At 32.6% G+C, this 72089-nt stretch overlaps 3 protein-coding genes across 3 annotated transcripts; all 3 read right to left on the bottom strand.

Moving 5' to 3' along the window:
* Positions 1–12765: 12765 nt before the first annotated feature.
* On the bottom strand, positions 12766–17889 carry LOC111406057 (2-haloacrylate reductase-like). The gene is made up of 5 exons (XM_023035247.1): positions 17638–17889; positions 16772–16913; positions 16068–16288; positions 13633–13890; positions 12766–13317 (listed from the first exon to the last, which is right to left on the bottom strand). Exons 1-5 carry the CDS (start codon positions 17677–17679, stop codon positions 13003–13005), a joined length of 978 nt encoding a protein of 325 aa, XP_022891015.1. The 5' UTR covers positions 17680–17889; the 3' UTR covers positions 12766–13002.
* Positions 17890–27164: 9275 nt separating this feature from the next.
* On the bottom strand, positions 27165–30168 carry LOC111407030 (putative expansin-B2). The gene is made up of 4 exons (XM_023036368.1): positions 29959–30168; positions 29607–29719; positions 28504–28697; positions 27165–27710 (listed from the first exon to the last, which is right to left on the bottom strand). The coding sequence occupies exons 1-4, from the start codon at positions 30140–30142 to the stop codon at positions 27377–27379; spliced, it is 825 nt and encodes a 274-aa protein (XP_022892136.1). The 5' UTR covers positions 30143–30168; the 3' UTR covers positions 27165–27376.
* Positions 30169–57356: 27188 nt separating this feature from the next.
* Positions 57357–60339, bottom strand: LOC111407029 (putative expansin-B2). Its single transcript, XM_023036367.1, has 4 exons — positions 60103–60339; positions 59751–59863; positions 58557–58750; positions 57357–57719 (listed from the first exon to the last, which is right to left on the bottom strand). The coding sequence occupies exons 1-4, from the start codon at positions 60284–60286 to the stop codon at positions 57386–57388; spliced, it is 825 nt and encodes a 274-aa protein (XP_022892135.1). The 5' UTR covers positions 60287–60339; the 3' UTR covers positions 57357–57385.
* Positions 60340–72089: the final 11750 nt, after the last annotated feature.

Below are 72089 nucleotides of genomic sequence, written 5' to 3'. Positions count from 1 at the left end.
TTCTATCTTTACAAATAAACAGACCCTTAAATTGGAAAAAATTGAAATTCGAATTCCATTTTCCATGGAATTCGAACCAATCAAACAGGCTATTAGGGATAGAATTTGTTTTCATTGCCCAAAAAAAATTTTAAAAAAAAAAAGTCAACAATACCTATAAAACCAAGAAAATGTAGCAAACCAAGAAAACCAAGATAGAAAATTCCATGGAATTGTTAGGCTATCAAACATGACAAAAAGTGGAAGTGGAAAAACGAATTCCATTTTCCATGGAATTTGGGTGCCTATCAAACACAGAAAATTATTCAAATGTGTATAAAAAATGTGTATAAAAGCAATTTTTTAGACTCGAAAATAGCTTTTTTGCTTTTCAAAACACCTGCCAACTGGATCTTAAGTTAATAATGAGTTTCACATCAAATTAATACATCTTTTAACTGGAATATTTTAACTTCACTTCTTATGAAGTTGATAAATAAACTATTCATATATATTCCTTCAAATTCTCATAACAACCTTTCTAATTTTCATATTTGTTGGACAAGGTCACATCTAGTCTATCTTAATGGGGTTGAGCTATTTAGACATATACACATTTGATTTATTCTACATATATAAAAGAGCGAAAGAAATGCCGAGACATGTGTTGCAAATATGTGTCGTCCTCCACCAATTTCCCTTTTTCTAAAACGATGTAGTGTATGGGGCCCATTGGAGGGAAAGGTGAGGCAGTCTCTTACCCATTTGTCCGGTTTGTCCATTCTCTCACTTAACTTGCCACCCCAACACTCCTTTTTTTTCTTGTTCTTCTTTTCTTTCTCGATAAATTCGAATCTGCCAAAGTTGGGACTAGGTAAATTCTTGTGTTGTCAAATCTTCAAAAGAAATGACCTAAATTGCGTGAGAGAATCATATGAGAATGAACATTTTAGGAAGAATGGAGTTTTGTGCTACAGATCAAACGTTCTGTCTTGTTGCAGTTTTTTAGGTAGGTAGATGAAGATCATTTATTGTGTCAGGTTATTATGGTATGTGAAAGTTTAAGCTTATGCCTTCAATTGTGTTTGTTCCTTAAATTTTCCTTAGCTTTCATTTGATTTGAGAAAGTCCGATTTCGTTTCGTCTGACTGTTTAAAAATTTGTTGAATTTGTACTTGACAATTAAACCACATCAGGTTGTACTCATCTTCTTCATTGAGTTTTCTCTCTTTCTTGGAGTAATTTATCTAACTTATGTTATTTGTATTCTTCTTCTTCATGGTTCATTTCTTAAAACATGTACTTTTGAATTTTATTTATATGGTCGAAAGGGAGTATTAGAACTAAAAATTAGATTTTAATCCCTATCAAACAGAGCTAAATAGTATTTTCATTCCAAAATTGACATAACATGTTTAAAAATAACCTGAGAAGCAGATTGCCAGATTTATGAATATGGGTTGAAATGTTTGGGTAATGGTTGCGATAGTTTCAATGCCGTAAGATCTTGTAACTCTTTCATGTAGCCTCCTATTTTCTTTTGTTAGTATTTCACAGAATTATGCAAGAATTCATAGATCATGGATTGCTCAGATTAATTCTAATTATTCTAGTTATATCGAATGTCACTATTCAAATTTCTTTGTTGTTTCTGGATTTCTTAAAGATGCAATATGATATATACAAACATATTATTGAAGAAGATAAATTTTTTAGTGCTTTCCATGGGTTAAAAAAGATGAAGTAGTACTATAGACAAATCAGCAAATTGGTCATTTGAAATAGAAAGATATATATAGAAAAGGCTCTCTATGTAGAGAGACCGCGTTCCGCGCAAAGGGAGAGTGATGTGTGCAATCACCGTCCTGCCTCTCTACACAGAAAAGGCTCTCTATGTAGAGAGACCGCGTTCCGCGCAAAGGGAGAGTGATGTGTGCAATCACCGTCCTGCCTCTCCACACTGTGTAGAGAGGCATTGCACTCTTTGTGCTGCGCTGCGCTGAGAGAGGCACTCTCTACGCAGCTCTGATTTTTTCTTTTTTATCTTTTCTTTAAGCTAAGAATTCCAATTTTCCAATTATTGAATAAATTTTGGGTTTGTCTATTTTTTTATGAAATTTTAGTCAAATTTGATTAGAAATGGACTAAATGAACAAGACCAAACAGCTTTAGCTATTGATGTATGGTCAATTTTGGGCAAGTTCATTTGTTTAGGTCTTCGTTTATTTGTTTTTTTCTTTTTTCTTTTTGGTAAATTTTGTTTTGGTTATATCTCAATCAATTTAAGTCGGATTTGAATGTTGTTTGTCAGAAGATAATCCTTAAGAGTATGACTCTCAATTTTAGTCGTTCTCTTTATTTTTTTATTTTTGGAAAAAAAAATACTTTTTTATTTTTTTTCAATTTGTACGAATTTTCTTAGGTTTTCACTATATAAAGTATTGTAAGCTCTTTGTGCCGCATTGATTGATAGAAATAAAATTTTTCGTGAATTTTTTTCACCTTGTGAGATTTACGACAGCGACCCAAAAGGATCAAAGGATGAAGAATGAAATCAAAAGAGAAACTGTAAGTGTGTATTGTGGGGAAGAGAGAGTGAATTTACCACATGGATATAATCTTGGATAAATAAAAAATTCTTCTCACTTTCCGATTGGAATAAAATGGAAATGATTGAGACATGGGATGTGAATAATGGAGATAAACTTGAGGAGTTGAAAGGGGGAGAAGAAAGAGCATTAAGGTCATTGTTGAAGACTCTTGAAGAGGTTGAACATTTTTATGATTGCATTGAAGGAATCATTGGATCTATTTTCATTATTATTCTCAATTTCTTATTTTTCTAATCAATTTTATTGGTTTGTTTCATTACATGGTGAATTCTTTTTTTTTTTTTTATTATATATGTCAAACATTAAGATAATCAGTGAATATAACATACACTTATATTTAACATTCACCAACAAATGTACAACGCACGTTTTCCTCACTAGTGTTTATAAAATATTTAAATTTTAAATAGATAAAAATGAGTGCTGAACGAATGAATAGTAGTTATGAGTCTCTCCAAATGTATAGTAAAAAATAACTTAACTATTTATAAACAGTATATAAACATGAGTCAAGTATAGATTAAAAGTTGCTCAACTCAGTCAAATGCACTTCTTTTCAAGAATAATTTTTACAAATTAAGTTGACTTGACTTCGTGTTTCTAAAATCACTCAAAATTTATCATTATCTTTATTATTATTACAAAATTTCGTGCTCGAGAAATATAACATGCTGCTTCTGGAGTATAGAGATAGTTGAATTTGTTTATCTTCTTTCCTTGATTGCATCATCCTTAGCCTCTCTTTAGGATTCATTTTAATGTATTTTGGAATAGTAATTTTTTTTAAGAATGTGTGGTTAAAAAAGAAGGAAAATTTTCAATTTACATGTAATATTATTTTATTAGAGAATGTATGGTTAAAAAAATAAAAATAAAAAGTGTTAAAATTATAGTGGAGCTCAAACAAGGCCTTAATAAGGCAACTTTTACGTAATAGTTAATGTTGAACATGTGTTGCACGTTATTCTGTAATGCTTTATAAGTACAATGAAAGTAATATTTGACCCCTCCCCCCATTCATCATTTTGATCTAAATATATGAGAAATGCAAGCGTTTGAAAATAAAAGGCTAATTATTGTACATGCAAGTAAATAGTAAAATGCACTTAAATGTGAATATTAGAATTATAGTTAAATGCATAAATGAAGATGAATGGAAAATACGATACATGAATTAACGTGAATGTTAGTTAATTTATAATTAATACCAAGAAATATGTACATGATAATGAATGTTAAATCATTTATACTAAATGAATATAATTTAATTTTCAATTAAGTGAAAATGTGTGTTAACTAATATATATTGACGTGAATAATGAACTGCACTCTTGAATGTAAAATTCTAATTAATATTAATTATATGAATGTGAATATTAATAATTGAGAATTAATCATAGGGACATGAACGTGAATTTGAATGTGAAATACTAATTAAATGAATGTGAATGTTAATTAATTGAGAATTGATTATAAGGAATACATGCATGAACAAGAATTTTGTAGTATTTATTACAATTTGTAAATTAGATACATATTGAAAAGTGAAAAGTTAGGTATTATTGAAATAATTGAATTGTAGTAGGGCTATAATAGTCCAAAAAATGACTCTCACTTTATGTAAATATTTAATATATTATAGATATGTCTATATATATGTTTCTCATTATAAACTCTGAATATAAGTGAATACAATATAATTTCCTCTCTTCTTCTGTATATGTAAGTTCGCCACAATAACGCTGAACGACGTACGTATTAGTATTCTTCTTTATTAGCAATGTTCATTATTGAATTATTCAAGATACCAGATCGGATATTTCAATCCTAGTCAATTGTTCGAAATGCAAACAAGAATTTCTCAATTTGTTTGCAGAATCTAGTTTTTTTTTTTTTTTTAAACATTGACAAGTTATACTGAAATAATTGTATCTTTCAAATAATAACTCAAAATTGTACAAGGTCGGTGTCATTGGATTCATATCATCTAAATCTACTCTCTCAAGCTAATTTCGATAATGTTTAGTCGATCAAAATTCATCTCAAAGTCCTCGCCTCGTATTTTCAGGTGTCTGATTTTCAAGTTTTTTTCCTTCTGATTGTTCGTCTTTGAGTTTGCAATTACTGAAAGACTGTTAATTTGTTTACAATGATGGAGAATGATGTTAATTCTAGATGGAAGCTATCTACTTTTTTTCTTGAATGGTATGAGTTACATACCAAGGCCAAAAGTTGTGACTTTGTCTTTTGGTGAAAAGAAAAAGTTAGACTTAATCAATAATACTTCTATCTTTTCAAACTCCTTAGATACAAAATATGAAGGGTGGATTTCAAATGATCCACTCGTTTGATCTTGGCTACTAAATTTAATGGAAGCATATATTGTCAAAATAGTCACCTTTTCAAACTCCACGGAAGAGTTGTGAAGTTCTATAAAGTCCATGTTTGAGCCACATTCTAAAAAAATGATTATTTATATCAAATCAATGGAAAATGTGTGGTTAAAAAATAAGAAAAAGTTTTAGATTTACGTATAACATTATTTTATTGAAGAATGTGTGGTTGAAATGATGTAAAATCACGGTTAAAGAATGTATTTTTTTGAAAATAATGTGGCTCAAACAAGCCCTGAATAACTGTATGGAAATTAAAATAATGTTGCTAGATTTTTTGGAATTAAGATGGAAAATTATGCTGTTGAGCAAAGAGATAAGGTGATCATTGAACATCTTGATCATCTTAAGAAAATGTAGGACAAATTGTGCGTATATTGTCCACATACAACAAATTCAAAGATCTAGTTAAAAAGGATTGAAAAAGATAACAGAAATTATTTATTGAGTATGAGAAACTTTAGAGTCATATCTTTATAAGTTTTACACTTCCAACCTTTTTGAGTGTCTCTGTTTAGTGTGAAGAGACTCGAAAAAAGACTGTGAATTCAGAGTCAAAGCATATATCTGAGTTGACTTCTCTTATTATAACAAGATATGAAAAATGGAAAAATCTCAACAATAAAATGACTCGGCCTTCGAACAAGGGAAGACAAGAAGCTTCAAAATGTGATCACTATCACAAGCTAGGACACTCAGCGGACCATTGTTGGGTGCTTCATCCTCATCTTAAGCCATCCATTATGAAAGGAGAAAGCATGGAAGTTGTTGCTATTGTTGCTAACACTACTATCTCAATGAATTTGTTGGCCCAACTGTAAGTAGTATGCCCTAGGTCCAATCAACTTTGGATATAAATACTTTTATATATAATTAATGCAATTAAATGGCAGATCTATTATTTAATTAATAGATAATTAAATAAATAATAAAGTCCGTAGATTCAAATATTTGTAATTTGTTAATCACAAGAAATTGTGATTGTGAGATACAAATTACATCTGATTGAATCTTAAATCATCCGTGGTCGTAAGTAATAACGAGATACGGATATCGTTATTACGGATAAACCATCACGTGTGGCATTTCTTACTTGTGAAGTAAGTAACTGATCTCACAAGTTAAAGTGTGGTGATACTTAAATGAACACGTGGATGTTTGTTATAAAACAAAACATTGGAGACCCGTCGAGAGATTCCACATGAATAATTATCTAAGTGTCGGTGGTTAATCTCTAACGTTCGGTAGTGAAATTGGTCCTTTGACTTGAAGTCGTCATGGTATCTTATATGAGGACAGTCATACTTTGACGGTGTTGGATGTTGCTCTGAAAAGGGCCGCTAATACGACATCATTCGGGTACGTCAAGAATCATATGAAGGTTGTGATTGATCAATAAAGGATTCGTCACTCTTAGATAGTAGGAGATTATGATCTGCGTTTCATTCAATTAAGTCAATGATGAAATCCTTGGCCAAGGTGTACTCATAAGTCGAAAAGGAGTTTTCGATTTATATTGACTTAATAGTGGAGTGAAAGATATGATCGATGATCGAGATTGACACAATTTCATATCTCGTAATTGATCGGATCATATTGACGAAAGGATTATAGTTTCACGGTAAACGAACGAATTTGGTTTTGTCATACCACGTGACATTTCCCGTCACATGTATTGCCCTGACACATTCCTAGATGTCAATCAGGGACGGCGAGTGTGAATTGACGATAAATTAAAAGGGTATTTTAATTTATCAATTTTGATTAGATCAAAATAATATTTTACGTCGTTAGGCATCGTGGTCGGGAACCTAATGGGTCGCACACAAAAGAGAATTGGAAGATTGCAAATTACCAATTGGTTAATTTAACAATCGTTGGATAAATTAATTAATTGGATTTGTTATTTATATTTTCGAATTAATTAATTGGATTAATTAATTCACGAACCGGGTTTAATTAATTGGATTAATTAATTATTGGACCGGACTGGGCCGAGCCTGTTTGGGTTTATATAAATACATAATTAGGGTTTGAGGTCCATTATGATTTTCATTATTCTTGCTGGCACAAGAGAAAACCCTAGAGGCTGCAATCATATTCTCTCTATGGATCACCGTTGGAGGCTGGACAATTGGACAGCTGTGGTGGCGAATCAAGGTTGTGGAACGAAAAGAAAAGCAAAAGGATTGTAGATCTGAAAAATGTATAATCTTATCACAATTTCTATCTAAACACAAAGGCGATTCTTGGTGGGAATCGAAAATTATTTTAAATTCCGCTGTGCATGCATAAGTAGATTCCCAACACCAACTTCTTCAATAACTCACTCATCCTTGTCCAAAAGAATCAATTCCTTCTTCCAATACTAACGTCTTTGATAACCGCAAGCATATTTCTCTTCATTTATATATATATATATATTTGAATGCATGGATTATTGATTTGGGTTCCACTGATTATATGGAAAATGATGCTACAACTTTGAGTGATTTCTCATAAAATTCATTCAAACATATTGTTTCAATTGCTACTGGTACTTTACTTCTTGTTTGTGTATTTGAGAAAATTGATTTTTTTTTATTTTTTGGGTTTTCCTAGTTCAAATGCATGTGTAATTCCTTCATTATCAACTGAAGAAGATTAGTGAATGTGTTTACTCACATGGGCTTTATTCTTTGAAATCACTTGTTGTTACTTTTCTTAATAGTGCCATGTTAGAAAATCATATTATCAAATTTGGAAATCCTCCTAGTCGTGTTTTATCTTTTTGTTTACATGCATGTCTTTTGAAACACATGTTCGTGATATTTGTCAGTTTTTCGAGCAAGTTCATCTACCATTTAGTAATTCTTTGTTCTTGTCTGTTAAATCTTTTGAGTTAATCCATTACGATTCATCGGGTCCATGTTGCATTGATTAATACGATGGCTTTAAATATTTTGTCTTGTTTATTTATGATTTTTCTTGTGCCACTTGGATCTAGTTACTAAAAGTGTATGAATGCAGTTTACTCCATTTCAAGTCACCCAATTTGATAGTAAAATCAAGGTTTTTCATTCGGATAATGCTACTTGATATGCAATGGATTCTCTTCCTTCTTTTCTTTGCAAATAAAGGCATTATTCATCTATTACTTGTGTTGACATGACTAAATAAAATGGAGTGATTGAAAGAAAGAATTGACATATTTTGGACACTACAAGAGCTCTCATGCTACAAATGAATGTTTCGAATTTTTATTTTTATTTTTGTTATATAGAGTTCTAACAGCTGCGTACTTGATAAATAGGCTTCTAAATCGTATAATCCCATTTTCAATCACCATTGGAAGACTTAAAAGGGAGAAAACCTAACATGTCTCACCTTCAAATATTTGGTTGTGTTTGTTATGTGCACCACCAAAGCTTGCATTGCTACAACCTCATCCCTTGTGCCACCCTGTGTATCTTTTTAAGATATCTTTCGACAAAAAAAAGATATGCTTGCTATAATCATTAGTCTCAAAAGCTATTTATATCATGGGATGTGAGATTTGCTAAGAATCAACTATATTTTTCAGCACAGAGTCCAAACAAAAATTTACCTTAGGAGGAAAGTTTGAATGATCCATTTTTCTTCCCACTGTGTGGACATTTTCTTCAAATATTGGAGAGGCTATCGAAGCTAAGAGCAACTGTAGACTCTGGTATGGGAGAACCAAACATGATGGAGTCAATGGAGACACCAAATGTTCTTTATGGGCATCTATTCATGACGTACCAGACATTCCAAATATGAAGTGTTAGATGCTCTAGAAGAAGTCAAAATTATGAAGGTCAAATAGAATATCCAAGGTTTCGAAAAAATGAAAGGATTTTGTTATTTATGCAGTTGTAAGTCATTCCATACATGCTTATTTATCATACTTCAATGCAAGGGCGAATCTAAGAGTTTGAGTCAGCATGGACGTTCGTTGACTATCTACTGTTAACCACAATAAATTATTAAAAGTTCGTTTGATACCAATTTCTTGCAAAAAAAAGAAGAAGAAGAAGAAGAAGGATTTTGTAATAGTGACTTGATGGAGAATGTGTGACTAAAAAAAAAAATTGAATCTGCATATAATATTATTTTATTAAAAAATATGTGATTGAAAAGAAGAGATAAAAAATGTATTTGAAAAAAAAAATAGGAATCAAATAAAGCCTAAAGTTTAAATTTTAACAATTATTTTGTTTAAATTGAACATATGTAATTATGTTATAAGAATAAACAGACTATCTAATGGTATTGTTGCCAAACTTTGTATATTTTAAAGGAGGAACATGGATTCGAATCTTTATAATTGCACTCGCATTACAACAGATAGAACCTGACAAATATTATTTTGTAAAACTTATTGTCAATAGTCAATGGGCGCCATGGCGGTGAAGTTTATACTATATCTAACAAAAGGTTACAAGTTCGAATTTTTGTTTTGTCCCCCACTCTCTTGAATTTTGGCAAAAATTGTTGTATTTAATTATTATTGCACAATAGTTTGTTGGTAAAAAATTTCGAACCAAGGACCTCCACTATATACATTCAGCGTCTGACCAAGTGAGCCACAAGAAACACTTGAAAATAAACTGAATACCAGCAATATAACCTAAAACTTTAATTTATTGCCAACAAAAAAATGGCTCCAGACAGTTCCGGCAAATCTAGCTAGGGCGCCCACTCTAGCTGCCACCATTTAGATCCGCCACTGCTCCAATGTACCTTCATTTCGTTTAGAATTTTTAACTTCATTGTCTTCAACTCAAGAGCTGAAGAAGAGTAAATTTAACCAATAATCACTGAACTTTACACTTGATTACTACTTGCTCACTCATCTTTCACATATTACTGAATGCTCACTCATCTTTTCATATAATTACTCATTCATCACTCGTCTCTTCAAATAATTGGGCGACTTTTACGGCAAATTTTCGACAACTCCGACCACAAAAAATGTCGAATTTTGATATCGTTGGAAAGTCCACGATGTCCTCTTCGATTACCACCCAAAATCTCATTATAACTCCAAGGGATTCGATCGAAAAATTGCCTTAAAAGTTGCCCAAAATTTTTGAAAATCTGCCCAGATTTTCAGATTTTTTGACGACTTTTAAGGCAATTTTTCGGCAACTTTCGACCATCAAAACTATCGAATTTTGATACCATTGGAAAGCCCACAATGTCATCTTCAATTACCATCCAAAATTTCCCCATAACTCCAAAGGGTTCGATCGGAATAAACCCACAAAATCAGCACCTTGAAAAGGCGAAAATCTGGACAAAATTCGGGATGCTGACTTTGTGAGTTTATTCCGATCGAATCCTTTGGAGTTATCGGGAAATTTTGGATGGTAATTGAAGAGGACATTGTGGGCTTTCCAATGGTATCAAAATTAGATAGTTTTGATGGTCGAAAGTTGCCGAAAAATTGCCTTAAAAGTCGTCCAAAAAATCTGAAAATCTGGGCAGATTTTCAGAATTTTTGGGCAACTTTTAAGGCAATTTTTCGATCGAATCCCTTGGAGTTATAATGAGATTTTGGATGGTAATTGAAGAGGACATTGTGGGCTTTCCAACGATATCAAAATTCGACATTTTTTGTGGTCGGAAGTTGTCGAAAATTTGTCGTAAAAGTCGCCCAATTATTTGAAGAGACGAGTGATGAATGAGTAATTATATGAAAAGATGAGTGAGCATTCAGTAATATGTGAAAGATGAGTGAGCAAGTAGTAATCAAGTGTAAAGTTCAGTGATTATTGGTTAAATTTACTCGCTGAAGAATTTTAGAAAAGCAAATTCCTCTCCTCTTTGGAAACAAGCAATGCAAAAAGAGTTACAAACCCTCAATGACAACAAAACTTGGTTCATTGTAAAACTTCCTCCAAGAAAGAATGCGGTTGGGTGTCCTTATGTTTATAAAACCAAGTATAGAAGTGATGGGTCTTCCAAACGACATAAAGTGCGTATTATTGCAAGAGGTTTCACCTAAACTTATGGAGTTACTTATAAGGAGACATTTGCTTTTGTAGTCAAAATGAACACATTTTTTTGTTCTTTCATCCCTAACAGTCAAACAAGATTGAAAATTGTTTCACAGAGATATGAAGATTACCGTTTTACGTAGTGATTTTGAGTAAGATGTTTACATGAGTATACCTCCGCATCATCCATTAAAAGGTCGTAGTGATTGCACATGTAGATTTAGAAAATCCATAAATAGTTTTAAACAATCATCTCGTGCATAGTAGGCCAAACTTTGTCATTTTCATGTCAAGAGTAGTTTAAAGATGAGAAATGTTACTTCTTTCTTGTTCATGAAAAGAGGTATGATTGGTATTATTATTGTTTTGATATGTATTGATGATATAATTATTACTGGTGATGATTTCGCTGAAATATCAAGACTAGAAAATATTCTTGCTCCATTTCTACTAAGAATTTGGGAATTTTGAAGTATTTTTTTGGACAAGAGATTACATACTCAAAGAAATGCATATGTCTCAAATAAAGGAAATATATGTTGGATTTGTTACTGACAATTAGGGGCCAAGTTAGCTCAGATGCCTATAGAGCGTAATTTAAAATTAACACTTGATGATGACTCATCATCTCATTTGGTCAATTTCAAAGATTGGAGGATAGAAAAATTTATCGCACAATTACTTGACCCGACATCTCATATACTATCAATTTGGTTAGCCGTTTTATGCATTCTCCACAAGCTGCACATGTAGATGTTGTTTATCGAACCTTACACCATTTCCATGGATCATATAGAAGAGGTGTATGGATGTATAAGAAAGGTCAATATTTTATTACTGCATATATAGATGCTAATTGGGCTGGCTCTACAGTTGACATACAACCTACAATAGGATTTTGCTCTTATATTAGAGGGAATTTGGTGACATAAAGAAGTAAAAAGCATAATGTTATTGCACGTTTGCTGAAGTTGAATATTGGGCAATGACTTTCACTGGAAGTGAAACTATTTTGCTTTACCTTTTGCACAAGATTTTGGATTTAGCTCATCACAACCGACATAGATATTCTGTGATAGTCAATAAGCTATCCATATTGCTTTAAATCCAGCTTTTCATGAGCAAACAAAACATGTTAAAGTTGATAGTCATTTTACACGAGAATAGGTCCAAGACAAGGTTATTTGCACTCCCTTCGTTCGTAATAGCCATCAATTAGCTGATATTTTCACCAAAGGTTGATTCTTACCAAATTTCATGAGAAATTTTCCAAGTTGAGCTCTATCAACATTTTCATACCAACTTGAGGAGGGTTGGAGAAGAGAGATATTTTAAGGATATTTGCTAATATTGGAGAATATGTTTTGGTGATTTGAATGATGACAATTGAAATATTTTCATGATTTGTTTATCTTCATTCCTTGATTACTTCATCCTTAACAAGGCAACCTTAATGTAATATGACTATATGCGTGTCCTTATAAGCTCCAAACATAAATACAATACAATAGAATCTCCTCTCTTCTTCCATAAATGCAAGTTTGCCACAATGACACCAAACCGCGCAAGTCTCTGTGTACTTCTTTATTAGTGTTGTTCGTTATTGAATTCTTCAATTGCCCCCACCAAAAGACCAATTAGTTGACCCTATTGATATCAATTAAGCAAACTCCATAATATGGGCGCATAAGCCTCTGCGTATCATGCAATGATCTACTTCCTCGATATAAATATATTGAACTCATAACCAACGATTTTTTTTATCAATACAAATTGGACATTACAAATTCAGCAGCTTTTCTATTTAGAACTTGACAATCTTAGTAATAGTAATCCCGAATTCATAACACCCGAATTACGTCCCTTCGAAGACAAAAACACACACACACACACACACACACACACACACACACACAAAGATACAGAAGCAGAAAACAATTTTGAGAGTATAAAACATGAACTTTTAGCCACTAAACAGTAAGGAGCATCACTATCACTTGCTCCTCGAACGACTATTCAACATCCATCCGGTATAAGTACAACAGATCCAGATGTTTTTCGACTCTCGAGATCAGCATGTGCTTGCGCTGCCTGAGATAAAGGGTATGTATGATTTACACGAACTTTCAGAAAACCCGACTCAACATTGGCAAATACCTCTCCAGCAGCTTCCAGCAATTCGTCCCGAGTCACATTGTAATGCTTCATGGTAGGCCTTGTCAAGAACAGAGATTTTACTGCAATAGCTGACAATGGCACCGGGTCTGGTGTACCAGATGACTGGCCAAAACTCACCATGCATCCACGAAGCTTTAAGCAAGCCAATGATCCCTATTCACAAAATTCCCGGTTACAGAGTATCTTAGGCGAAGCTTAGAAAGAAGTAATAGTAAATTACAAGGTTCTGCTTTGCCAAGAGAATTTTAGTAAGCTTGGCCAAAGATGATGTCAGTAAATACAATTAAACAACTAGTAAGTGTATCATACCAATATACACTATCAAAAATAAACGAAGGCTTCCAAAGCAAGTTTATACACTCTAAGTTACCAAATAGGGACACAAACATTCTGTCACTGCATTCATTCTTTTGTTTGATTGTCATTTATAACTATCTGTCACAATGTAACTTACAGTGATATCATTACCTCGAAAGTATCTTTTCCAACAGAATCATATACGACTTCAACTCCTTTGCCTGAAGTTATCTCATTGACGCGGGTAACAAAATCTTCTTCTTTGTAAATTATGACATGGTGACAACCATCATCTTTGGCTTGGGCTGCCTTCTCTTTAGTCGAGACAGTTCCAATAACTGTTGCACCAAGGGCATTTGCCCATTGGCACAGTAGAGATCCAGTTCCACCTGCTGCTGCATGAATAAGGATTGTGTGTCCTGGTTCAACCTGTACAATTAAAAAACATAATGGATACGTGAAGAGCAGGAGAAAACTGCAACATGAGAAGAGGTGATCAACAGAGTTGCATCACTAGTGATTCAGTTACCAATGTGTGCAGCGTATATTTATTGCATGTTTGGCAAAGCTTTAATTTTAATTAAGTTGGTCAAACTTACTTTTTACACACTAATTCTGTAGGACACAACTTATAAGCACTTAAAAGCTCTATCTTTAAGCAGAAGACTCTGCTTCTACTTTATCCTCAGAAACTGAATCAGAAAACAGTCTCTGCTACATAAATCATCTTATTGAACTATAAGTTGAACTAAGGCCAAGGCCTAGCTCAAGTAATAACAGGGTTCGAGCCTCTTTGGAGGGAAGGGGTGAAATCTTTTGATCCCCTTTAAAATAAAAAATAAAATAAAATAAAACCTAGAAGTTGAACTATGACTTTATAAAGCCAAGTGTGCGCATAAAAATTGCAGCCTTCTTGCAAAAATACCTAGCTAGGATAATAACGATATCGATTAGGATTTAACAGGCTGACCATGATAATGGCTATAATGTAACAGGCCCATGGATTTAGGGGAAATTGAAGCATTTGTTCCAACTTATTGAAGCAGTTGCAAACTGGTTCACAATCTATTATTTTGGCATTTAAATCCCATCCTATAATTTCTGTAGCACTGTGGTCCAAATAAACGGAAACCGTCCATATAACTATGAAACACAGGAGTCTCGTGTCACATTTCTTGAGGGAAAAAATGGAAAAACATATAATTTGAAATTGTGAATATAGGATAAATAGAAAATCAATCGGAAGGAAAAAAGACAACTAACACCACCACTCTTCAACCCGGCCAATGCAACCACCACAACTACTCTCTACGGATGACCAAGGCAGCCAACACAACTACCTGTCTTCAGGCAGCCAATTCAAACACAAACAGGCGGCCAATGCCGGGCCGCCACCAACACCACCACTATCTGTGCTCCCGTGTCCCCTGCCCCAGCCCCACCGTGTCCTCCATATCCATTCCCAATCCCAGATCATTACTTCCTCTATCATAACTTGTAAGTCCCACCCCTACCCCAAGCCCCCCTTCTTCTATGATTTTTGGATCCCCACACCACTACTCATCGCCACTAGGGGCAGTCCCCCTTCTTCCCATTCCAACTTAATATCAAAAAACACAATAATCCAGTTATGGTCAATCCTCCAAAAAAAAATTATTAATTAACGCAAATATGCATTTTAAACCAGTTGACACGCACCTATATGCATTCAATTCATGGAAATTTGGTTGTATATATGTATTTAATGTAAATCTAGTCTTGGTCCTACAGATGCATTTTCTTCACGTAAATCTGGTAGGAGTTTATTGGTTTTTGAGGTGTTGAACTAAGAATCAATTTCGTCTTTTGGTGTAGTCCATGCTGCCACCACTACAGCTTCGAGATTTCAGTATGTATATTGGCTGGATTTTGGGTCACGAATTTGATTACAGAAGGGGAAGGATCCGCAGGCAGCAGGTGGGGAGAGGAATCGCCGGCGGCACTGGGGTGGAGGGGTAGGGTCGGTGTAAGTTTTTGGAGAACATGAGACATTTCATTAAATCTTTTTTATATTATTATTATATAGACAGGGGGACCACCATGGCTTCTTTCATCTCAAAAATCCATACATACCTTATCAATGTATGGACAATTATCTCTCGACCATGGGTTTAGGTTCAGCCTTAACGGGGAAAAGAAAATGGAGCACCTAAGGTTTTGCTATTATTGACCTGGAATTCGACAGAAGCAATGAGAAATAGGTACGAAAAATGAATAATACACAATTAAATAATGGAAAATTCAATATAAAAACAGTATCAAGAATGAAAGTGGCCAATTAGCACATACAATGCGCCCAATCGCTTTTCGAGGATTTTCATAACCCTATGCTAGTCCTTTTAATATTGCTTACTTAACAGACTTTTGCGCAACAGGAATGATAGCTTTTGGATAGATTGGGAACCCATTTCTACTAAGTGAATAAATAGATGTATTTAAAGCTACTCTACATTGATATGTAAATATTTTATAACAACTCATCTAATAAGCTGCAGTGATAATAGGGTCTCCTCACACACAAGGCCTACACGGAAAGAGGGAAATCAGCGACTTATTTTGAGACATACTTTGAAGCAACGCCGAAGTAGGTACTGGGCAGTCATTCCCTTACACAAGACGGATGCTGCTAAAATAGGATCAATAGATGAAGGAAGGGGAACCACTTTTTCTGCAGGAAGGATCTGCTCTTCAGCGTATGCACCCATTACATTAGCAGCAACTAGATCTCCAACTTTTATTCCAGTTACCCCAGGACCCACTGCATTAACAACACCAGCGGCCTCCACACCTGCATCAAATTTATATTAGCTTTCAGTCATCAAGTGAAGGTAAATGGCCTTTAGCGTTAAGGAACATGATAATAAAAGGGCAGTGGTATCATAATTTCAGTTTGTGGATATTTGATTCATATCTGAACCTTTGGTCGTGACTTGAGAATGCATACTTATGGTATTGACGTGTTAAGCAAATACAGAGAAAATTAACATCAGGCACTTAACAACTTGACAGATTGTATTGAAATTCAAGCTGAGATAAACTTATACCATGAAGAACCTGTCTAATTGCTTTGTTTTAAACAACATAAAGAATCAATTCCAGTTCAATTACGAAGATCTGTCATGTTCATCTAAATACTAATTTTCATGATAATAAAACTCGTCAGAGGGATTTATTCTAAATAATCTTCCACAATTGTAGAAGGAATTCCAGTAACATAAATTCACATTATGCTGTGCTAGTAAAAAAGAAAGCAAACAAGATAACATCAAACCTGGTGTATAAGGCACTGCAGAAACTTTGTAAACCCCTTTCCGAAAATATACATCGATAAAGTTAAGTCCAATGGCCTTAATTTTCACTCTGATCTCTCCATCCTTTGGCTCCCCTATTTCCACATCCTCCCATTTTAGGACCTATCGTAAAGGAATACACTGTAAGCATAAATTCTTTTGTACTCAAACACAAGCAATAACAGTAACTAATACCATATTTCTATCCTATGAATTGGGGTCTAGAAGTAGGAATAAGAGAAGAGAAATCAAGTCATAGTGGCAACAAGAGAATATGAATTTAACAAGGAGACACAACAATATAGTTTTGAGTTAGGAAATCCTTCAAGGGTGATTTTTCCAATTTGCGACCTTTTTTTTCAGTTTAAAAAGATTACTGCCGATCACAATTCAACAAGGGTTCAAGATATTCTTGCTAATTTTATTATTGGACCTTCTGGAGATCTACAGTCTGCATTTGAATGCAAAGCAGGAATAACAAGAACTGCCGCTTTACGTTTGGCGTTACAGAATTAGGGCTTTAAAATTAGAATTACATAAACCGATCTAATTCAAATTTGTTCTCTGCAAGCCAAAATCACAATTCCAAGTTCCTATTCTAAGCCATTAATCGCCAAGCAGTATCACTACAAGTTCACGTAGTAAGAAAGTAATCTCAACATATAATTGACCCAATAAAAAAATTTAGTAAACTGGTTAAATGATCAACCCAAAACAATACCCAAAAGCCAAAATCCCCTCAGACAGAAATCAGAAAACCTATATTCCTTGATCACATACTTGATAGTAAAAAAAGGCTATAACATGTAGCAATAAATTACCACAATACGAGGGGGGAATGGGATACCTCAGGGCCACCAAGTTCATGGACCCGAATGGCTTTAACCATTTTCAGTGCTGCTGTTGCAAGCGCAAATAGGTTTTGCTTCTGCCTTTCTTTTTGATTATAAGTACAAGAAGATTTTTTCGGGAGAATCTTTTGATTATAAGCGCAGAGATAAAAGAATTTTGTAGAAGACAATGACACTCCCCATGTCTGTAGCTATGTACATCTATACGGGCTACGGTGGATGCATTGGTGGGTTCAACCGTTCAAGTGGAACTGGGAAAGGGAAAAAATCACAACTGTATTAAAGTTTCATGCCCAATTTAAAAATTTCGAGATCACATATCAAAAAGTTTATGTTTCAAAATTCAAATTTCAGGTGATAAATAAATAATCAAAAATATTTTATTAATTAAATATATTAAGAACACAATTATACAATAAATTTTGCTAATTGTACAATCGACGTTAATAACCCCGGTTGACAACCTCATCATAGGAGGGAGGCCTATGATTTTTTTTATTCATCGTCTCCCATGTGTGTGATTGTTAATCGAGGGTCGGTTGTCAATCCCAATTGTATATATAGCATGGCCGATTATACAATAAATGGGTCATAACTTATTTATTGATCACATATTATCAAATTAATTGATTACAGATTATTTCTTGGTTACAGATAAAAAATTTTATAGATCACAAATTATTTTATTGTCATAGATTAAAAATTACATAAGTTACAATTTATTTATCGGCCACAAATCAAAAAATTAATATGTCACAATTTATTTATCAATCACAAATTTTATAGGTCACAATTTATTTCATGATTATAAGTTGTCAAATTAATTAGTCACAAGTTATTTTTCAATCACAAATTATCGAAGTATTTAACTTACCAAATAATCGTCACGATTCCAAATTTAATCACAATCACACTTTTTTTAGCTTACAAATTAACCAATGGTCACAACACTTAAATAATGATCACACTCTTCCTCCCACTCTACTGCTGTTGTAGCTACCACCACCATCGTTGTCATTGCCATCGTCACAGTCGCCACCATCACAACCACACCAACTCTCCACAACCGCCACCACCTCACCACCACTACACAGCTCACCATTGCAACCCCACAATTCCAAAACCACCACCACACCCACAACAACCAATAAACCACCATCACAACAATTGCACACATCACAACAACCGGAAAAAAAATCACTACAGCAACCATCGACCACATAAACCACCATAACATTAGGGAAATTAAACTCAGAAATAATAAGACAAAAAGAGGGAGAGTGAGAGCGAGAAGGAAATAATAGAGTTGAGCCCCTGTGGATCAACCACTGTTAGATTAGAAGCAACGGTGATGGGCCATTGATGTTCGCTAAGCACAAATTGTGATACCACGATGGTAGTAGCATATTTTTCCTAGATTTTCTTTCTCCAAATTGTCTTTCCATAGATTGTACAAAATCCCTTTTTTTTTCTTTTTTCTTTTTTTTTCTGTGTGTTGCGGTGACATTGCTGCAGAGATAGAGGTGAGACGTGAGAGCCGCTGCTACACCGACGTCGTCATTACATTCGAGACTCCACCAAACATTTCAATGCGTCGATGGTCACGGCAAGCAGCGCTGAGTGCTTAGTTCGAAGAAGTGTCGCCACTACATCGTTAATAGTAGCCAAAGTGGGTGCATTGTCGAGATTCGTCGAAGTGGTTGCATCGTGAAGAGTCACAAAGTGCATTGAAATTGATTTATTGGGTAGAGAGATGGGTTTGGTGAGCGGAGGTATGTAAATTTATTTACTTTTATAATATTGTTATTATATATTAATTACCTGATTTTTTCTTAATTAAACTTCTCACCTAATTTAGGAATAGTGATATTTAAAAACCTTGTTGGTGTGTAATTTCCATAAAGGGAAATTGACTCCAGGACGAAATTGATCACAATTGTTAGATTTTAAATTTTCTCTTTAGCTAACATGGAACAATGTTGAAGCTCCCAACAATGATATTATTTTTAATCCTTTATTGTAATTTTTTTCAAAAAAAAAATATTGATTTTGTTGGAATAGAATAATTAGTTGCAGTAGTGAACAAAACAATATAATGCAGAAATATAAAACTTATCGTCCGATCGAGTCTCGTGACCGCACGATGTCCTAAAGTGAAATTGCCCATCGATAATTGCTGCGACCTCCGTGGACAATCACTCCCAAGATACAGCGATCGTAAACCACTTGTGCAGCAATCATGAATGATTTTTCTAAAACTCTCAATTGTACTCCAGAATATATGTAAAAACCCGAATATAAGAAATTCAGAATATGAAAAGGAGGATTGATGCAAGATGATTTTTCTATTTTCTTTTTGTGTGTCTTTTTCCCAAAACGAGATATAGGTTTATATAGGCAAGATGGAAGTAACAGTATTTACCATGTTAATGCAGAATTTTAATGACTGAGTAGTGGGTGTTTTAATGGCTGTTAGTGGGTTGTTACAAAAACAAACAGTTATAAAATACTGGCTAATTTTACCAATTAAATAATAAAGAGAAAAAATCATTTATTTTAGTCAAGGAAGCCTAATAGCCCAATGCCCCAATCAAGACATTTTAATATCTGCGTGGGGAGTGACTCAAACCCCTGACGTCCCGCACAAATGTCACATTTCCCACCACTTTGGCACTTTATCTAATTTGATTATTTCTTTCACATTTTATATTTATACCATAAATATATAACAATCCTCCACATGAAAGAAATAAGATAAATGAAAATATTACTCTGGAGTACGGTAGAAATCATGCAGGCTTAGGTGTCTATCGATTTGAACCTTGGCTTTGTATATTCTATCGAGCTTACTAACTATAGAGTGAACTACGTCTTGAACTCTACAATTATAGTTGCAAACTGAGACAATAGAATACACACATGATTTCTAGAACAATCATTGAGTTCTCGCGGTTGTGTTCATTCCAGCCGTGAACTTTCCCAATTTCTTTGAGTGCTCTAGAGAATTTGCCTCAATTCTCATATGAAGCGGCCCCATCCCACACTCAAATAGGTGCTACTATCAAGAGTGCACTGTATTTAAACACCCCACTGAATATCAGCTATAGTAAGCATTAAGAGTATTAGCTCATCCTCTAATCTATACAGTTGGTACTGCGCATCATAGGGAGGGGTTTGGAATAAATCCAATGTAGTACCCCCACAGACCACTCCAATAACTTTGTTGTCCCATTGAACCTTGACCATGGGATCTCCAATTGCAAGGTTGGGTTTCCATTATAGGTGATCTAATAAATAATAGGTTTTAGCCCCATCCCCCTCAATGTTTGTTGAATTAGCTCTCTAGCCAATCTTTTGGTTAATAGGTCAGCAATGTTATCACTTGATTTCACATAGTCAATAGCTATAATCCAATCCTTAAGCAGCTGACGCATAGTATTGTGCCTCCTACGAATATGTCTAGACTTTCCATTGTAGGATGAATTTTGAGTTCTTGAGATAGCTGCTTGACTGTCACAATGTATTGAAATAGTTGGAAATGGTTTAGACCACAAAGGAACATCCATAAGAAAATTCTTTAACCATTCAGCCTCCTCACCTACCTTATCTAAAGCTATGAACTCAGATTCCATAGTAGATCTAGCAATGCAGGTTTGCTTAGTGGATTTCCAAGAAACAGCACCGACTACTAATGTAAATACATATCCACTTGTAGATTTACTTTCATTGGTATCGAAAATCCAATTAGCATCACAATATCCCTTTAGTATAGTAGGAAATCTGGTATAATGTATTCCCCAGTCTAGAGTGTATCTCCAATACCTCAAGACTCGAAAGAGAGCATCCCAATGTTCATTGTTAGGATTACTAGTATACCTGCTAACTCTACCGACAGTATATGTTATATCAGGTCTTGTACAGTTCATGAGATACATGAGACTGTCGATTACTTTAGCATACTCTAAAGCGGAAACACTAGGACCTGAATGTTTTCTCAAATGACGGCTTGCATCATAAGGTGTTTTAGCAGGAATACAGTTGTATTGATTAAACTTCTTAAACACTTTTTTTACATAATGTGATTGGGTCAAAATAATTCCTTCAGAATGTTTTACTATTTTGATTCCTACAATAACATCAGCAACACCCAAATCTTTCATTTCAAAGTGCTTGTTCAGAAACCGCTTAGTTTTATTAACCACATCTAAACTAGTTCCCATAATCAGCATATCATCAACATATAAGCAAATTATCACACCACAATTATTTTCAAATTTACTATATATGCATTTATCTGCTTCATTTATCACATAACCACTTGATGTCAAAAATGTATCAAATTTTTCGTGCCATTGCTTAGGAGCTTGTTTAAGGCCATAAAGGGATTTTTTAAGTCTACATACTTTATCCTCAAGACCTTCTACGACAAATCCTTCAGGCTGATCCATATAAATCTCCTCTTCTAAGTCTTCATTTAAAAATGCAGTCTTGACATCCATTTGATGTATAATAAGATCATACAGTGAGGCAATTGCAATTAACATCCTAATAGAAGTAATCCTAGTAACGGGTGAATAAGTATCAAAGAAGTCAACTCCTTCTTTTTTTTATAGCATTTAGCTACAAGTCTTGCTTTATACTTATCAATCGAACCATCAGATTTAAGTTTTTTCTTAAACAACCATCTACACCCAATTGTCTTACATCCTTAAGGTTAGTCCACTAACTCCCAAATATTATTAGATATAATTGAATCATATTCACTATTTACAACTTCCTTCCATAATATAGAATCTGGTGAAAACATAGCTTTACCAAAAGTACTAGGATCATCCTCTACTAAGTAGGTTATAAAGTCAGGACCGAAAGAAGTAGTGGTCCTAGGTCTTTTGCTTCTTCTAATTTCAGCTTCTTCTAATTTAGATGGCTCCTCTCTAACACTAGGAGGAATACTAAAAGAACTGCTTCATCCTTCAGACTTTTCTTTAAATAGAGATCTATTTTCAAAAAATTTAGCATCTCTCGTTTCAAATATTGTGTTCTTTTCAATCAAATTATTTTTAGAGTCAACGACTAAAAATCTGTAGGCATTACTATGAAAAGCATACCCTATAAAAACACAATCAACAGTTTTCGGACCAAGTTTAGTTCTCTTAGGTGCTGGAATAGAAGCTATAGCTAAGCACCCCCACACTTTAAGATATTTATATGAAGGTGTTCTACCCTTCCATATTTCATAAGGAGACTTATTATTTTTCTTACTAGGAATTCTGTTAAGAATATAACATGCAGTAAGAAGTGCTTCCCCCCACATGTTAAAAGGTAATCCAGAAGAGCTTAGCATTGATATGACTATATCCTTAAGGGTTCGATTTTTCCTTTCAGCTACACCATTAGATTAGGGAGAATAAGGCGAAGTAGTCTCATGAATAATACTATTCTCAACACAAAATTTATCAAAATCTCCTATATATTCTCCTCCCCTATCAGATCTTAAAACTTTAAAAGTTTTGTCTAGCTGATTTTTTACTTCAGTTTTATAGGAAATAAATTTTAAATAGCTTTCATCCTTACTCTTAAGTAGATAAATATAACAATATCGAGAATAATCATCAATGAAAGTTAAGAAATATTTATTTCCACCACGAGTAACATATCCTTTTAAATCACATAAATCAGAATATATCAAACTTAAGACCGAAGTAGTCCTATCAACACGAGGAAATGGTTTTCTAGAATATTTAGATTCAACACACGTTTCACATTTTGAATTTGGACAATTATCGATTTTGGGAATGTTTCCCAAAGTCATTAATTTTTTAATGGAAGTTTTATTAACGTGTCCAAATCTAGCATGCCACAAATCATAAAAATCCAACAAGTAAACGGAAGAGCTAACTTTATTGTTAATCACAGAGACATTGAGTTTAAACAGACTCTCATCTGCATACCCTTTCCCAACAAAGGAACCACCCTTAGACAGTACAACTTGACCACTTTCAAATACAATATTAAAACCCTTTTTGACTAAAATAGATCCACACACTAGATTTTTCCTAATATCAGGTACATAAAGGACATCCTTCAAATTAAGGATATTTCCATAAGTAAATCTAAGCGTCACAGTTCCTTTCCCCTCGATTTTGGAGGAGGAAGCATTGCCCATGAACAGACATTCTCCATCACTAGCGAGAGTGAATGAAGAAAATGCACCTCTCATCCAACAAACATGCTTGGTAGCTCCAGAATCTACCCACCAGTCTGTCATGTTGCTTACTAGATTCACTTCTGTCACCATAGCAGAGAAATTCCCATCTTCTACCACATGTGCCTGATGCTTTACAGCTTTTCATTTCCTATTTCTGCAATCCTTTGCAAGGTGACCTAGTTTACCACAGACAAAATAGTCACCAACAATTTTATTTTTAAACTGGGGCTTAGACCGATTGTTCTTTCCTACAAATTATTTTCCTTTGTTTCTGCCTTTAAAATTCTGATCCCTTGTAAAATTTCCAATTAGTTTCTTAGTCCCAGAACTTCCTTCAATAAGATTAGCCTTGGTATCAAAGTCTGGCCTTTCTTTACGTTCTGCCATTCTATTGTCCTCCTCGATTCTAATCCTGATAATCAGATCCTCTAAGGACATTTCTTTTCTCTTATGCTTCAAACTATTTTTATACTCTTTCCAAGAAGATGACAATTTTTCAATTATAGCTGACACTTGAAAGCCTTCACAGATTTTATATCCTTCAGCAATAATTTCGTGAATTATAATCTGCAATTCTTCAACTTGACTAACCACAGTTTTAACATCATTCATTTTAAAATCTAGAAACTTTCCCACAACAAATTTCTTGGTTCCAGCATCTTCTGTAGCATATTTCTTTTCTAATGAATTCCATAGCTCTTTTACAGATTTACACGAGTAGTAAACATCATACAGATCAAAAGTCAAATAATTCAAAATATAATTTCTGCACATATAATCCTTATGTTCCCAATTAGCTAAATGCTCGATTTCCTTATCAGTAGGATTATCAGCAATTGTAAAATCGGGTTTATCTGATTCAATAGTATCAATGACTTTAAGTGTTGTCAAATAAAATCGCAGTTTCATTTGCCATCTCTTAAAATTCTTTCCATCAAAAAACTCAGACTTTTCAGAATACTTAGAAACAGATATATCTACGGTAGACATGTCAACTAATTATAAAGAAAATTTCACTTTAGATTGTTGGAATAGAATAATTAGTTGCAGTAGTGAACAAAACAATATAATGCAGAAATATAAAACTTATCGTCCGATCGAGTCTCGTGACCGCACGATGTCCTAAATTGAAATTGTCCGTCGATAATTGCTGCAACCTCCGTGGAAAATCACTCCTAAGATACAGCGATCGTAAATCACTTGTGCAGCAATCACGAATGATTTTTCTAAAATTCTCAATTGTACTCCAGAATATATATAAAAACCCGAATATAAGAAATTCAGAATATGAAAAGGAGGATTGATGCAAGATGATTTTTCTATTTTCTTTTTGTGTGTCTTTTTCCCAAAACGAGATATGGGTTTATATAGACAAGATGGAAGTAACAGTCTTTACCATGTTAATGCAGAATTTTAATGACTGAGTAGTGGGTATTTTAATGGTTGTTAGTGGGTTGTTACAAAAACAAACAGTCAGAAAATACTGGCTAGTTTTACCCATTAAATAATAAAGAAAAAATCATTTATTTTAGTCAAGGAAGCCTAAGAGCCCAAGGCCCGAATCAAGACATTTTAATATCTGCGTGGAGAGTGACTCGAACCCCTGACGTCCCACACAAATGTCACATTTCCCACCACTTTGGCACTTTATCTAATTTGATTCTTTCTTTCACATTTTATATTTATACCATAAATATATATCAGATTTTTCATCATATTTTATTTATATGTCAATGAGCAATTAATTCGAATATAATTTGAATAATTTAGAATTTTAAGCATTAATACCCGCGGCTTATTAAGCATTTGTTTGGTGGGGGATAAAAATTAAAATTTTAGAATATTTTGATAAAAGTTTTTGAAATATGTGATTGAAAAGTTGTGGGTCTCATAAAATATGTAGTTAAAATTGATTGTTTGACTTTGACTTAAATTAAAATCCAATTTAAATCAGTACCAAACATGGCCTAAATGTAATCATTATAAAAGCTAGAATGAATAGTCTCTTAAAATTTATTTTTAATAATCAACTCTTTAAAATAGAGAGTATCTTATATTTAGAGAATCTCTTGAAAATACTTTTATACTCTGATTCTTGATTTGGTTAAAGTGTAGCGAAGTCTTGCTTTGGTTGGTTGAAATTTTGAAGTTTTAGATGAGGTTTGAGTAGTTATAAAGTTACTAATTACCTTACGGGGTTTGTTTGACATATTTCTTGTTTCGACACTAGAGAAAATTGTTACTAAATGCCCAAATAAGAAGAAACCGAGGATACACTAGAAAATTAAGCATGATCGTCGGCTACTTGACCACATGGAAATTTGCAACATATGCCACAAGGGCACTACAGTCATTTTTCATAACAGCATCCCCATATTAACAATTTTTTTGCTGGAGATATTTTATTTTCGCAAATAAATGGAGTTATGTTATACGTACATTAAGGTATTCATAATGGTGTTCACCTTTCACACATGAAGGGGGCCCATTTCGAATAAATTATATTTTATTGAAAGTGAGTTCTCCTCTATGTGAGGAGGGTGGACACATTTATTTATACCGCATTATGTATAAGTAATATATTCCAAATAAAAGACTGACATAGAAAAATTTTAAGGAACCACAGACTAGTCGGTCCACCTTAAAATTTTGTTTTTTTAATTTATTTGTTCAATAATTTTTACGACCAAATTCAACTTTTGATACATTGATTATTAAGATCTGTTTGATTGTAAAGATGAAATTAAATTGTCTAGAAAAATAATTCCAGAAAATTGAATTGCCTAAAAATTATTTTTCTGAGAATTGTAAATTATTGTGTTTGATTTGTATAAATTTTCACTTGAAAAATGTTGAAATAAACATATTTTTTGGTGTTTGTTTGCCTTTGTTTTACATGAAAATTGTCAATTAAAGGGATAGAATTTATTGGTATTGGGGACAAAATTTGTTTCCATTGCCAAAAAAAAAAAAATCATTTATCTTTTGGTGTTCGTTTGGCTTTGTTTTACATGAAAATTGTCAATTGAAAAAAAAATATTTTTTTAATAGACGATTCTAAAATTATAATATAATAAACTATTTAGGGGGCTTTTGTTTATCATTTTTGTAAAAATGAGAATGAAAAATATAATTGTTATGGATACTACACAAGAGATAAAAATTCAAATTTGATAATTTGATGTGATTGATAACGATCATACTTTTCATTTTAATAGGAAAAAATAGGAAATAAACTGGGGTTTAATAATAATAAAATAGAGTTTATTGACCATTGAAATTCTAACATAATCAACGTCGACTCTAAACCATAAATGACATTAAAAGACATCTCTCATGCATTCACACAATTAAGAGCACATATGTTTGGCTTAACATAAAAAGCAGCTTTTCTCGACAGGGTAAGTATCAAGTGTGACAGTATTGTCGAGAAAAAAAACTCGTTCTTCTTTAAAAGAAGCACAACCAAACATGCTCTAATATGCACTGATGAAAAGTGAAAACACCTATTACTATGTATTATATAATCAAAGGTAGTTAACTAGGGATCTATAAGTAGCACCAGGCTGCCAACCAATCGGAATTACATTTTTCGCCACCAGGGTTTGGCCAGAATATTGAGATGTCAACCTGATTGAAAATGGAGGATGCAATTCTGTACCAGCATTCAATTGCCACACTGCACCCCATGATTGATTCATCTCCCACCATTCATCAGGTTCACTTGATGCTTGCAGCAGATCAACCCTAGCAAGATCTCCATCTCCTTCTTCGAACTCGACCACCACCGCGAAATACTCGTGATTGGACCCCGGATCCACATGGAACATGATGGTCTTCCCCGAATAATCACACGCAACCCTACCACAAAAATGATCAAGGCGGAGTCGTGATATTAAGGGTTTTAACTTTTAAATGTGACGAGAACATTAATTCCATTTTTTAGGAATTGAGAATAATGCTTGATAGTTTATGCATAGACCAGACCAAAATGTGACATGATATATGGAAGAGTTATTTTGTTGGCAAAAGGACACAAAACAACGAGAGAAAATATATATGATAGTCATTATAATTCAATAATTTATTTAAAAAAAATTTAACATTAATCAAATATTAAAAATTACAGAACCATTCGAACTGTCAAATCAAGATATTAACTCGATGCATTATGGCATATATATTAAAAGTTATTCATTCTATCACTGGAAAAAGTTCTAAATTATTTGTTAGCTTTTTTTATAAAAAGTTAAAGCCCGCTGTCAATTGTATTCCTAGTTAATGACCACCATTCCAATCTATCTATATTTTTTATTTATAGTTTCTTTAAAATTATGATTTCTTTAAAAATAAAAAGAAAGATGTTACATGTACATTGACTTCTATATAAGGATGTCCATTATGGACATCACGCCCCGGCCCACAGGCGCCTCGACCAATGTCGAGACGTTGATGAACACCCTTATGTAGAAGCCAATGTACAACAAGATTAATCCAAATAAAAAATATTAACGTTTTTTTTTTTTTCAAGTTTTTGAAACCTTTTTAGAGTTTTCGAAAAGTATTTTAGTTTTTGAAACATATTCGAAATAAAATGTTAGCCATTTTGAAATTTTCTTGCATCGTCGTTGGTGGTAATAGGCCGTCAACTTACCTTGCATATCGAATTTGTAATACTCCTGCATCGCGAAGTTTATTTTCTTCACCCGGGATGGCCATGGAACCAAATGCTGTTCCACTTAGATCGAAGTGAGCTGATTCCGATGCGCATGGGCCTCCGGGACAAAAATCAGTGATAACGACCCTCACCGGTTTGCCGGAACACATCGGGTGCTTTGTACATTTTATCTAACAATTATTGGAACATGAATATATTACACATATAAGAATGACAAAAACAATAAATATTAGATTTTATTATTTTAACTTGGTCATTATTTCTCTTAAGGATGGTTATCATATGTGTTTTTTTTTTTTTAAATACACTATTTTAATTATATTAAAGATCATTAACCTTTATCGTTATCAAATTTATATTCATAACTTTTTTGTCATTAATGATAAGAAAATTTTGTCCTTAATTTTGGTCTCCGTCCAAAAATGTTGTTAACATACTTTAAAATGAATGTCAAATATTTAATCACATTATGTAGTATTATTGGACTTTGTTACATGTATATTAAATTTTACATAATGAATTACATAATACCACATGTCACGCCATCATTTATCAGTTTGAAACACAATCAACTTTTTCAACAAATCTTTTTCCTCCATTTCATTTTATGTAATTCTTTATGTAAATTTTTTATGTACAAATAGTATAATCCAGTATTATTTGTTTTGCTTATTCAAAAATATTATGAGAAAGTGAGTCCTTTTACTCTATCTTAAAGAAAAGTTTAGAGAGAAATTATAATCAGGAACAATTTATATTAATTTGATAATAAGATTATCATGTCAAAAAGTTTAAGACATAAATGTGATAGCGTATAAAAATTATGAGCATCTCATGTAATTAAAATGTAGTCCAGTTATTGAAAACTATAGTATAAATATATTTATCTTTTCCCTAATTTAATAATTGGCTAATTGAAAGTTTTAGGTACAGTCCACACTATTGAATTGACAACAGGAAAGAAAAATGTTAAATGCATTAAAAACTTAACACGGTTGTGCTTATCGTTCATTCCAGTCTAATACTGTGTACTAAATATATCTCGAAAGTTTTTATAGAACTGGGTGATTTGTATATACCTTATAGCAAGCTCCACATTCCTTGCCTGAGTTGTAGAGGGATGGGCCAATTCCAGTGACAAGAGAAGAAAATGGTGCTTGTGACACTATGTTTCCATATCCGCAGGCTCCTCCTGCATGCAATGATATTATGTCACTCTTTAGTATACTTAAACATAAGCTATTCGTACACCATGACTACCTTACCGCTTTAAATCAACACGCTTATTTTATGTACACAAATTTCGTAAATGAGAAGAACCTTAACTTGAACTCAGGACTTTTATTACGATATTGAATCGTTTCATTTAAAAGTTTGAGTTGGTATGGAGGACGAACAAATGGATTTATTTAAACTTAATCTTTGACATACCGTCACTTCCGGCACCATCAGGGCTACCGTACCAAGTAGCGCCGGCGGATGACCAATGCACAGCTTGAGTGGATAGATTGAAATGTTTGGGTTTGAAGCAGAAGCACAGGTTGGAGAAACAAAAGAAGGCAAGTAGAATGAAGACAAGCATATGCGAAAAGGAGAATTGGGATAAACTTGCCATTTTTTGAGCTTCAAGTCACCACTCAAGGCAAGATAAACGGGTGCTTCTTCAATACTCACTATCACAAGCATTTATAGCATGTGTTCGTGTCAAATTAAAAGTTACTATTTTCTTTATTGAGTCAACTTCAAACATTAATTTTAACCACAAATTCACAACTACTATTGATTTATTTCTTGAGACCCAATACTATTCTTATTAAAAAGTTACTAATAATTTTATACGAAGACTACCTAGCTAAAAAAAAAAAAAAAAAAAGTGAATTATTCCTGTCAAGATGGCAGATTGACTAATTTGGGAATTGATTTCAACCACATATTTACAATTACTACGCATTTATTAACCATACATTTCGTGGGACTCAATACTAATAATCTTATAAATGTGTTAATAATTTTATTCATGAACACTACCATAGCTAAAAAAGAGAACTATTCCTATCAAGATGAATAATGCTATGCAGCCCCAATGGGGTTATAACCCTATTTTAGATGGCGCTTGATGATAGGCTGAATGAAATATGAAATTAAATGAATTATTTAATTTTACATATCATTTAATGTCACATTAATGCCACCTAAACTGGTGCACACCAATTAGGCCAAATAACATTACTCTATCAAGATTACAGCTTGACTAACTCGAGAAATTAAGCACAATAAATTTGTATTTGACTAATTAATTATTTAAAAAATGCATGTGACTTTGCTTAAATATCTTGGCAGTGCTTATAAGTAATTATATGCTTGAGTTTTATGAAATTAATGGATAATAAATGAATAGTAATTGCGATCTTACAAAATGTGTGAATAGAAAGTATGTTTAACTAGTTAAAACTATAATATAAGCTTTACTAAACATGAATAAGTCAAGGCAATAACATATCTGCAGGTAGAGTTAGGGACTTGCAAAAGGGTTATCGTGATTGTGTCTGAAGTCTATTTGTAAGATTAGTGCAATTACAAAGTGCAAGTTGAAATTTGTAGTTCTTATGGTTGTCCTTTCACAAAATTTTTGATACCTCGACAAATTATCTATTATTAGCTAGTGGGAAGAAGCCAAGATATATAATGTGCTGAGGTACCAAAAATTGTTGTGTATTCTTATTTGTTAAGAAAAATGAATACGTCTATGTCAAAAATGAAATTAAAAGGGCAATGGATTTGAACTCTTGAAGCGCAATACCCAATTAGACTATCAGTCTTGCTTACTAAACATTTAGTAACATATCTAGAGGTCACGGCTTATTTAGCCCGTTTGATAGCCATTATAAAGAAAAATTGAGTGAAAATAATGTTTTTAATAGTGATTTTTTGAAGAATGTGTTCTTAAAAAAAAGAATTGGGTTTATATGTAAAATATTTTATTATATGAATGTGTGATTGAAAATGAATATAAAAAATAAAGAGTTCTGAAAAAATGATTGTCAAATAAGGGCTTATTTGAATCAATAATGGAGACTTTGTGTCTTTAAGAAGAGAGATTTTACACGTACAGGTTCCTGCCAGGCAAGAAACAAGTGGGGGCGAGCCCTACAATTTTTTAAAAATACATGTGGGGCCTGCCCCCAAACAGTGAAGAGCCTATAAAGCCCTTGTGAAAACTGCACCTGTACGTGCAGGTTTTTTCTCTAAGAATAAATAGTCAAATAATAACAGCTTAGTTGACGTGATTTAACAAGATATTTTGAGGTCAAGTTTTGTAGCTAGATTCGTTGTCCATTTACAAAACTTGTATACGGCAATTGATGAAAATGGATTCGACCTTATTCAAGTCCAAAAGTAATTACCATAATCTCCACTTGTATAATTTCAAGCCATATTGTGGCTCAAGCCGCAGTCGATCATACAAGTGTCTGTCCCTTCAATATTTGCATGGCTTGGAATTTAGCCATTAGCATTAGTCATCAGTCTTAATCATTTCCTAATTATCTTATCGATACTTTGTCGACAGAATTGGCCCTTAAAGATTTTCCAAAACTTTATGTCTCATTTAAAATAAGATTTTCCTTAAAACCTGCCGTTGATGTTGGTTATTGATGTTTGAAATTATATATTCTTTCAATATTTTTAAATTTTAATCACAGGCTAAAAGTTAAGTTTGAATTTTAATCGTGTAATTTTCATGAATATATTCGATATGAGCACAATTCTTATAAATGATATGTAGCGATAGTAATGTTTAAAATTTGAAAATACATTTATCTGGGAAAATGTAAAAAATAAAAGATCAAAAGAATGAAACAAAGAAAATGGTTTTTATTTTTTGATATTTTTACTTGTAATTGTTAGCGCCCATTTGATAGCAATATTTCCCTCCAAAAAATTGATTTTTTTGACCGTTATTTCATTATTCCAGTTGTCGTTTTTTTATTTCTTCACTCATAGGTAGGACGCACTCTTCCTCTTTAAAAGTCAAAAAATCAATTTTCATAATCACTACCGAACAGACCCGTAGATTCCTAATTTTTCTAGTCTAGTCGAGTCGGTTGGTCCGATCCAATTTAATATAATATGGGGGTGACACTTGAATGATTTATTATTTATCAAAGATTAAAAAATGTTAGAGACTGATGTGTATATTGGTGAATCAACGGCTGACATTTGATCTGAATTTAATATGAAATAAAATACTTATACATTTGGTTTATTTAGTGAACATTATTTCAACTGTAATTAATAAAATAATTAAGCAGAGTTTTGGCATTAATGAATACAATTAATATATAAATCTTTGTGAGAGGGAAATCCCACCGACCGAATCCTATATTTCTATAATTACCACAAGTGCTCAACTTTTTTTCTTCTTTTTCGTCAAATCAAATGTAATACTCGCGGGCGTGATTTGAAATTCTTGTTCTTGTTTGTTTTGGTTGTGATTAGAAGTAAATTAAATAAGTTACTTATTCTTTCAAATATAATTTTTAACAAAATATAATTTTAATCAAATATAGGAGATCATGCTTGGCTATGTTTATAAAGTTTAGGTTCAAGTAAATGAGTGAATTTAAAATAAATAATTGTTTATTGATCAAATTTGAAAATAAATAAGTTATTTCTTTGAATGTAATGTAGAAGAACTTTCAAAATAAATAAGTTTTACTTAAAAGTGAAAAAAAAAATAATGCATTCATAAATGTTTGGAATTAAAAAGTTAGTATTTCTACTTGTCGACCGTGAAGATTGCGTGAAATGTTGGAAATAACGAATTTATTTAACTTTTTATACTCAACAAAGGTGACTTGATTTTTTATGAAAATCATAACTTATTGTGATATCACGTCGAAGTCACTTATGTAAGAGCGTGAAATATTAAAAAAAAAATTATTTAATTACATATATAATCATTGGAGCCTTAGACTGTTTCAAATCTTACAAATGCATGATTATGAATTATGATAATGTGATAATTCCGTCATGTCAAAAAGCTACTGCTTGATAATAACATATTGTTAATATAATCATATCATTAATTAAGCAAGAAAAAAAAATCACAATCTTCACATATTTTGTTAACTAGTAGTATTTTTTTTTTTTAACATTTCCTAAAGGAAAGTTCTACAAGTACAGCGGAATTCTTCACAGAATTCCTATAGATGCTGTGATGGCAGAACCTAATTAGAAGGTTTTTTTTTTTTTTTTAACAATCGATGAAACTACGCATCCCCTGTGTGGATTCCGTGAACATATTCTTGTACGTGTAGCATTACTCTTCCTTAAATCTGATTTTTACCTAACAAATGCATGGTCGCATGTTGACGCAAAAAATTAGAGTTTGTGGTGCTCATTTTTTTTTATCGTCACAATATCTTTCTCTTAATTATTCTATTCCTGGCTATGGGTAATCGGTGGAGTTTTTTCGAAATATTGGATATCTTGATTATATATGATACAATTGAGGTGAAAAGATGGATGAGGCTGCTTAGGCTCGGAAGTAGATTGGAAAGAATCCACCGGAATAATTTAAATGGAGTTCCCCGGAGAATGAACTCCGGGAAGGTGCTGCGTTTGGGAAGGATGAATTGCTCCCGAAAAGGAATCTATTGATTCTCTCTCAATTGGTTGGACCGTAGGTGCGATGATTTACTTCACGGGCTCCTCGTTCAATTCTTTCAAATTCATTTGATCTTTTTCCGTGTTCGAGAATCCCCTCCCTCATTTCTTGGTGTCAAAATAGGATATGTGGTAGAAAAATGGAAGATCTATTCTCTTTTTTTTTTCCAAAAAAAATAAAATCATCTTGAAGATTGTGTAATGCTTACTCTGAAACTGACAGCAAAAGCAATAAAAAATCCAATATAAAATATTATTTTCAAGGCCACAGGATAAGATTGATTGGCTAATATTTCTAAATTTAACTCATCTAGCATGGACTTGAATAGTTAAGGTCTTACATGATCCTAGGAAAGATGAAGAAAAGTAAAAAATATATTTTTGGAGAGAATTTCAAATAATCATAGACCTGTGACACAAATACAATCATATTTTAATAGATAATACCAAATTGAAATCCAAATAAGTTTCTTCCATGTCATTTCTAATTGGAATAATGTGCCTCTAGCAAAATCCGAGGCCTCCAAATAAGATTTCTTCCATGTCACAACTAAATCGAATAATGTGCCTCCAGCAAAGTTCCATCTCTTCCACTATCTTGGTCCTGTCACTTAAAATGCTAGAGAATTATCATACTTCACCATAAAAAGTATACACATATATAGAATCAACACATTCTACTAATTTCACTTGCTCACCGAAAAACCTTGCTAAAATTATATTGCAACCAATGACTTGGCTTTCTCGGAGGTTCACAAGCAATCGACGTAAATCCCACCACACACCCTGTCAGGGGTGGAGTCAGGATTTTAGTTCAGTGCGGGCAAAAATTTTTCGACGACGAATGTCGAGATTTTGGTCATGGATTTAATGACGATAAAAAAATAAAATAATAGTACATCAATACTAAAAACGCCATAATTTATATATTACACTTGTTCTTTGCGAATTTTCATACTTTGATATCGTTGTATAATAATTTCATTAGCGAGCCTCAAAAGTATATATTTCTCCACATAAACAATTGTGCTATCATTCATCCACTGATCACCCAATTAATACTAGGAGTGGGAGTAATTTGAGATGTCAAATGAATCACAAATACTGGAAGCAACTCACAAAACTCAATGCAATTCACATCACATAATCAATTCACAGTGCAATACGCCAATACCTATATATACCATTTGTCTAGTGCTTTTCACAATTTCACTTAATCAATTTACAATTCAATACTTCAATTCACAATTTCACATAATCAATTCACAATTTCACAATGCAGTATTTACTATTTCCAAATACTAGGCAACTTGAACTTGCAATCACAGATTCCCAGAGAGCCAGAGCCCAGAGGCAACAATGAACTGGTGGTCCACTGGAAGTTTGTGCCGTTTCGAGCAATTAAAGACCAAAGTGCTAATTTCATATGTTAAAAAAAAACAAATATTATTACAATTTACACAAATTGAAATAACAATAAAAAAATAAGGGAAAAAAAATTTGAGGCTTCGCCTTTTGCTTTCTGGAATCTGGCTTCTTCTTTTGTCGGCTCGGCTGGTTGGCGTTGGCACTTGGCGGAGCTGAGGATGTAGAGTCGAAGTCGGAGATGTGAGAAATGTCAAGATGAGAGCTTAGAGTAGGAGATATACAATAATAGGCTGTGGAAGAGGGAAAGGGAATGATGGTCGTACTGTGACGACTGTCGGAGACGACGGTTGACGGAGAGGGAAGGCAACGGTGGGCTTTGTCACTGGTGGAGAGGGAAGTGGGTGGCGAAGTGCGAAGTCATCACAGACAGAGTCACGAAGGGTAGAAATTTTGAACTGAATGAATGGGTTTGGGTCAACAATTGATTCAATTGAATTTTGATATGAATGGATCTAAAACGGGTCATGGCATTGCGCAATTGGACTTCTCTCTTTGGGTTGGATAGAGAATTGGGTTACTAGATTGAACAAACAAACCAACAAAAAAAATATATATATATTTTTGTATATACACATACATATTTATTTTTTTTTGGGCCCAAAGGTCCAGTGCAGGCAGCTGCCTGCACTGGACGTATAGTGGCTCCGCCCCTGCATCACTGCCAAAACAGTGTCTGCATGCAAAATTTGTGGATATCTAGTAATAATACATCCTCTATCATGACAACATATTTGCCAAATACATGACATAAATATGAACACATATTCTTTTCAAAGAATAGCCTCCTCTCATGGAGAAATGAGACACGTTAGCACCATAATTAATATCTCAATCTAATATTGAAAAATTAGTCAAGTCCACCCTTCCTTTTTGGATATTTTGTTTGAGTTGCCCATACTGTCCCTTTTTTTGGATACAGTAAGTGTATTATATTTAACTTGTGAAAGTAAAGTACAAAATCACAAGGGCATACTGTCAATTTCTTATGATCGTATTACAACAATAAGCGGAGCTTAGTTGAATTACCTGTTGCAAAAATACTTGTGTTAACGATGTACCCAAAAAATAGGTGGCAAATTCCATGTCACGAAAATATGTTCGTTAATTAGTTCATTCTAATTTCCAAAGTAACGAGGTATTAACTACGTAATTAATCTTACTCTTCATTACCTCAAAGACTCAAAGTAATAATTAATGTTCATAGTCCATTCAAGATTTAGATAATGTTTGCCTTTCAGTAACTTTTAGTTCCGCATCATCACAGTGTTAAACGTTAATGGATCCTATTCAATAACTTTTATTATTATCTTTAATATAATAAAGATAAAATGATCTTGACAAAATAAAGTGTCCGACTTTACTTAATGGTCATGACTATACTTAACAACTTGAGTACTCAATTTATAATAGAGGAAATTGTAAAAAATTTCCACTTTAACACGGTCATTTGCAAAAAATGTTCCAAATTTTCTCACTATCCATTTTGCAATAATTTATACCAAAATATCCTTGTTGGAAATTTCTAATTCCACACCAAAGACCCAGTCTCTAATCACCAAATATTTGATGTCAATGTACTTTGACCTACCAGAATTTTTATTATTGCTTGAAAAGAACATTACTGTACTATTATCACAATAAATAGTAATTGGTCTCGAGATGGAATCAACAACTTTCAACAGATAAATGAAATTTCTCAACCAAACGACTTGAACAGTAGACCCCATAACATGCTACAAATTGATCATGCATAGTAGAAGATGCCACTAGAGTTTATTTAGCACTTTTCCAAGAGATAGCACCACTAGTTAAAATGAAAATATAATCTGATGTTGATTTCAAATCATCTTGATATCTGGCAAAATCAGAATTTGAGTAACCTACCATCTCAAGGTGATTTGAACGCTGGAATGTAAGCATATAACCTTAAGTTTTTTTTCAAGTATCTCATAATTTTCTTAGCTGCTTTTCAATGCTCTTATCCTGAATTAGACTGAAACTTGCTAGGGATACTAAACTAGTTTTTCAACAATAGAGGAACTCTTCAAGTGTGAAAGGGGTTACAAAAATGAATAGGAACCCGAAGCGCCTCTAATAAGAGAAAAATAATTTAATTTAAACTTTTTGGTTATTTAGATTTTGTGTTGTATTTTATTCAACAATTATTTTATAAACTTCTAATATATTTTTCCTTTTGGAATAATCTTGGGAACGGATAAAATATATTTTAATAGATAAATTTTTTTTTTATATTTTATTCAAAAACAATTTTTTGGTTTTTTAAATTAAATTTTTAATTAATAGGCAGGATTGATTGAAATTACATTCGTGCTGAATTTATATTTTTATTTATTATTTTTTTTTACAACATTTAATAAACGTTTCAAAAAGAGAAACTTTTCCCAACACTCAATAAACTTAGCAAAAAGTCAACCTATTTCATATTAACTACGTTTACTAAATGTTGCTAAAAGTTTCTCTTTTTGTAACGTTTAATAAACGTTGCCAAAAGTTTAACATTCTACAACGTTTAATAAAAGTTTCAAAAAAAGAAACTTTTCGCAACACTCAATAAATGTTGCAAAAAGCGAGCCTATTATATATTATCAACATTTTCAAAATGTTGCCAAAGGTTTCTCTTTTTGCGACTTTTTAATAAACGTTACCAGAAGTTTAACATTCTGCAACGATTAATAAACGTTGTAGAAAGAGTAACGTTCTACAATACTTAATAAATGTTGCAAAAAGACGATATTAGCAATATATATTTAATTTTTTTTTGCCAAATCTCAATTATATATACAATGACAGCATCCATTTGTCAGAATGTTGCGATAGGCAGCTTTAGCAATATTCAAATAACAAATGTTTTCTTTTATGTATTGCAAAATGTCATTTTTGTTTAGTGATGAATTGATTTTATTACATTAAATATTTATTTAGTTGTTAGGATATGTGTGAAACAACCAAATTAAAAAGCCATTTAAATAAGTAAATATGGATTCTATTTTTTTCAAATTGAATAATTCAATCGAGGAAAGAAATATAAGTTATATTTTTATACTGAAAGCTATTAATAAAAAATAATATATTAAAAGATTAATTTAAGGAATTATTAACACGTGGAAAAGAAAAGAACTTTTTTTAATTTCATGTTGAATAAACTAAATTAATGTTATTAATTAATTATTAACAAAACTAAAATTAAATAAGGGTATATTAGGCATATAGCTAAATATGTAAGGAATTAATGTTATTAATTAATTATTAACAAAGATAAATTAAATAAGGGTATATTAGGTATATAGCTAAATAAATAAGGATAAATTGGGTATTCAAAAGTTTTTCCTCGGTCCTCCATTTTAATGTAGGGTAATAGTTATATGTACACTACAATTTTTATTTCTTACACCACATTTTAATTGCACTTAAGATTTTTAATCTTTGCTCATTATATTACTTATGTCTCCAAGAACTTTTAGTGTCATTTTTATTCTTATGAATTTCATTAGTCAACATATTTTGTGTTTAATAACAATTTGATGTCCAATAGTCTGTTGAAATGGTGTAAACTAACTTATTTTTCATTCATATTTTTAAAAATGTAAACAAATAAAATTTTTGAATTAACTTGCATTTTACAACAATGTGTTGGAGGTAATTTTTGAGGTTGGTGGTGTCGCGTGAGTTTTCTGGCGATGTTGGTGGTGAATAGTAGTGGAGGGAGGCAAATGAGTGGTGGTTTTCATGTGATGATTAATTTTTTTAAAAAAATAAAAATAAAAAATTACATGTGTCTTAACGAGGATTAATACTCTAAAAGTATTTACATAAATATAACCACTGTGAAAAATTAACAATTATTTTACAAACTTTTATTATATATTTTTCCTTTTGGAATTATCGTGGGAATAGATAAAATATATTTTAATAAATAAAAAATAATTTTGATATTTTATTCAAAAATAATTTTTTGGTTTTTTTTAAATTAAATTTTAATTAATAGGCAGGATTGATTGAAATTACACTCGTGATGAATTTATTTTTTTACAACGTTTAATAATGTTTGGAAAAGATAAACTTTTTGCAACACTCAATAAACGTAGCAAAAAGTTAGCCTATTTCATATTAATAACGTTTACTAAATGTTGCTAAAAACTTCTCTTTTTGTAACATTTAATAAACGTTGCCAAAAGTTTAACATTCTACAACGTTTAATAAAAGTTTTAAAAAGAGAAACTCTTGGCAACACTCAATAAATGTTGCAAAAAGTGAGCCTATTATATATTATCAACAATTTCAAAATGTAGCCAAAGGTTTCTCTTTTTGCAACTTTTAATAAACGTTACCAAAAGTTTAACATTCTGCAACGTTTAATAAACGCTGCAGAAAAGGTAAGTTTTTGCAATTGCAAAAAGACGATATTAGCAATATACATTTAAAAAATGTTGTCATATATCAATTATATATACAATGGCAGCATTCATTTATTAGAATGTTGCGATAGACACCTTTAACAATATTCAAATAACAAATGTTTTCTTTTATGTGTTCCAAAAGGTCATTTTTGTTGTAGTGATGCATTAATTTTATCACATTAAATATTTATTTAATTGTTAGGATATGTGTGAAACAACCAAATTAAAAAGCCATTTAAATAAGAGAATATGGATTATATTTTTTTAAATTGAATAATTCAATCGAGGAAAGAAATATAAGTTATTCTTTTATATTGAAAGCTCCTAATAAAAATTAATATATTAAAATATTAATTCAGGGAACTATTGACACATGGAAAAGAAAATAACTTTTTTTTTTTAAATTTCATGTTGAATAAACCGAATTAATGTTATTAGTTAATTATTAACAAAACTAAAATTAAATAAGGGTATATTACGCATAAAGCTAAATATGTAACGAATTAATGTTATTAATTAATTATTTACAAAGATAAATTAAATAAGGGTATATTAGGTATATAGCTAAATATGTAAGGGTAAATTGGGTATTCAAAAGTTTTTCCTCTAGCCTCCATTTTAATGTAGGGTAATAGTTATATGTTCACTACAATTTTTATTTATTACACCACATTTTAATTGCACTTAAGATTTTTTAGTGTCATTTTTATTCTCAAGATTTTCATTAGTTAACATATTTTGTATTTAATAACAATTTTGTGTTCAATAGTCCTTTGAAATGGCGTAAAATAACTTATTTTTCATTCATATTTTTAAAAAAGTTAATAAATAAAATACACGAAAAAATATTTTCCCTCATTTCAAAACATGAAAATTAAAGGAAATGGTGATAAAATGAATTGCAAAATGGAGATCAAAAGGAATTTGCTGAAAATATCATTCAATTGCTTTCATTCTCATGTGTTTATTGAGAGAGTAAAAATGACCTATTTATACAACTTTTCTATAACAGAAATATACAGAATTTACTGCACAATAATTTGCACACTAACAGCTTAACAAAATTGGAATCAAAATCAGCAGCATCACGTGCACTGGCTGCCCTCATTCTGGTGTATTCCAGATCCTCCTTGGCTCTTCTTGGCTTAAATAATCCAAACTTGCCCATCTTGGACAAATGAAAATAAAAGCTGTCAGAAGGAAGAGCCTTAGTAAATATGTCAGCAACTTGAGAACCGGTCTTAACATGTTTTGTAACAAGACTTCTTTCTTGAATTTTGTCACGCACTAAATGGCAATCTAGCACAATATGTTTCGTTCGTTCATGGAACACCAGATTGGCAGCTATGTGTAAGGCCGCCTGATTGTCGCACAACAATTCAGCAGGTTGTGAATGAGCAACCTGCAGATCATCAAGCACATATCTAAGCCACGTTAATTCACAACATGCAGCTGCCATCGCCCTGTATTCTGCTTCCGCTTAGGATCTAGAGACAACACTTTGCTTCTTGGATTTCCAAGATATCAATGAAGAACCAATGAAAACGCAGTTGCCCGTGACTGACCTTTGAGAATCAGGGCATGCTCCCCAGTCTGAATCAGCATAAGCTGTAAGCTGTAGATTGGATGATGAGGAGAACAACAACCCCTGACCTGGTGACCTTTTAATATATCGAAGGATTTTGTGTGCAGCATTGAGGTGTGGTACCCTGGGAGTTTGCATGTATTGGCTCAACAAATGTACTGAGTAAGATAAGTCAGGTCTGGTGATTGTTAAATAGAGCAATCTTCCCACAAGTCTTCTATACATGGTAGGGTCAGTTAAAACTTCTCCTTCATCTTTGGACAATTTGATGTTTTGATCAAGTAGGATCTTAGCTGGAGTGACCCCAATATTGCCTGAATCAAATAAAATGTCCAATGCATATTTCCTTTGACAAATTTGGATCCCTTTTGCTGATCGAGCAACTTCAATTCCAAGGAAATATTTAAGATTCCCCAAATCCTTAATCTTGAATTTGTCATCCAATGAAACCTTGAGGGAGTTTATGACTTCCACATTGCTTCTAGCTATTATAATATCATCCACGTAAATCAGTATGGCTGTAAAAGAATCCCCTGTGCTCTTTGTGAAGAGGCTATAGTCAGCCTTTGATTGATGAAATCCTTGCTCAGTGATGAAAATGGACAGCTTAGAGTACCATTGTCACGACGCTTGCTTTAAACCATACAAACTCTTGTTAAGCTTGCACACCTTTGGAGTTACATTGGTGGAGTATCCAGGAGGCATGTGCATATAGACTTCCTCCTCCAAGTCTCCGTGCAAGAAGGCATTATTTACGTCAAATTGGTGTAGATACCAACCTCTCACTGCTGCCACAGCAAGTAATGTCCTGATTGTTACCAGTTTTGCCACAGGTGAAAAGGTTTCGTGGTAGTCTATTCCCTCCAGCTGGGTATAACCCTTTGCCACGAGTCTTGCCTTATGTCTTTCGATTGTTTCATCAGCATTAAACTTCACCTTGTACACCCATTTACATCTTATAGGTACCTTTCCAGGAGGCAAATCAGTGACAATCCAAGTCTGGTTTGACTCAAGTGCCTTAATTTCAGCCTGCATGGCTTCACACCATTCAGGAAACTGGACAGCCTCTTGGTAAGTAGTGGGCTCTGGATGTTCAAGTAAAGATATAGATAGTGTTTTGTGTTTGTCAGACAATTTATGATAAGAAAGTGTTGCATTTAGAGGGAAAGGTTTACCTGAAGTTATGGCACCCCCTTTCTTGGTGAACTCTTGAGAATGAGTGAGTGAGGAAGCCTGTTGACATATGAAATCATGTAGGTAAATAGGTGCTCTTTTATTTCTGGTAGATCTTCGAAGCATATGAGGACTAATTGATGCATTTGGTGACAATTCGATTTCAGTAAAATTTTGGTGTGTTTCTGGAGAATCTATTTGTTGACTGAGATTTTGTGAGGTTCCAGTTTGTGGTTGATAGCTTAGGTCAATGTTGCTTGGCTGAGTATAAGGAAGATTTTCAGGACTTTGTAGTTTGTAGGTGGGATTTGATGACTCATATCTGGCTTTAGTGGCAGATGCTTTCCAAGGAAAAATATTTTCATAGAATATTACATCTCTTGATATGAACACTTTATTAGTTTCCATGTCCAACATTTTATAGCCTTTGGTCCCAAAGGGATAACCTATGAAAGTGCATTTCCTTGCCCTTAAGTCGAATTTATGCCTATTGTGTGCAAGGGTGCTAGCAAATGCAAGACACCCAAACACCCTCAGGTTTGAATAGTTTGGCCTGGTTTTGAAAAGAAGTTCGAATAGTGTTTTGTTCACAAGGATGGGACTGGGGGTTCTGTTTATGAGGAAAACAGATGTTAATATGCATTCATTCCAATAGATCATAGGCAATCCACTTTGAAATTTCAAGGCCCTGGCTACATTCAATATGTGTTGGTGCTTCCTTTCAACTACAGCATTCTGCTGGGGAGTTTCAACACATGTGGTTTGGTGAATGATACCCTTTTGCAAGTAAAATTGTTTCAGATTAAACTCCCCTCCATTATCAGTCCTGATAGTTTTGATTATGGAGTTAAATTGCGTTTCTATCAATGTGTAAAAGTTTTGTAAAGTTGTGGAAACATCAGATTTCAATTTCAGTAAATAAACCCAAGTGCATCGGCTATGATCATCAACTATGGTAAGAAAATACTTTGATCCATCATAGGCAATATCAGTACAAAGACCCCATAAATCACAATGAAGCAAATCAAAACATTCTTTGGACCTATCTTGGCTAATTGTGAATGGTAATCTATGCATTTTTGCTAGAGGGCAGATGGGACAATATTTTTGGATGTGCTTTGTTTTAGGTCGGAAGTCAGTCAAGTCCATCCAAGAATTTGAAAGGTGGCCCAACCTGAAGTGCCATAGATCGAAATTTTCTTGGTTGTCATCAGTAGAGACTGACAGTACAGCCTTATTGACTAACTTAGGTAAGTTTTGATTAAGCATGGTAGGAGAAACCTCTTTTGGCACCAAGTGATACAGCCCCTTCCTCACTTCACCCAGACCAATCGTCCTCCAAGTTGTAAGGTCCTGCATATAACATAAATTGGAAGAAAAGATAAGGCAGCAATTAGATCCTTGAGTGATTTTTGTTGCGAATATGAGGTTAAATGAAAAAGATGGAACACACAGAACATCATGAAGCAATAAATTTTCTGTGATTTTAACATTTCCTATGTGAGTGGCCAAGGCTATAGCACCATTAGGTAATGTGACAGGTTAGGAAATTTTTTCTTTAATGGTTGTGAGGAAGGATATTGAGTAGACCATATGGTCTGTGGCTCCTGTGTCCACAATCCAAGGCATGGTGGTAAAATCATCAATGTGAGCAGAAGAACATGTGTAAGTGCAAGAGATTTTGGATACATTTGTGTGTTTTAGAGAAAGAGAATTCAAACCCTGAACATGATTGGCAGAAGGTGAATGAGGCTGATTGATTGATGGCTTAATTAGAGCCATTAACTGGGTGTATTCCTCCTGAGTCAAAACCACTTGATTCTTGTCACTGATTCGTTCTTGTGCAGATCCCATAGGAGGCATATTCTGATCTGTAGAGGTGAAATTCACCTGTGGTTTGTTGTAGAACTTATGGCTTGGTGGATAACCATGAATTTTGAAACAATTACTGATAGTATGGCCAGACATTTTGCAATGTGTGCATGTTGATTTATCCTTATTGGCCTTGAAACATCTTTCCAACGAGTGCCCTGCCATTTTGCAAAAGGTGCAGTAATATTTTTTTGGTGATCCAGTATTCTTCTTCTCTACCTCTCTCATATCCATTCTTGACACTAGTGCCATTCCTTCAGCAGCAAGAGCATCATTGGGGATTTCCCTTCTCTTTTCTTCTTGCTGAATTAGTGAATATACTTCATTCAATTTTGGGAATGGCTTGATCAGAAGAATCTGAGCCTTAAGACCTTTGTAGGATTCATTAAGTCCCACGAGAAACTTCATTACCCAATCTCGTTCCTGATTACTAACCACTATTTTTAACCCCCCACGGGTGCAGTTGGGAATAGACTCATAGTTGATCAATTCATCAAGAAGTGTTTTGAGTTTTGATAAATAAGTGCTTATAGTATCATGTCCTTGCATGAGTGCTGCAATGCCTTGTTTGATTTCATATATTCTGGGGGCATTTTGTTGAGCAAGACGTTGTTCTATCTCTACCCAAAGCTGGTGTGCTGTCTCCACATAGAGTGTGCTTGCCTTAATGTCCACTGTCATGGTGTTTTGCAGCCAGCTGATAACAATATCGTTATAACGAAGCCAGTGTTCCATCAATGGATTTTCTGCATCAGCTAGTGCACAGAGGCTACCATCGATGAGCTTGTTTTTGATTCTCAAAGCCCTCTTTATTGACCTTGCCCAGGAATGGTAGTTGTTTGCATCGAGCATTTGTGTCACAAGCAGGGCTCCTGAACTTTCATTTGCCCCAATGAAGTATGGACTGTTAGGAAGAGATGGATCATGATGATTTGTATTTGAGTTTGTGTTTGTGTTTTGAGTTGTTGTTTGATTTTGATCAGCATCAGTGTTGATGCCATTGTCATTGTTTTCAGCCATTAAGGCTCTGATACCATAAAGGAAATGGTGATAAAATGAATTGCAAAATGGAGATCAAAAGGAATTTGCTGAAAATATCATTCAATTGCTTTCATTCTCGCGTGTTTATTGAGAGAGTAAAAATGACCTATTTATACAACTTTCCTATAACAGAAATATACAGAATTTACTGCACAATAATTTGCACACTAACAGCCTAACAAAATTGGAATCAAAATCAGCAGCATCACGTGCACTGGTTGCCCTCATTCTGGTGTATTCCAGATCCTTCTTGGCTCTTCTTGGCTTAAATAATCCAAACTTCAATAAAAATAAATTATTTGATATAAATCATCGTCAAGAACAATATATACTAATTAATAAAAGGTTGAAGATAAATATTTGGTAAAAATAGTTAAGAAAATAAATGCTGCAACAAGTAAAGATTGATTAACTTAACTTCAATTAAAATATGGTGTATCAAATAAAATTGTGGTGGTTATATAACTACTCTTTAATGTATAGTAGATATACGGTATGGATATATTTTGCTATCTTTTGATTAAGATTCGTGTGATTTTGCTGGTTCTAGTTTTTATTTTATACAAGCTTGAAAACAGGCAGGAAAAATTCGTTAATTTAGCTTGAGTTTAAACTTGGGTTTTCATGTTTATGAAATAATTTGGTTAGGTGATTTCTATTTAAAATTTGAATTGGTTTTAGTATGTAAGAATTTTATGATTGTATGGATTACGATAGAACCTTGTCTCATTTTATCGAGTTAAACATGCTGCGGATTGATAATCTGGGGCAAGAAGGGGAGCATTATTTTCTCAGCAAGTGTTTTCACTGGTTTTCATGCCTAGAATGTTCATGTCGAACTCGGGCAATATGATATCAAAGTAAGGTTCACTTTGAAATGGTTAGAGAGAAACAAAGTGAACCTGAAATGTTGGGCGGAGGAGTTGGTGTTTGAGGCGGCAAATTTGAAAGGGCATAAAGTGAGGGAAGAAGATGTTCCAAATGTAGCACTTTATCTAGATATTGAGTGAAACTATTGATTGATGCAATGATGCAGGTTTTGTTACAAACCAATAATTATTGTTTCATATGATTGATTTTTTTTCCTCATTTATTGATTTTCTCGTCTTTCTTCTTACTTCATCAACAAAATTGTGAATTTACTTGCATTTTACAACAATGTGTTGGAGGTAATTTTTGAGGTTGGTGGTGTCGCGTGAGTTTTCTGGCGATGTTGGTGGTGAATAGTAGTGGAGGTAGGCAAATGAGTTGGCGGTTTTCGTGTGATGATTAATTAAAAAAAAATAAAATTACACGTGTCTTAACGAGGATTAATACTCTAAAAGTACTTACATAAATATAACCATTGTGAAAAATTAACTTACCACATAACTTTAAGAATTAACAAATAAAAAATCTAGGAATGTGGTATAATTATTAGACAATTTACACATACAAACAACATTTAAACAATATTGTAACGGAATAAATGGAGTGTAAGAAATTACATATGTTAAAATATTATGCTAAAAGATAATATAGAGTATAATTGTCTGATTTTTCTTTAAGAAATTATTTATGTTGTAATTTAGAAATATTTACCAAAAATCAATAGTTTTCAATTCACCCCTGTTTCTTCCTTTTTTGCATAATTTGTCCTTTAATATTGTATAGTGCATTCAAAAGAGAAATCAATTTATTACAAAACGGACGTTCAATTTTGATCTTTTATGTACAAAAATGTCATCAAAATGATCGATATATTTTTTAAGAACATCAATACTTGAATGCTTGATAGAGTATTTTAAGATTATAAGTTGATGGATCCAATGAACGTGTTGTTAAAAAGAAAATAGAAGTTATGTGTACAATAAAAGGGTAGTAAAAGCAGGACCATTGAATTTCTTTATCAATCACACATGGATAGGGATGACGGTGGTGGTTTCGAATCTTTTATTTCTAGCATAGATTTTCAATATAAAGAAATAAAATGAAAAGAAAAATCGACGTAAATCCACATTCACTCCCTTCATTCCCCAAACCAAATCTATCAACCCCCACCTACCAAACATGCTGGTGCCACATCGCAACTGCCATCACCATTAACTCAAAAAACTAACTCAAATCTTAACTGAGAAAAAATAGATAAACTACGAGGTCTATTCATTAGAAAATTTTTATGTTTTGTTAAAAATTTACGAAAGTTTATTTCTTCATGTCCATTTACTTTTCTTTTCTTTTTAATTGAATTAAGGATATAATGATCATTTTATTCAAATTTTGATAACAATTGAATGGACATTTTTTGTTACAAAAGAACCTTGAGTGCAAAGATACGAGAGCTTTGGAACTCCGAGTTTTAGAAATCAAAGGTTATACTTGACATCCTTGGAACGGGGTTTGAATTTTTTGTATTTTCGGGTACACGAGGCAAGGATCGGCACGAGGGTCGTTGCCTCGAGACGGGAACTGTACAAATACGGGGAACATGATCCTAGTTCCTTTTAAGTTCATTTTAAAATATAAATTTTTTATCACACCAAAGAAAAGAATAATTATCATTTCTAGAGAAAACATAAATTTTTTACAATTTAAAAAACAAAAGTAATGATTTTCACTAACAAAAAAATATATAAAAAATAAATGGCATGGCATACAAGACAGGGAATCTCTCCTTGCCCCCACCTTAAGTAGGGCCAAGTTAAGGCGGGACGGGATGGAGAGAAGAGGGTGATGTAGGTCTCTTGTTCTGTTTATTTTTTTTGTTTTTCATTTTATCTCTTTAGACGGTAAAAATTATAGCGGGGTGGAACCATGTTTCTTGTATGCCCTGTCTCCATTTATTTGATGAATTATTCTATGAGTATAGGAAAACAAATACAGAACTTATACAGGAATTTAAAAATACCTACGTGGCACCAAATAAGAAAAATGAGAAATGTAAAGGGAAAATTGAAAAGGGCCAAAAAGGGTAAAATGTGCAAATACCCCAAAATCGGCATCAATTCAAGCGACCGGCGACCCATTTCTTTCTTCCAATGGTGCGCGAAAATCCGGCCTGCAACAATCTCCATCTCCGACGATATTCCGGCTAGTTTGGTTCAGTATTAATCAGTTGCTAACTTGATTTTTGTGTGCCTAAACACTCACTGGGTGCATTTTGTATAATTTTTGCAGTCAATTCTTTTTTCATTCCATATGCAGCACTTCTTCGTAATCAGTATGTGAGCATTTGTGTTGTGGTGTGCTGTCCATTTGATTCCGAGTTCATTACTCCTCCCCATTCTATCATTGTTGCACTATCTGTCAAGTATGAAAATAAATATCCTGGCCAGTAACCCAGCACATACTCACCCTCAAATTGCATCCACATGTTTCGTTATTTTAATTCCAAAATGTTCACGGCAGATTTGCTGGAGAATAAGGAGATTTCGGGTAGTCAAGCATATATCAAACGGCGAGCCAAAATAGCAAATACAAAGTTAATACATTACAATTTATGTTCTTCGTTGTTTCGATGTCGGCCGTAGGTGATGACTGTGCTTTGGGTTGGAGGGTTTTCTTTGAACCTGGGGCAAAAACGAAACTACAAAATAACAAAAGGAGAAAGATGGGAGATCAATTCTGTTTTTTTTTCAATTTTTGAGTTTTTTTTTTTTTTTTTAATTAACTACTGTGTGTTTCGACGCCGGCCGTAGGTGGAGGTTAGGTCAGCGATGACTGTGCTTTGGGTTGGAGGATTTTCTCCAACCCAGGGAAAAAGGCGGGGGATCAATTCTGTTTTTCTTTCGATTTTGGAGTTTTTTTTTTTTTAAATTTAATTAATTGTCTCGTCAGCAATTTGGAAATCCTGTACAGCTTTTGTGAAGAGATTCCTGTACGTATAGCAGCTTCCTTTATTTGATTAGGTATATAATCTTTGTCCTGTTCGAACCATGATCTAGGGAATACCGAGTTTAATGAGATTTTTTGTCATTTCTAGCCTTAACTGGCTATGAGATTCAAGGTAAGAAAACAAAAATAACCGATGAGCCAAGGACAAGAATGACTACTCTAACCTCAATCCACCCCATTGCTATCCCCAGACTAGGGTGGTACGAAGTGAAAAGTTCAATTGATCATAGTGCTAATAAGTGAAATGTTCGATAACCATGGCGAAACAAAATAATTTTTGATGTCCATATTAAAAAGAACCCGCTTAAATTTGGAAAACGTTTTACCAACCAAGATATAAAGAATCATCCAATCCCCAATCATGCAACAAATGAAGACAATCATTTCTTTTCTTTTCTTCATGAATTATGCTATAGGTACATTGAAAATGCACAGATTTGTTGATATTTAATAAGGTATAAAAACCCGTGCCATTAATTATTCTACGTACTATTAAAATCAATGACAAAAATGTTAACAACTTTACACACTATTAACCAACCAAATTGTATCTATAACAAAACTGTTTCTTTATTTTTAGTCAATTCAAAGTAAATGACCCATTCAAAAAATATTACGTCACCATCAAGGTTAGAAACTGTTGGAAAAATAATTAGTTGCAGCAGTGATCAGAACAATATAATGCAGAAATATAAAACTTATCGATCGAGTCTCGTGACAGCACGATGTCCTAAAGTGAAATTGCCCGTCAATAATTGCTGTGACCTCCGTGGACAATCACTCCCAGGATACAACGATCGTAAACCACTTATGCAGCAATCACGAAATGATTTTTCTAGAACTCTCAATTGTACTCCAGAATAGGTATAAAAACCCGAATATAAGAAATTCACAATATGAAACGAGTGATTGATTCTATTTTCTTTTTTGTGTGTCTTTTCCCAAAGCAAGATATGGGTTTATATAGGCAAGATGGTAGTAACAGTCTTCACCATGTTAATGCAGAATTTTAATGATTGAGTAGTGGGTGTTTTAATGGCAGTTAGTGGGTTGTTACAAAAACAAACAGTCATAAAATACTGGCTAGTTTTACCCATTAAATAATGAAGAAAAAAAAATATTTATTTTAGTCAAGGAAGCCCAAGGCCCCAAGGCCCAAATCAAGACATTTTAATATTTACGTGGGGAGTGATTCGAACCCCTGACGTCCCACACAAATGTCACATTTCCCACCACTTTGGCACTTTATCTAATTTGATTATTTCTTTCATATTTTATATTTATACCATAAATATATAACAGTCCCCCACATGAAAGAAATAAGATAAATGAAAATATTACTCTGGAGTACGGTAGAAATCATGCAGGCTTAGGTGTCTATCGACTTGAACCTTGGCTTTGTATATTCTATCGAGCTTACTAACTGTAGAGTGAACTATGTTTTGAACTCTACAATTATAGTTGCAAACTGAGACAATAGAACACACACATGATTTCTAGAACAGTCATTGAGTTCTCGCGGTTGTGTTCATTTCGGCCGTGAACTTTCCCAGTTTCTTTGAGTGCTCTAGAGAATTCGCCTCAATTCTCATAGGAAGCGGCCCCACTTCCACACTCAAATAGGTGCTACTATCAAGGGTGCACTGTATTTAAACACCCCACTGAATATCAGCTATAGTAAGCATTAAGAGTATTAGCTCATCCTCTAATCAATACAGTTGGTACTACGCATCATAGGGAGGGGTTTGGAATAAATCCAATGTAGTACCCCCACAGACCACTCCAATAACTTTGTTGTCCCATTGAACCTTGACCATGGGATCTCCAATTGCAAGGTTGGGTTTCCATTATAGGTGATCTAATACATAATAGGCTTGAGCCCCATCCCCCTCGATGTTTGTTGAATTAGCTCTCTAGCCAATCCTTTGGTTAATGGGTCAGCAATGTTATCACTTAACTTCACATAGTCAATAATGTTATCACTTGACTTCACATAGTCAATAGCCATAATCCCATCCTTAAGCAGCTGACGCACAGTATTGTGTCTCCTACGAATATGTCTAGACTTTCCATTGTAGGATGAATTTTGAGCTCTTGAGATAGCTGCTTGACTGTCACAATGTATTGAAATAGTTGGAAATGGTTTAGACCACAAAGGAACATCCATAAGAAAATTCCTTAACCATTCAGCCTCCTCACCTGCCTTATCTAAAGCTATGAACTCAGATTCCATAGTAGATCTAGCAATGCGGGTTTGCTTAGTGGATTTCTAGGAGACAGCTCCGCCTGCTAATGTAAATACATATCCACTTGTAGATTTACTTTCATTGGTATCGGAAATCCAATTAGCATCACAATATCCCTCAAGTATAGCAGGGAATTTGGTATAATGTATTCCCCAGTCTAGAGTGTATCTCAAATACCTCAAGACTCGAATAAGAGCATCCCAATGTTCATTGTTAGGATTACTAGTATACCTGCTAAGTCTACCGACAGCATATGTTATATCAGGTCTTGTACAGTTCATGAGATACATGAGACTGTCGATTACTTTAGCATACTCTAAAGCGAAAACACTAGGACCTGAATGTTTTCTCAAATGACGACTTGCATCATAAGGTGTTTTAGCAGGAATACAGTTGTATTGATTAAACTTCTTAAGCACTTTTTTTACATAATGTGATTGGGTCAAAATAATTCCTTCAGAATGTTTTACTATTTTGATTCCTACAATAACATCAGCAACACCCAAATCTTTCATTTCAAAGTGCTTGTTTAGAAACCGCTTAGTTTTATTAACCACATCTAAACTAGTTTCCATAATCAGCATATCATCAACATATAAGCAAATTATCACACCACAATTATTTTCAAATTTACTATATATGCATTTATCTGCTTCATTTATCACATAACCACTTGATGTCAAAAATGTATCAAATTTTTCGTGTCATTGCTTAGGAGCTTGTTTAAGGCCATAAAGGGATTTTTTAAGCCTACATACTTTATCCTCAAGACCTTCTACGACAAATCCTTCAGGCTAATCCATATAAATCTCCTCTTCTAAGTCTTCATTTAAAAATGCAGTCTTGACATCCATTTGATGTATAATAAGATCATACAGTGAGGCAATTGCAATTAACATCCTAATAGAAGTAATCCTAGTAACGGGTGAATAAGTATCAAAGAAGTCAACTCCTTCTTTTTTTTTTATAGTCTTTAGCTACAAGTCTTGCTTTATACTTATCAATTGAACCATCAGATTTAAGTTTTTTCTTAAACAACCATCTACACACAATTGTCTTACATCCTTAAGGTTAGTCCACTAACTCCCAAATATTATTAGATATAATTGAATCATATTCACTATTTACAACTTCCTTCCATAATATAGAATCTGGTGAAAACATAGCTTTACCAAAAGTATTAGGATCATCCTCTACTCAGTAAGTTATAAAGTCAGGACCGAAAGAAGTAGTGGTCCTAGGTCTTTTGCTTCTCCTAATTTCAGCTTCTTCTAATTCAGATGGCTCCTCTCTAACACTAGGAAGAATACTAAAAGAATTGCTTGATCCTTCAGACTTTTCTTTAAACGGAAATCTATTTTCAAAAAATTCAGCATCTCTAGTTTCAAATATTGTGTTCTTTTCAATCAAATTATTTTTAGAGTCAATGACTAAAAATCTGTAGGCATTACTATGAAAAGCATACCCTATAAAAACACAATCAACAATTTTCGGACCAAGTTTAGTTCTCTTAGGTGCTAGAATAAAAGTTTTAGCTAAACACCCCCACACTTTAAGATATTTATATGAAGGTGTTCCGCCCTTCACATTTCATAAGGAGACTTATTATTTTTCTTACTAGAAATTCTGTTAAGAATATAACATGCAGTAAGAAGTGCTTCCCCCCACATGTTAAAAGGTAATCCAGAAGAGCTTAGCATTGATATGACTATATCCTTAAGGGTTCGATTTTTCCTTTCAGCTACACCATTAGATTGGGGAGAATAAGGCGGAGTAGTCTCATGAATAATACCATTCTCAACACAAAATTTATCAAAATCTCCTGTATATTCTCCTTCCCTATCAGATCTTAAAACTTTAATAGTTTTGTCTAGCTGATTTTTTACTTCAGTTTTATAGGAAATAAATTTTAAATAGCTTTCATCCTTACTCTTAAGTAGATAAATATAACAATATCGAGAATAATCATCAATGAAAGTTAAGAAATATTTATTTCCACCACGAGTAACATATCCTTTTAAATCACATAAATCAGAATATATCAAATTTAAGACCGAAGTAGTCCTATCAACACGAGAAAATGGTTTTCTAGAATATTTAGATTCAACACACGTTTCACATTTTGAATTTGGACAATTATCGATTTTGGGAATGTTTCCCAAAGTCATTAATTTTTTAATGGAAGTTTTATTAACGTGTCCAAATCTAGCATGCCACAAATCATAAAAATCCAACAAGTAAACGGAAGAGCTAACTTTATTGTTAATCACAGAGACATTGAGTTTAAACAGACTCTCATCTGCATACCCTTTCCCAACAAAGGAACCACCCTTAGACAGTACAACTTGACCACTTTCAAATACAATATTAAAACCCTTTTTGACTAAAATAGATCCACACACTAGATTTTTCCTAATATCAGGTACATAAAAGACATCCTTCAAATTAAGGATATCTCCAGAAGTAAATCTAAGCGTCACAGTTCCTTTTCCCTCGATTTTGGAGGAGGAAGCATTGCCCATGAACAGACATTCTCTTATAGCTGACACTTGAAAGCCTTCACAGATTTTATATCCTTCAGCAATAATTTCGTGAATTATAATCTGCAATTCTTCAACTTGACTAACCACAGTTTTAACATCATTCATTTTAAAATCTAGAAACTTTCCCACAACAAATTTCTTGGTTCCAGCATCTTCTGTAGCATATTTCTTTTCTAATGAATTCCATAGCTCTTTTGCAGATTTAAACGAGTAGTAAACATCATACAGATCAAAAGTCAAATAATTCAGAATATAATTTCTGCACATATAATCCTTATGCTCCCAATTAGCTAAATTCTCGGTTTCCTTATCAGTAGGATTATCAGCAATTGCAAAATCGGGTTTATCTGATTCAATAGTATCAATGACTTTAAGTGTTGTCAAATAAAATCACAGTTTCATTTGCCATCTCTTAAAATTCTTTCCATCAAAAAACTCAGACTTTTCAGAATACTTAGAAACAGATATATCTACGGTAGACATGGCAACTAATTATAAAGAAAATTCCACTTTAGATTGTTGGAATAGAATAATTAGTTGCAGTAGTGAACAAAACAATATAATGCAGAAATATAAAACTTATCGTCCGATCGAGTCTCGTGACCGCACGATGTCCTAAAGTGAAATTGCCCGTCGATAATTGCTGCAACCTCCGTGGAAAATCACTCCTAAGATACAGCGATCGTAAATCACTTGTGCAGCAATCACGAATGATTTTTCTAAAACTCTCAATTGTACTCCAGAATATATATAAAAACCCGAATATAAGAAATTTCGAATATGAAAAAGAGGATTGATGCAAGATGATTTTTCTATTTTCTTTTTGTGTGTCTTTTTCCCAAAACGAGATATGGGTTTATATAGACAAGATGGAAGTAACAGTCTTTACCATGTTAATGCAGAATTTTAATGACTGAGTAGTGGGTATTTTAATGGCTGTTAGTGGGTTGTTATAAAAACAAACAGTCAGAAAATACTGGCTAGTTTTACCCATTAAATAATAAAGAAAAAAATCATTTATTTTAGTCAATGAAGCCTAAGAGCCCAAGGCCCGAATCAAGACATTTTAATATCTGCGTGGAGAGTGACTCGAACCCCTGACGTCCCATACAAATGCCACATTTCCCACCACTTTGGCACTTTATCTAATTTGATTATTTCTTTCACATTTTATATTTATACCATAAATATATATCAGATTTTTCATCATATTTTATTTATATGTCAATGAGCAATTAATTCGAATATAATTTGAATAATTTAGAATTTTAAGCATTAATACCCGCGGCTTATTAAGCATTTGTTTGGTGGGGGATAAAAATTAAAATTTTAGAATATTTTGATAAAAGTTTTTGAAATATGTGATTGAAAAGTTGTGGGTCTCATAAAATATGTAGTTAAAATTGATTGTTTGACTTTGACTTAAATTAAAATCCAATTTAAATCAGTACCAAACATGGCCTAAATGTAATCATTATAAAAGCTAGAATGAATAGTCTCTTAAAATTTATTTTTAATAATCAACTCTTTAAAATAGAGAGTATCTTATATTTAGAGAATCTCTTGAAAATACTTTTATACTCTGATTCTTGATTTGGTTAAAGTGTAGCGAAGTCTTGCTTTGGTTGGTTGAAATTTTGAAGTTTTAGATGAGGTTTGAGTAGTTATAAAGTTACTAATTACCTTACGGGGTTTGTTTGACATATTTCTTGTTTCGACACTAGAGAAAATTGTTACTAAATGCCCAAATAAGAAGAAACCGAGGATACACTAGAAAATTAAGCATGATCGTCGGCTACTTGACCACATGGAAATTTGCAACATATGCCACAAGGGCACTACAGTCATTTTTCATAACAGCATCCCCATATTAACAATTTTTTTGCTGGAGATATTTTATTTTCGCAAATAAATGGAGTTATGTTATACGTACATTAAGGTATTCATAATGGTGTTCACCTTTCACACATGAAGGGGGCCCATTTCGAATAAATTATATTTTATTGAAAGTGAGTTCTCCTCTATGTGAGGAGGGTGGACACATTTATTTATACCGCATTATGTATAAGTAATATATTCCAAATAAAACATAGAAAAATTTTAAGGAACCACAGACTAGTCGGTCCACCTTAAAATTTTGTTTTTTAATTTATTTGTTCAATAATTTTTACCACCAAATTCAACTTTTGATACATTGATTATTAAGGTCTGTTTAATTGTAAAGATGAAATTGAATTGTCTAGAAAAAGAATTCTAGGGAATTGAATTGCCTAAAAATTATTTTCCTGGGAATTGTAAATTATTGTGTTTGATTTGTATAAATTTTCACATGGAAAATGTTGAAATAAACATATTTTTTGGTGCGTTTGCCTTTGTTTTACATGAAAATTGTCAATTAAAAGGATAGAAGTTATTGGTATTGGGGTTAAAATTTGTTTCCATTGCCAAAAAAAAAATCATTTATCTTTTGGTGTTCGTTTGGTTTTGTTTTACATGAAAATTGTCAATTGAAAAAAAATATATTTTTTAATAGACGATTCTAAAATTATAATATAATAAACTATTTAGGGGGCTTTTGTTTCTCATTTTTGTAAAAATGAGAATGAAAAATATAATTATTATGGACACTACGCAAGAGATAAAAATTCAAATAAGATGGCTTGATGTGATTGATAACGATTATATTTTTCATTTTAATAGGAAAAAAATAGGAAATAAACAAGGGTTTAATAATAATAAAATAGAGTTTATTGATTCTATTGAAATTCTAACATAATCAAGATCGACTCTAAATCATACATGACATTAAAAGACATCTCTCATGCATTCACACAATTAAGAGCACATATGTTTGGCTTAACATAAAAAGCAGCTTTTCTCGACAGGGTAAGTATCAAGTGTGACAGTGTTGTCGAGAAAAAAGACTCGTTCTTCTTTAAAAGAAGCACAACCAAACATGCTCTAATGTGCACTGATGAAAAGTGAAAACACCTATTACTATGTATTATATAATCAAAGGTAGTTAATTAGGGATCTATAAGTAGCACCAGGCTGCCAGCCAATCGGAATTACATTTTTCGCCACTAGGGTTTGGCCAGAATAATGAGATGTCAACCTGATTGAAAATGGAGGATGCAATTCTGTACCAGCATTCAATTGCCACACTGCACCCCATGATTGATTCATCTCCCACCATTCATCAGGTTCACTTGATGCTTGCAGCAGATCAACCCTAGCAAGATCTCCATCTCCTTCTTCGAACTCGACCTCCACCGCGAAATACTCGTGATTGGACCCCGGATCCACGTGGAACATGATGGTCTTCCCCGAATAATCACACACAACCCTACCACAAAAATGATCAAGGTGGAGTCGTGATATTGAGGATTTTAACTTTTAAATGTGACGAGAGTATTAATTCCGTTTTTCAGGAATTGAGAATAATGCTTGATATTTATAAGTAATTTAGTTTATGCATAGACCAAACCAAAACATGACATGATATATGGAAGAGTTATTTTGTTGGCAAAAGGACACAAAACAACGAGAGAAAATATATATGATAGCAATTATAATTCAATAATTTATTTAAAAAATATTTAACATTAATCAAATATTAAAAATTACAGAACCATTCGAACTGTCAAATCAAGATATTAACTCGATGCATTATGGCATATATATTAAAAGTTATTCATTCTATCACTGGAAAAAGTTCTAAATTATTTGTTAGCCTTTTTATAAAAAGTTAAAGCCCACCGTCAATTGTATTCCTAGTCAATGACCACCATTCCAATCTATCTATATTTTTTATTTATAGTTTCTTTAAAAATAAAAAAGAAGATGTGTACATTGACTTCTACATAAGGATGTCCATTATGGACACCCGAAGTTTCAGCATTGGCCGAGGTGCCTGTCACGCTCGGGCCCACAGGCGCCTCGACCAATGTTGAGACGCTGAGCGTCCATTATGGACACCCTTATGCAGAAGCCAATGTACAACAAAATTAATCCAAATAAAAAATATTAAGGTTTTTTTTTTTTTTTTTTTTTTTTGAAGTTTTTGAAACCTTTTTAGAGTTTCCGAAGAGTATTTTAGTTTTTGAAACATATTCGAAATAAAATGTTAGCCATTTTGAAATTTTCTTACATCGTCGTTGGTGGTAATAGGCCGTCAACTTACCTTGCATATCGAATTTGTAATACTCCTGCATCGCGAAGTTTATTTTCTTCACCCTGGATGGCCATGGAACCAAATGCTGTTCCACTTAGATCGAAGTGAGCTGATTCCGATGTGCATGGGCCTCCGGGACAAAAATCTGTGATAACGACCCTCACTGGTTTGCCGGAACACATCGGGTGCTTTGTACATTTTATCTAACAATTATCAGAACATGAATATATTACACATATAAGAATGACAAAAACAATAAATATTAAATTTTATTATTTTAACTTGGTCATTATTTCTCTTAAGGATGGTTATCATCTGCTTTTTTTTTTTTTTTTTTTTTAAATAACTTTTTTTAATTTTTTTAAAGTTATTAAACTTTTTTTATTTTTTTTTTTTTTTTTTTTTTTTTTTTTTTTTTTTTAAATACACTATTTTAATTATATTAAAGATCATTAACCTTTATCGTTATCAAATTTATATACATAACTTTTTTGTCATTAATGATAAGAAAATTTTGTCCTTAATTTTGGTCTCTGTCCAAAAATGTTGTTAACATACTTTAAAATGAATGTCAAATATTTAATCACATTATGTAGTATTATTGGACTTTGCTACATGTACATTAAACTTTACATAATGAATTACATAATGCTACATGTCACGCCATCATTTGTCAGTTTGAAACACAATCAACTTTTTCAACAAATCTTTTTCCTCCATTTCATTTTATGTAATCCCTTATGTAAATTTTTTATGTACAAGTAGTATAATCCAATATTATTTGTTTTGCTTATTCAAAAATATTATGAGAAAGTGAGTCCTTTTACTCTATCTTAAAGAAAAGTTTAGAGAAAAATTATAATCGGGAACAATTTATATTAATTTGATAATAAGATTATGATGTAAAAAAGTTTGAGACATAAATGTGATAGCGTATAAAAATTATGAACATCTCATGTAATTAAAATGTAGTCCAGTTATTGAAAACTATAGTATAAATATATTTACCTTTTCTCTAATTTAATAAATTTGGCTAATTGAAAGTTTTAGGTACAGTCCACACTATTGAATTGACAACAGGAAAGAAAAAATGTTAAATGCATTAAAAACTTAACACGGTTGTGCTTATTGTTCATTCCAGTCTAATACTGTGTACTAAATATATCTCAAAAGTTTTTACAGAACTGGGTGATTTGTATATACCTTATAGCAAGCTCCACATTCCTTGCCTGAGTTGTAGAGGGATGGGCCAATTCCAGTGACAAGAGAAGAAAATGGTGCTTGTGACACTATGTTTCCATATCCGCAGGCTCCTCCTGCGTGCAATGATATTATGTCACTCTTTAGTATACTTAAACATAAGCTATTCGTACACCATGACTACCTTACTGCTTTAAATCAACACGCTTGTTTTATGTACACAAATTTCGTAAATGAGAAGAACCTTAACTTGAACTCAGGACTTTTATTACGATATTGAATCGTTTCATTTAAAAGTTTGAGTTGATATGGAGGACGAACAAATTAATATATTTAAACTTAATCTTTGACATACCGTCACTTCCGGCACCATCAGGGCTACCGTACCAAGTAGCGCCGGCGGATGACCAATGCACAGCTTGAGTGGATAGATTGAAATGTTTGGGTTTGAAGCAGAAGCACAGGTTGGAGAAACAAAAGAAGGCAAGTAGAATGAAGACAAGCAAATGGGAAAAGGAGAATTGGGATAAACTTGCCATTTTTTGAGCTTCAAGTCACCACCCAAGGCAAGATAAACGGGTGCTTCTTCAATACTCACTATCACAAGCATTTATAGCATGTGTTCGTGTAAAATTATAAGTTACTATTTTCTTTATTGAGTCAACTTCAAACATTAATTTTAACAACAAATTCACAACTACTATTAATTTATTAATCACACATTTCTTGAGACCCAATACTATTCTTATTAAAAAGTTACTAATAATTTTATACGAACACTCCCATAGCTAAAAAAAAAGTGAATTATTTCTATCAAGATGGTAGATTGACTAGCTTGGGAATTAATTTCAACTACACATTTACAATTACTACACATTTATTAACCACACATTTCGTAGGACTCAATACTAGTAATTTTATTCATGAACACCACCATAGCTAAAAAAGAGAATTATTCCTATCAAGATGAATAATGATATGCAGCCCCACTGGGATTACAACCCCATTCTAAATAGTGTTTGATGATAGACTGAATGAAATGTAAAATTAAATGAGTTATTTAATTTTACATATAATTTAATATCACATTAACGTCACCTAAACTGGCGTTATAACCCCAGTGGGTCTGAATAATATTACTCTATCAAGATTGCAGCTTGACTAACTCGAGAAATTAAGCTCAATAAATTTGTACTTTGACTAATTAATTATTTAAAAAAAGCATGTGACTTTGCTTAAATATCTTGGCAGTGCTTATAAGTAATTATATGCTTGAGTTTTATGAAATTAATGGATAATAAATGAATAGTAATTGCGATCTTACAAAATGTGTGAATAGAAAGTATGTTTAACTAGTTAAAACTATAATATAAGCTTTACTAAACATGAATAAGTCAAGGCAATAACATATCTGCAGGTAGAGTTAGGGACTTGCAAAAGGGTTATCGTGATTGTGTCTGAAGTCTATTTGTAAGATTAGTGCAATTACAAAGTGCAAGTTGAAATTTGTAGTTCTTATGGTTGTCCTTTCACAAAATTTTTGATACCTCGACAAATTATCTATTATTAGCTAGTGGGAAGAAGCCAAGATATATAATGTGCTGAGGTACCAAAAATTGTTGTGTATTCTTATTTGTTAAGAAAAATGAATATGTCTATGTCAAAAATGAAATTAAAAGGGCAATGGATTTGAACTCTTGAAGCGCAATACCCAATTAGACTATCAGTCTTGCTTACTAAACATTTAGTAACATATCTAGAGGTCACGGCTTATTTAGCCCGTTTGATAGCCATTATAAAGAAAAATTGAGTGAAAATAATGTTTTTAATAGTGATTTTTTGAAGAATGTGTTCTTAAAAAAAAGAATTGGGTTTATATGTAAAATATTTTATTATATGAATGTGTGATTGAAAATGAATATAAAAAATAAAGAGTTCTGAAAAAATGATTGTCAAATAAGGGCTTATTTGAATCAATAATGGAGACTTTGTGTCTTTAAGAAGAGAGATTTTACACGTACAGGTTCCTGCCAGGCAAGAAACAAGTGGGGGCGAGCCCTACAATTTTTTAAAAATACATGTGGGGCCTGCCCCCAAACAGTGAAGAGCCTATAAAGCCCTTGTGAAAACTGCACCTGTACGTGCAGGTTTTTTCTCTAAGAATAAATAGTCAAATAATAACAGCTTAGTTGACGTGATTTAACAAGATATTTTGAGGTCAAGTTTTGTAGCTAGATTCGTTGTCCATTTACAAAACTTGTATACGACAATTGATGAAAATGGATTCGACCTTAGACAAGTCCAAAAGTGGTTACCATAACCTCCACTTGTATAATTTCAAGCCATATTGTGGTTCAAGCCGCAGCTCGATCATATATGTGTCTGTCCCTTCAAAATCTGCATGGCTTGGAATTTAGCCATTAGCATTAGTCATTAGTCTTAATCATTTCCTAATTATCTTATCGATACTTTGTCGACAGAATTGGCCCTTAAAGATTTTCCAAAACTTTGTGTCTCATTTAAAATAAGATTTTCCTTAAAACCTGCCGTTGATGTTGGTTATTGATGGTTGAAATTATATATTCTCTCTATATTTTTAAATTTTAATCACAGGCTAAAAGTTAAGTTTGAATTTTAATCGTGTAATTTTCATTAATATATTCGATATGAGCACAATTCTTATAAATGATATGTAGCGATAGTAATGTCTAAAATTTGAAAATACATTTATCTGGGAAAATGTAAAAAATAAAAGGTCAAGGTGTCGAGTCGGGAGTCGAGTTAGTGATCAAAAGAATGAAACAAAAGAAAATAGTTTTAATTTTTTGATATTTTTACTTGTAATTGGATAGCGCCCATTTGGTAGCAATTTTTTACCCTAAAAAATTGATTTTTTTATCGTTATTTAACTATTTCAGTCGTCATTTTTTACTTCTTCACTCAAAATTGGAACTTATTTTTCTCTCTAACAGTCAAAAAATCAATTCTCATAATTACTACCAAACAGGCCTTTAGGTTCCTAATTTTTCTAGTCTAGTTGAGTCGGTTGGTTCGATCCAATTGAGTCGGTTGGTTTGATCCAATTTAATATAATATGCGAGTGAGACTTGAATGATTTATTTGCTCAACACTACACGGCTTATTTATTAGAGGCTTTAAAATGTTAGAGACTGATATATATATATTGGTGATTCGACGGCTGACATTTGATCTGAATTTTATATGAAATAAAATACTTATGCATTTGGTTTATTTAGTGAACATTATTTCAACTTTAATTAAAAAATAATAATTAAGCAGAGTTTTGGCATTAATGAAGCAGCTAAACACACATCTGAATACAAATATATAAATCTTTGTGAGAGGGAAATCCCACCGACCGAATCCTATATTTCTATAATTACCACAAGTGCTCAACTTTTTTTCTTCTTTTTCGTCAAATCAAATGTAATACTCGCGGGCGTGATTTGAAATTCGGGTTCTTGTTTGTTTAGTTTGTGATTAGAAGTAAATTGAATAAGTTATTTATTTTTTCAAATATAAATTTTAACAAAATATTATTTTAATCAAACATAGGAGATCATGCTTGGCAAAGTTTATATTTTATAAAGCTTACGTACAAGAAAATGAGTGAATTTAAAATAAATAATTGTTTATTGATCAAATTTGAAAATAAATAAGTTACTTCTTTGAATGTAATGTAGAAGAACTTTCAAAATCATTAAGTTATACTTAAAAGTGAAAAAAAATAATGCATTCATAGATGTTTGGAATTAAAAAGTTAGTATTTCTACTTGTCGAATGGAAAGATTGCTTGAAATGTTGGAAATAACGAATTTATTTAACTTTTTATACTCAACAAAGGTGACTCGATTTTTTTATGAAAATCATAACTTATTGTGATATCACATCGAAGTCACTTATGTAAGAGCGTGAATTATTAAAAAAAGAAAAGAATTTATTTAATTACATATTTAATCATTGAAGCCTTAGACTGTGTCAAATCTTACAAATGCATGATTATGATAATGTGATAATTCCGTCATGTCAGAAAGCTACCGCTTGATGATAACATATTGTTAATATAATCATATCATTAATTAAGCAAGAAAAAAAAATCACAATCTTCACATATTTTGTTAACTAGTAGTATTTTTTTATTTTTATTTTTACATTTCCTAAAGGAAAGTTCTACAAGTACAGCGGAATTCTTCACAGAATTCCTATAGATGCTGTGTTGGCAGCACCTAATTCGTAGGAATTTTTTTTTAATAGTCGATGAAACTACGCCTCCCCCGTGTGAATTCTATGAAACTATTCTTGTATGTGTAACATTACTCTTCCTTAAATCTGATTTTCACCTAACAAATGCATGGTTGCATGTCGGCACAAAAAATTAAAGGAGTTTTGTGGTGAGATGATATATGATACAACTGAGGTAAAAAGATGGATGAGGCTGCTTAGACTCGAGATAGACTCATCTAGCATCGACTCGAATTGTTAAGGTCTTACATGATCCTAGGAAAGATGAAGAAAAGTACAAAAAAAAAATATTTTTGGAGAGAAACAAGCATATTCTAATAGATAATACCAAGTTTAAATTCAAATAGGTTTTCTTCCATGTCATTTCTAATTGGAATAATGTGCCTCTAGCAATGTCCGAGGCCTCCAAATAAGATTTCTTCCATGGCATAACTAAATCGAATAATGTGCCTCCAGCAAAGTTCCATCTCTTCCACTATCTTGGTCATGTCACACTTAAAATTGTAAACCTTTTCTTTTCCAGTCACATTGCTAGAGAATTATCATACTCAATCATAAAAGTATACACATATAGAATCAAAACATTCTAATAATTTCACTAGCTCACCGAACAACCTTGCTAAAATTATATTGCAACCCACGACTTGGCTTTCTTAGAACTTCATCAGCAATCGACATAAATTCCCCACATGCCCTACATCATTGCCAAACCAATATCCGTATGCAAATTCGTGGATATCTAGTAAAAATACATCCTCTATCACGACAACTTGTTCGCCAAATACATGACATAAAGGTGAACACATATTCTTTCCACAGAATATCCTCATCTCTCATGGAGAAAAGAGACACGTTAGCGCCGTAATTAATATCTCAATCTACTATTGAGAAATTAGTCAAGTCCCCCCTTCCTTTTTGGATATTTTGTCCATACTGTCTATTTTTCACTTATGCAATTTCTTATGATTGTTTTACAACAATGAGTTGAGCTTAGATTGAATTACCCGTTACAAAAATGCTCGTGTTAACGATGTACCCAAAAAATTAGGTGGCAAATTCCATGTCACGAAAATATGTTTGATAATTAGTTCATTCTAATTTCCAAAGTAACGAGGTATTCACTATGTAATTAATCTTACTTTTCATTACCTCAAAGACTCAAAGTAATAATTAATGTTCATAGTCCGTTCAGGATTAAGATAACATTTGCCTTTCAGTAACTTTTAGTTACGCATCATCACAATATTATACGTTAATGGATCCTATTCATTAATTTTTATTAATATCTTTATTATAATAAAGATAATATGATCTTGACAAAATAAAGTGTCCGGTTTTACTTAATGGTCGCGACTATACTTAACAACTTAAGTACACAATTATAATAGAGGAAATTGAAAAAAAAAAAAAAATCCACTTTAACACAGTCATTTGCAAAAATGTTCCAAATTTTTTCACTATCCATTTTGCAATAATTTACGCCAAAATATCCTTGTTAGGAATTTCTAATTCCACACTAATGACTGTCTCTAGTCACCAAATATTTGATTTTAATATACTTTGACCTAACAAAATTTTTATTATTCCTTGAAAAGATCATTGTTGTACTTTTATCACAACAAATATTGATTGGTTTCGAGATGGAATCAATAACTTTCAATCCAGAAATGAAATTTCTTAACCAAACGGCTTATACAGTAGCCCCATAACATGCCACAAATTGAGCATACATAGTAGAAGATACCACTAGATCCTATTTAGCACTTTTTCAAGAGATAGTACCACTAGCTAACATGAAAATATAACTTGAGGTCGATTTTAAATTATTTTGACATTCAGCAAAATCAAAATCCGAGTAGCCTATCACCTCAAGGTGATTTGAACGTTGAAATATAAGCATATAATCTTTAGTTTTCTTCAAATATCTCATGAATTTCTTAGTTTCTTTCCAATGGTCTTGTCCTGGATTTGACTGAAACGTGCTAAGGACACTGGCTGCATAGGCTATATCTGTTCTAGTGCAAACTGGGACATACATCAAACTCTTTACAGCACTAGCATATGTAATCATCTTCATAGATTCCTTTTCTATCTCATTCATTGGATATTAAGTTTTGCTAAACTTATCTTCTTTTATGATAGGTATATTATCAGGTGCACAATTTTGCATATTGAATCATTTTAGAACGCGTCGTATATAAGCTTTCTATAAAAGTCCCAACAAGCCACGATTTCTATCACAGTCTATTTCAATGCCAAGTACATAAGAAGCTTCTTCAAGATCTTTCATTTCAAAATTGACAGACAACATTTTCTTTGTCTTATGAAGCAAACCAAAGTCACTACTAGCAAACAAAATATCATCAACATATAACACAAGAAAAATAAAATTTCTTCCACTGGTTTTGAGATAAATGTATGATCAACTGTATTTTCAACAAAATCAAGAGAAGTCACAACCTCGTCATACTTCGAATATCACTGTCGTGATGCTTGATTGAGGCCATAAAAAAATTTGTATAACTTGCATGCTAAGTTTTCTTTTCCTTTCACTACAAAACTTTCAGGTTGTCTTAACATCCATCTGATGAAGCTCCAAATTATAATGTGCCACGAGTACCATGATAATTCGAAAGGAATCTTTTGATGAAACAGGTGAGAAGATTTCAACATAATCAATGTTTTCTCGTTGAGTAAAACCCTTTTACAACCAATCTCGCTTTCTTTTTGTTCAACATTATCTTTCGAATCCAATTTGCTTTTGAAAATTTGCTTGTTATCTATAACTTTAGTACATGGAGGAAGTTTAACGAGTTCCCAAACTTTATTCTATTCCATAGAATTCATTTTATCTTCCATAACATTTATCCATTTATTTAACTCAGGACTTGTCAATGCTTGATTATAAGTAATATGATCAACAATATGCGTAATATTGAAATCACTCTCCAATAAATAGGTAATGTAATCCTTGGGCAATGCAGACCTCCTTTCCCTATGCAATCTTCTAACTTATGGCTTAGAAACTGACTCAATCGTTATTGGAGGAGGACTTGGAAGTTCCTTTTCGTTCTCTGGTATTTCATTAACAACTTCAACTGGTTGATAACTAACTCTTTTATGTATAACTGGAACTGGAACAACAACTTGATTTGGTTCAACAAAAAGTTCTCTCAATGTAAAACTCTCACTATCATCAAAACCATTCTCCAAAAATTTAGTAGTAATGGACTTAACAATTCTTGTGCCACGATTTGGACAATAGAACTTCCTTTTGATCTGTCTGGGTACCCAATAAAGTAACCAGGAGTGAATTTCGGGTCTAATTTATTTTCAAATGGATTATAAATCCTAACCTCTGGACATTTCCAAACTTTAAAGTGAGCCAAACTTGGTTTACGTCTTGTTCATAATTCAAAATGTGTCTTTACAACAGTTTTACTTAGAACTCCATTCAAAATATATATAGCAGTTTTCAAAGCTTCACCCAATAAATATTCTGACAAATTTGTTCTACTTATCATGCTCCTGACCAAATTTGTTCAACTTTTCCAGGTTTGCACTTCAACTCCTCCTCCGTCGTACCTGCCATCGAGACTAATCCTTCTTTTTCTTCGCCTTTGAGTTTTTCCTTTCGTTGCTAAAATCTCTTGTCGAAGTGGATGGAAACTCTGCCTACGTCACCACCGTGTAGATTGCTTTTGATCGTTGAGAGAAGAAGGGGTGAGTTAGGGTTTCATCAAATGAGGATGTATTCTATTTATATTTAGACAGATATTCCATTTGTGTTGTATTTGTTTGGGCTGTGATCCAATCCAATAGACAAGAAGGAGGTAAACTAGTTTTTCAATAGTAGAGGAACTCTTCAAGTGTGAAAAGGGGTTACAAAAATGAATAGGAACTCGAAGCGCCTCTTATAAGAGAATGTGTGCGTGTGTGTACACACAAACACATTGTGAGCACATATAAATTTAATAGATAAAATAATTTAATTTATAATTTGTGGTTATTTAAATTTTGCGTGTATTTTATTCAAAAACAATTATTTTATAAACTTTTAATATATTTTTCCTTTTGGAATTATCTTGGGAATAGATAAAATATATTTTAATAGATAAAAATATTTTTATATTTTATTCAAAAACAATTTTTTGGTTTTTTTAAATTAAATTTTTAATTAATAAGCAGGATTGATTGAAATTACACTTTTGTTGAATTTATTTATTATTTTTTTTGCAACGTTTAATAAACATTTCAAAAAAAGAAACTTTTTGCAACACTCAATAAACATTGCAAAAAGTCAACATATATCTTATTAACAACGTTTACTAAATGTTGCAGTTTCTCTTTTTGTAAGGTTTAATAAACGTTGGTAGAAGTTTAACATTCTACAGTGTTTAATAAATGTTGCAAAAAGAGAAAATTTTCACAACATTCAATAAATATTGCAAAAAGTGAGCCTATTTCATATAAACAACAATCTCAAAATGTTGCCAAAGGTTTCTCTTTTGCAATTTTTAATAAATGTCACCAAAAGTTTAGCATTCTGCAACACTCAATAAATGTTACAGAAAGACGACATTAACAATTTACATTTTAAAAATATTGCCATACCTCAGTTATATATACAATGGTAGAATTCATTTGTTAGAATGTTGCGATAGGAATCTTTAGCAACTTTCAATTAACAAATATTGCCTTTTATGTGTTGCAAAATGTCATTTTTGATGAATTGATGCATTAATTTTATTACATTAAATATTTATTTAGATGTTAGGATATGTGTGAAACAACCAAATTAAAAGGCCATTTAAATTAGTGAATATGGATTCTATTTTTTAAAATTGAATAATTCAATTGAGGAAAGAAATATAAGTTATATTTTTATACTGAAAGCTATTAATAAAAATTAATGTATTAAAAGATTAATTTAGGGAATTATTGACACATGGAAAAGAAAAGAACTTTTTTTTTAAATTTCTTGTTGAATATACTGAATTAATGTTATTAATTAATTATTAACAAAACTAAAATTAAATAAGGGTATATTAGGCATATAGTTAAATATATAAAGAATTAATGTTATTAATTAATTATTAACAAAGCTAAATTAAATAAGGGTATATTAGGTATATAGCTAAATATATAAGGGTAAATTGGGTATTTAAAAGTTTTTACTCAGTCCTCCATTTTAATGTAGGGTAATAGTTATATGTACACTACAATTTTTATTTCTTACACCACATTTTAATTGCACTTAAGATTTTTAATCTTTGCTCATTATATCACTTATGTTCTAAGAATTTTTAGTGTCATTTTTATTCTTAAGATTTTCATTAGTTAACATATTTTGTATTTAATAACAATGTTATGTTCAATAGTCCTTTGACATGCGTAAACTAACTTATTTTTCATTCATATTTTTAAAAAAGTTAATAAATAAAATACACGAAAAAATATTTTCCCTTATTTCAAAACATGAAAATAAATTATTTGATATACTAATTAATAGAAGGTTGAAGATAAATATTTGGTAAAAATAGTTAAGAAAATAAATGCTGCAATAAGTAAAGATTGATGAGTTTAACTTCAATTAAAATGTGGTGGCGATATAACAACTCTTTAATGTATAGTAGATATACAGTATGGATATATTTTGCTATCTTTTGGTTAAGATTCGTGTGATTTTTGATGGTTCTAGTTTTTATTTTATACAATCTTGAAAACAGGAATGAAAAATTCGTTAATTTAGCTTGAGTTTAAACTTGGGGTTATGATGTTTATGAAAGAAATTGGTTAGGTGATTTCTATTTAAAATTTGAATTGGTTTTGGTATGTACGTACTTTATGATTGTATGGATTATGATAGAACCTTGTCTCATTCCATCGAGTGAAACATGCTGCGGAGCGATAATCTGGGGCAAGAAGGGGAGCATTATTTTCTCAGCAAGTGTTTTCACTGGTTTTCATGCCAAGAATGTTCATGTCGAACTCGGGCAATATGATATCAAAGTAAGGTTCACTTTGAAATGGTTAGAGAGAAACAAAGTGAACCTGAAATGTTGGACGGAGGAGTTGGTGTATGAGGAGGGAAATTTGAAAGGGAATAAAGTGAGGGAAGAAGATGTTCCAAATGTAGCACCATTTTTTTTTTTTTTGATATCCAGGTATCCCAATTTACACCAGAATAAATCCTGGACCTCCAAAACCCATGCCCCTAGAACCTTAGAGGGGGTAAATCGCGGGATATGTCTCAACTGGATCACAGGTTCCCCCCATTGACTGTACACTTTTGCGTACAAGAGATCCTCCACCACAGTAATTGTTCTATACCGGCCACAGATTCCCACCAGGAATCGAACTCTCCACCCTGTAGCTGGAAGCAAGGCAATGTTGATTGATCCACCAGTTGAGTTGTGCTCCGGGGGCTCCAAATGTAGCACTTTTTTTTTTGATACCCAGGTGTCCCAACTTCGCCAGACTAAATCCTGGACCCCTAGCCACCGGCCCCTCACTAACAGAGGTAAACCGCATGTTGTGTCCTTATTGGATCACAGGTTCCCACCCGGTCTAAACTCCTGGCCTCAAGAGAGCTTTCCTCCATAGTGATTGATCCACTAATAAATTGCCCATTTATTGGATCACAGGTTCCCACCAGAAATCGAACTCTCCACGCTGAGGTTGCGAGCGCGCCAAAGGTGATTGATCCACCAACTCGGATGTGCCCGGGGGCTTCCAAATGTAGCACTTTATTTAGATATTGAGTGAACCTGTTGATTGATGCAATGATGCAGGTCTTGTTACAAACCAATAATTATTGTTTCATATGATTGATTTTTTTTTTCCTCATTTATTGATTTTCTCGTCTTTGTTGATATTTAATAAGGTATAAAAATTTGTGTCATTAATTATTCTATGTACTATTAAAATCAATGAAAAAAATGTTAGCAACTTTACACACTATTAACCAACGAAGTTGTATCTATAACAAAACTGTTTCTTTATTTTTAGACAATTCAAAGTGAATGACCCATTAAAAAAATATTACGTCACCATCAAGGTTAGAAACTTATTTACTCTGTTTTAGGGGTGTAAGCGGTCCGATTTTACCGGTTTTTGACAAATTTTCAAACCAAACCGTTTAAAACGGTTTGAGAAAAACCCAAACCTAAACCAAACCATTTTGAACGGTTTGAAAAAAACTCAAACCTAAAACTAACGGTTTGGTCCGATTTTAAACCGCCAGTTTCGCCATATATTTTTTGCTCGTCTACTGTTATGTCATTAGTTCATTGAATTTAATATATATTTATATCTCACTAGTAATAAATCTAAAACAAACTAACCCCTATTTGAATCAAATTTTTGGGATAAAAAAATGAAAATTTGGATTGTTATTCTACAAGTCCAGCCGTCTTTGTTAACCTGCTATTTCATGTGTGGGACCCAACTTCCTCTCCAATAGTCAATTTTCTCATTATGATGATATGAAAAATATGGCTCAAACAGAGACTAAATATATCTACTATAAATTTAAATATTAACTAAATCAAAGTGAAATCACAATAAACTAAAACATAGTTTTTTTTTTCATTTTTGTTCACCTTTTTTAGGTTAATGACGATAAAATAACGTTACAATACAAGTCTACTAAACTAGATATAAGGTCAAAAAAATAACGATGTCTAACAAGACCTCGTGATTATTATATCTGAAAAAAGATATTGATTAAACAAAGAGAATAACCAACTACAATAATAAAGCAATTGTTTATAGTATCTAAACATAACAATTACACAAGTTTACGTTTGTATGATGTTATGAAACACATTTAATTTCAAATTCTTAACTTAGTTTGCTCCAAAAAAATTATTGATCTGAAACTTTATTTGTAGCAAATATTATCACCGAAGGTCTAGAATCTCTTTGTCTTCGATTTGGTATAATAGACTTCAATTTGACTTTGAAGATGCGTGAAAAATCTGAAAAGAAGTGTGTGGTGCCGGTGGCTCAAAACTGTGTTGGGTGTCGACTGGAGTTCGTCTAAATTTTGAAGAGGAAAAAGGTATTTGATAGATT

This window comes from Olea europaea, chromosome 12 (assembly GCF_002742605.1).
Source record: "Olea europaea var. sylvestris chromosome 12, O_europaea_v1, whole genome shotgun sequence".
In the NCBI taxonomy this organism is placed as follows: Eukaryota; Viridiplantae; Streptophyta; class Magnoliopsida; order Lamiales; family Oleaceae; genus Olea; species Olea europaea.
This window is presented reverse-complemented; position numbering and strand designations above follow the sequence as displayed.

Bases quoted from the DNA above. Each gene is read 5' to 3' on its own strand.
- LOC111406057 (XM_023035247.1), bottom strand. From the start codon at position 17,679: ATGGTTAAAGCCATTCGGGTCCATGAACTTGGTGGCCCTGAG. The intron at 16,914-17,637 runs GTATCCCATTCC...CCTTTACGATAG, and splicing joins ATGAACTTGGTGGCCCTGAG to GTCCTAAAATGGGAGGATGT. The intron at 16,289-16,771 runs GTTTGATGTTAT...AATTTGATGCAG, and splicing joins TGCAGTGCCTTATACACCAG to GTGTGGAGGCCGCTGGTGTT.
- LOC111407030 (XM_023036368.1), bottom strand. From the start codon at position 30,142: ATGGCAAGTTTATCCCAATTCTCCTTTTCGCATATGCTTGTCTTCATT. The intron at 29,720-29,958 runs GTATGTCAAAGA...CATTGCATGCAG, and splicing joins TGATGGTGCCGGAAGTGACG to GAGGAGCCTGCGGATATGGA. The intron at 28,698-29,606 runs GTATATACAAAT...AATAATTGTTAG, and splicing joins AATGTGGAGCTTGCTATAAG to ATAAAATGTACAAAGCACCC.
- LOC111407029 (XM_023036367.1), bottom strand. From the start codon at position 60,286: ATGGCAAGTTTATCCCAATTCTCCTTTTCCCATTTGCTTGTCTTCATT. The intron at 59,864-60,102 runs GTATGTCAAAGA...CATTGCACGCAG, and splicing joins TGATGGTGCCGGAAGTGACG to GAGGAGCCTGCGGATATGGA. The intron at 58,751-59,750 runs GTATATACAAAT...GATAATTGTTAG, and splicing joins AATGTGGAGCTTGCTATAAG to ATAAAATGTACAAAGCACCC.